Source organism: Strongylocentrotus purpuratus, unplaced genomic scaffold (genome assembly GCF_000002235.5).
Source record: "Strongylocentrotus purpuratus isolate Spur 01 unplaced genomic scaffold, Spur_5.0 spur5_scaffold_21, whole genome shotgun sequence".
Lineage (NCBI taxonomy): Eukaryota > Metazoa > Echinodermata > Echinoidea > Camarodonta > Strongylocentrotidae > Strongylocentrotus > Strongylocentrotus purpuratus.
The window spans coordinates 159,794-229,481 of NW_022145607.1; the positions used below are offsets into that span (position 1 = coordinate 159,794).

The 69,688-nt window shown below is 37.4% G+C and overlaps 2 protein-coding genes across 3 annotated transcripts; both read left to right on the plus strand.

The window, feature by feature from the left end:
* Window positions 1–3,267: 3,267 nt before the first annotated feature.
* On the plus strand, window positions 3,268–31,173 carry LOC577378 (probable E3 ubiquitin-protein ligase HECTD2). Of its 2 annotated transcripts, XM_030995362.1 has the most exons (22): window positions 3,268–3,395; window positions 8,923–9,106; window positions 9,457–9,576; window positions 10,370–10,507; window positions 10,877–11,011; window positions 12,085–12,665; window positions 13,360–13,546; window positions 13,825–14,140; window positions 15,560–15,661; window positions 16,079–16,252; window positions 16,820–17,022; window positions 18,706–18,837; window positions 19,467–19,593; window positions 22,665–22,742; window positions 23,209–23,415; window positions 23,983–24,100; window positions 25,493–25,734; window positions 27,204–27,281; window positions 27,652–27,720; window positions 28,326–28,474; window positions 29,513–29,609; window positions 29,905–31,173. In XM_030995362.1, the coding sequence occupies exons 2-22, from the start codon at window positions 8,973–8,975 to the stop codon at window positions 30,088–30,090; spliced, it is 3,573 nt and encodes a 1,190-aa protein (XP_030851222.1). In that variant the 5' UTR covers window positions 3,268–3,395; window positions 8,923–8,972; the 3' UTR covers window positions 30,091–31,173. The 2 variants fall into 2 exon arrangements, with proteins under 2 accessions (XP_030851222.1, XP_030851223.1); XM_030995363.1 differs by lacking the exon at window positions 15,560–15,661.
* Window positions 31,174–34,673: 3,500 nt separating this feature from the next.
* LOC582844 (membrane-bound transcription factor site-2 protease) lies at window positions 34,674–55,677 on the plus strand. The gene is made up of 9 exons (XM_030995364.1): window positions 34,674–35,084; window positions 45,010–45,276; window positions 46,690–46,793; window positions 47,072–47,318; window positions 47,829–48,009; window positions 51,367–51,470; window positions 52,778–52,970; window positions 54,208–54,283; window positions 54,650–55,677. Exons 1-9 carry the CDS (start codon window positions 35,010–35,012, stop codon window positions 54,870–54,872), a joined length of 1,470 nt encoding a protein of 489 aa, XP_030851224.1. The 5' UTR covers window positions 34,674–35,009; the 3' UTR covers window positions 54,873–55,677.
* Window positions 55,678–69,688: the final 14,011 nt, after the last annotated feature.

Consider the following 69,688-nt stretch of genomic DNA (forward strand, 5'->3'; position numbering starts at 1 on the left):
ATAGTATTGATGTGACAAGGTATGATTATGATAAAAAAAATTTAAAAAAATGTTATTACCATGAGAATATAAACTGTCGCTCATAACGTTGGAATATTTATTTTTTACCCCAATTTATGGAATTATTTTGACAATGATTTATTCCTAATAGATCTAGATAATAGTACACATTCTCAGATATTATGGAATAAGGATTTGCCAGTGTTTGTTTTGTGTGACTGCTAAAGCATGTGTATGCTAATATGCTTATCAACTAGGGGGCCTACGCCCTTAAGTCATAAATGACAGTAATGAGGATTAATGCCCCACAAAAGGGCACTAATTATTATGGCACCGTCGACACGGTTTTGATCCTGGGGCCTCAGTTACGAGGCCATTGCTTTGCCACTGAACCATGACTGTACGCAGCGGGGGCTAGGGTAGGGGGCAGTTCCCACAAATAAAAACAAAATAAGAAAATGCAATAAATTATCAATAATTCATTGCATTTTACCCTGGTCCCAAACATGAAAAAATCCTCTGTACGGCCATACATTATGGCTCAAGGCATGGACACATGTCAGGGCCCGAGGGACGGCGGGGCTTGGGGGCTCAAGCCACCCCACATTAGAAAAAAGTATGTGTAAGATATTAAAACAGAAAGAAAGGAAGAAAGAAAAATTGTGACCTTCCAGTGCCACAAAATTAATGAGGTATCAAAATATGCCCATCTGACCGCAATTAAATCATCTGACCATTATTAAATGCCTAAAACCCAGAGCTTCATGGGGCTCAGTCCCCTGGACCCCGGGCTAATTAGTGATAAGGTATACATAAGGTATCAAAATATGCTCATCTGACCGTAATTAAATTCCTAAACTGAACTCCTGAGCTTTCGAGGGGTCTGCCCCTTGACCCCCCGCTGGGGCTTTTCCCCCTGGACCCTAAGCCAATTTACGCTTCACTCGCTTCTCTCGCTACGCTCTACCTGATCGTAAATACTTTAGCCCCTCCCCCACCAACTTTGAAAAACGTTCTGCGGGGCCTGCATGTAACAGTGGTGGTGATGCGGATTTGTTAAAAATATTTATATTGTATTCATATGAATACGGAGCAAAATGAGCACGTTGTTATTTGTAAGCGAACGAGAGTGATAAAGTAATACAAACATGTAAAGATATAAAGAAAGTGTTTAATATATTATGACAGTCATGAAACACATATAGAGCACCACAAGTTAATTGTTCTGGATTTCCAAATAAATGGAAGTTTTCATTGCAATCATAGTTATAGCAAATAACTCAGCACGACGAGCACGTTGGCATTTTATAAGCGAACAAGAGTGATGAAGTAATTCATGAATATAAATATGTAAAGATATAAAGAAAGTGTTAAATATATTTTGAAAGTCATGAAACACATATAACACCACAAGAGTTTAATTGTTCTGGATTTCCAAAAAAATGGAAGCTCTCATGTAATCATGGTTGCAGCCAGAGCTGTTTCTTTATTTACTCCACAGGCATTCAAATTTTATTTCTTGCAGTTAATGCGGGGTACAGCCTCTCTTTCCCCGCAAATTTAAAAATTACAACTTGACCGAATATGAATTTTTTTTTTTTGTTATGTCTTATCTCGCGTATTTTGGAGATAAAATAACACTTTCACATCATACATAATTTATGCTCAATTTTTCGCTCGCTCGCTCGCTCGCGAAATTGTGAACCCAGAAAATTCATATTTTAGCAAGTGGATTCAGCCCCCCCCCCCCCGATGAAAATGTAAAAAAAATTGCTCGCACATAACTTCAACTTGGGGAATGTTGATATCGGACAAGAGAAAAAAAAATATATATATATACCCGCTTGTATGTACCGGTACGGTGCTTTTAATATAACCTTGTCACTATTGGTAAGTCGAGTTGAAATAACGGTCTGCGCGATTTTCAAATATCCGGGCCCCCCTATTGGAAAATCCTGGATCCGCGCCTGAGACGGGTGTGGGTTTAGAAAGGCTGCCCCTCCCCCAAAAATTCGAAAACGAATGATACCAATGGTCGAGCAAGTTGGGCCCCCCCCCCCCCCCGGCGCTCAAGGGGGGGGGGGGGTGGTGCAAATTTTAAAATTTTGGAGGACCAAAAAAAAATAATGTGCTTACTACCTTAATTCCTTTTTTCAATGACATATAATTATGATGGCTGCATGTTGTAGTATCTCTTTGATGCCCATTAGGAACTTGGTGTACAGGTTGATGTTATTGCTTCTCTATATTGACATTGTAAATTTTATATCAGAAGCGCAATTTGATTATTTTACAATACTTGTTTAGGAGTAGGCCTACACTTTTTTAAACACCCGTTTATGATGTGAATTTTTGAAACCCCCCCCCCCCCCCAAAAAAAAAAAAAAATAAATAAATAAAAAAAATAAATAAATAAATAAAAATAAATAATAATAATAATAATAATTTTAAAAAAAAAAAAAAAAAAAAAAAAAATCCTCATTTATATAGGACGGTGTATTTTTTTGCTTCAGAAGAAGTCCTTGTTTTGGGGATGTCTGGAAAAACTTGTGGTCACACATGCACATGTTTACAGTAATTTGACATGACCGAGCACCCCCAGCTATCCCAGCTTCCGGGTCTTGCATCATGGTCATTTTACTTCTGTCTCTTGCTTACTGGGTCATATCAGGATTGTCATAATTCATAGTTAGGAGCTAGTGTCTGACTGGGTAGAGGGTGAATTATATTGCTCCTTCTTCCAGTGTCAAGTCTGCAATGGCTTTTACATTTTGGCTGTTAGGATTTTTTCCTTTTCAAATGTGTGTGTGTATTGGGTTTTTACAGACGTGTATCAATCAGATATGATTATTTACGTCTGGGAAGCGGCCTTTAAACGTCACCATCCGAAAGACGTGACTCAGCTTCGAACCTGCGCCCTCGGCTGAATCAGTTTGTAACTTCCAACCATAGAGATATATACTTAATATATATCTCTATGCTTCCAACCCTTTACTAGGCGCACACCACAACGCCGAGATTCACTCTAATAGTTTACTTTCCAGACTGTACAAAATAGTTAAGAAAATTTATTCGATTTGAACCTTCTTTAATAACCTAGAAGAAAATGTGTATATAATTTTACAATATGTTCTATCAAATTTTTATTTTGTAAAATATTTTATTCTTTTCACATATAGCACGAAATTAATTAAGCATGAAAATACAATTTCCCCGATATATTTGTGGTATATATCAGACTGGAAAACAGGCTACATTATACTTCGCGAATTTTGCAATGCAATGCAACAACAGTCAAACAATAAACTGCCGTTGCGTCGGATTGTGTTTAGACTTTAGACGCCAGTTTTCCCTTCATTCAAGCACAGTAACATTAAATAGTGAATATGAAACAGGTGAGTTAATTTATTTAGATTAGAAAGAACCAGAATGGTGTGACTATTAATGTAAATGTAAAATGTAATTTGGGGTTAGATTAACTCCGGGAAGTCAACACCGGCGCCGGTGTTGGAGCTTCCCGGAGTTAAGGTTAGATGAAACGGGTCGTCCAGCTCGCAAAACCTTATAACCGGTAGATCTAGAATCTACATGTAGTTATAGACCTAACTTTTAGGGATTGATATCGTCAACCGATGCCAATATTACTTATTAGGGAGGCCAATGCCCAAATCTAACTTTTTAATTACTAATTTGTTTATAATAAAACAAACATTAAAAGAAAGCATTTTCTTTCACTAAGAAAACTCGCCCATCTGCCGACTCCAGAAGTTTCATAAAATAGGAGATATCCAGCTAGGTCTAGTTCCTATGATTTATGAGCTTCCTTCTACGCCTGGCCGTACGTAAGAGCCTTGAAACAATCAATTTCATGGTCCCAAAAATTACGTTGAGAATTAGACAGGCCCGAGGGAATGGGCGTGTCATCATGGTCATTGCCCGGACAACAAGTTCAAAACTTCGCGCGAAAGTACATTCATCATCACCGGCTAGCCTTGAATTAGTCGCACACACCGACACAGTAGTCAGTACTACAGCCAGGCCGTCCAGGTACGGTAATTCATTGCATGCAAGCCGCAATCGAGCCATGCTAGCCATGCCATGGCATGGAGGGTCAAAACATAATGAGAGAAAGCTCGAAAGCCACTCATTGTAAATTAAGAAAATTGACACTGCATTATCAACGATCGATAAATCCAACTTGCACAGTTGCAGCGAACACAATACGGAATCAAACATAGTCAATAGGACTGCACGCATTGAAAGACGTGTACTGACGGAGATATTTCTCTCCCTCTCTCTCTCTCTCTCTCTCTCTCTCACTAACCATATGATGATATCATACACTAAAACACACACGTTCAAATCATGGCATTCATTACACTTCTCAATTGGAGTATAGATTCTAGACTGCTCACGTAGACTTTTTTTTTTTTTTTACTGAAATGTCTTTTTTTACACTTCTCATACATTACTGCACGACACTGGTGTCTAGTGCTGAGAATAAGGTACTATGTGTGAGACTACGTCAAATTTGTTTTGCGCGCGATGAGACCGGAGCTCATACATATTCATATAATGATGTCGCAAGACTTCTATTCGGGGCTGGAACAATGAGGTCTCTGTTCACAGTTTTCCTTCTCAATTTGAGATGGCTCTAGCTATGGGGCTCAAACCAACGCAAGATTGACAAAAACATTGTACTCTATCTACCTTCGAATGTGCAGTTTGTAAAAATCTGCAATTAAAAAGATATAATCTTTTTTCTTTATATTTTCTAGTTGTTAAAAGTGACATTTGTGCACATCTGATATGTTAATCTCTATCAAAAGTTCTTTGATATTAAATTGATTCCATATTTTTAGGCTCTACCTTCAGTCATTGAGAAGGATTTTAGTGAGCTAACCTCATCGCCCTCTAGGACCCTTCTAGTTTCTCTTGTGCGTCCGTTATTTTTGTCTGCTAGCCCAATTATTGGATTAAAATACGTCAAAATCTGGAAGATCGTCAATAGATGGTGAAAGACCGTTACAGATCCGTGATTATAGGTATGTTGTGGAGTGTGTAATTGTGTATTTGTTATACATTTTATTCCATAGATATTTGTTTTCTTTTTTTCTCCCCTTTTTTTTTCTTCTGGTTATTTTCTGACTTGGACGACGAGCGCACAAATCGTAGGCGTAGAAGCCTTACGCCCGGGCATTGGCCTCCCTACCAATATGATCGTCCCCCCTCCCACAGTGTAGATCTAGATCTAGGTCTAGATCTAGAGCTTTTTTTATTTTCAAGGTGAAATTGTGTTCTCTGGTGCATACTTTATAAGAGTATTTTAACATTAATATAGCTAAAGGTAGGGAGGCCAATGCCAAAATCTAACTTTTTAATTACTAATTTGTTTATAGATTCTAGGTCTAGATCTAGAATCTAATAAAACAAAGATTAAAAGAAAGTATTTTCTTTCACTAAGAAAATTCACCCATCTGCCGACTCCAGAAGTTCCATCAAATAGGAGATATCCAGCTCTTTTTATCCAGCTTCCTTCTAAGCCTATCCGTACGTAAGAGCCTTGAAACAATTATATTTCATGTCGCAAAATTACGTTCATAATTAGACAGGTCCGAGGGGATTGGGCGTGTCATTGCCCGGACAACAAGTTTAAAACTTAGCGCGAAATTCCATTCATCATCAGCGGCTAGCCTTGAATCGGTCGCACACACCGACACAGCTCCAGCTAGGTAATTGCATTGCAATTAGCCGCAGTCCTGAAATTGAGCCATGGAGGGACAAAACATGAACAGACAGAAAAAATAAACGTAGATCTACGTGATTGTAGTCAATATAATCCTAGAAAAGAATTAAAATTAATAATTAGGGTCTAGGCCTACCTTAAGGTGATATTCCAAATCCAATAGTATTTCCTCATGAGTAAAGATCAATCTGACACTGCATTATCAACGATCGAGAAGTTACGAGGTCCAAATAACATCCATCTTGCAGCGAACACAATACGGAATCAGCAACGTACGTTCGCAGACGTGTACTATATATTATTTCTCTCACTCTCTCTCTCTCTCTCTCTCTCGCTATAGATCCTATACGTAACGTACGGTACTCACTAACCATGTATCATACACAAAACACACACCTTCAAATCATGGCTTTCATTCCAATTCTCAATTGGAGGATAGACTGCTCACGTAGACTTTTTTTTTTTACTGAAATATCTTTTTTAACACTTCTTATACATTACTGCACGACACTCGTATCTAGTGCTGTGAGAATAAGGTACTATAAGTAAGACTACGCTTGGAGCACCATCTGACCGGAGCTCAGACATATGTCGCAATACCCTTTTTTTTTGGCGCGGACAATGATGTCACTGTTCACAGTTTTCCTTCTCATTTTGAGATGGATGTAGCTATAGGGCTCAAACCAACGCAAGATTGACAGAAACATCGTATTCTATCTACTTTTGAATGTTCAGTTTGTAAAAATCTGTATTTAAAAAGATATAATCTTTTTTCTTTATATTTTCTAGTTGTTAGAAGTGGCAATTGTGAACATCTGAAATGTTGATCTCTATCAAAAGTTCTTTACTCAAAACGGATCCCATATTTTTAGGGTCTACCTTCTGCCAATGAGAAGGTTTTTAGTGAGCAAACCTCTACGCCCTCTAGGATTTTCTTAGTCGGTGGCGCGTGCGCGTCATGTAGCTTCTGCTACGACAATTATTGGATACAAATACGTCAAAGTCTGCAAGATCGTCAACAAATGGTAAAAGACCGTTACAGATCCGTGATTATAGGTATGTTTTGAAATGTATAATTGTATTTTATTTTCTTATTTTCATCAATTTTTATTTTTACATCATTTTTTTCTTTCTGCTAATTTTTTGAAGTGGACGACGAGCGCACAAATCGTAGGTGTAGAAGCCTTACGCCCGGGCATTGGCCTCCCTACTAAAGGCAATACGGAGAGAGAAAATCATACAGACTAAGAAGTATGAAGTAGGCCTAACAGAGAGATAAAGAAAATTATTAACATGGTCATGGTAGACTCAGTATAGACTAACCCATTACCTGATTGTTCGCCCACGAACGTGGGCCGCTGGGCAGAGTTGATCTTCTTCTTCAACTCACTAAGCTGTGCCTCCAACTCCTGCAGTCTCTTACGACGCTGCTCACTCAACTTGTTAGTATTTGCATTTGTCTTGGTTGCAAAGAGTTCATGGCTCAATGTCTCCTTCTCCTTTGACAATGTGTTCACCTGGTCTTCCAGCTGCTTCATTGTAGTCTCATACTGTATCCTCATGACTTGCATCTTCTCATCACTCTGTCCCATGCATGGTCTGGGCAAGCTCCTGTTTCCTAGCCAGGGCATGGTTCAGCTCATGAAGCTCCCTGCTAGGGCTGCCTGGCGAAGGGCATGGGTCTAGGGATATCGGATGAGGAAGAAGCCTCGCCTTCGGGCCGCGGGGAGGGTCCGGTAAATTCAGACTCGTCGGATGAAGTAGCTGCAGTTGTAGGTCTTGACTCATCATCCCCATACAGAGAAGAGAGTATGAGTACAAGACCAGATTGAAGATTTACAGAATAAGTACATTGTACAAGCATATATACCCAAAAGATTAACAACAAACAAAAACAACAACAACAAAAAAGATTTGATTATGTTTCTTACATTGACAGCAAACAAAACAACCAAACTAAAACACTAAAAAACAAAACAACGAAACAATAAAAAACAAACAAAAACAAGAAACCTGATCAAACATTGCTAATATATCTACTGAGTAACAAGGTTTTATAGGCCCTATCTCTTTTTAAAGACATTTAGTGATGGACTAGTTTAATATAAACTGGTAAACTGTTCCAGATTTTAGGCCCTTTGAAAAAAATACAGTTTTTAGCTAGAGAGGTGCGTACTTTAGTTAAATGAAAGTTTGAAGATCCATGTGTATTATAAGAATGTACATCGGCATTATAACAAAAAAAATTCTGAAATACTGTTTGGTATGTAGTTTTTAAAACATAAGTACATAAAAGTTGCAATTTCATAATCAGAAAAATCAAATATATTCAACATATTCAGGTTATTAAATAACGGCTTTGTATGGGCAAGAAAATTGGCATGCGAAATGATTCTCACTGCCCTTTTTTGTAATCTGTATAAACGTAGCATTGAATATGTAGCCGAGGAATTCCAGGCTAGGTTACAGTATTGAAAATAAGATGAAATAATGGAATTATAGATTATTTTGAGTATTTTTTGTGGGAAATACTTTAACTTATTTAGAATACCTTTTAGAAATTTTCGTGCAGATGACTTCAACATGCTCATTAAAGGATAACTTACTATCAATTTGGGAGCCGGTTAAGGCTCCCTCGAATACCATATCATAAAAAAAATTTCCAGGGAGCCCTTAAGGCTACATGTACATGTATGTATTGACTTGAGCAAGGTAATGTTTCGTTTGTTGGATTGATTTGACTGGTTGTGATCTGGATATTGTTACGTTGGCCTACACATGGATAAATAGATTATAAAGAACTGAGCCGATAATATTAATAATTAAATTCAAATAAAATAAATGTAGATCTAGATCTACATGTAGGTCTACCGTCTAGATTCTACAGATAATCAAAGTTAAACTAATAAGGTAGCTATTAAACAAGTAGTTTTTAAGTAACATTAAAAAATAAATGAATAAATACATAAATAAATAAAAGTTAAAGTAAACCAATAGACCACTGGTAGACCTATTCTATTCTAGGTCACTAAATTAGATTTAAAGTAAGTAAGTAAATTACGTGACACAATTGAAACGAGTAGACTCGTCTCAAGACTCCAGACTCTGCCTTGGCATTATCATTCACTATCATTATTCCTGGATTCCTGCCTTCTAACGTTCTATTTCTCTAACAGAATGTCACGGAGCCAAAACTTGTTAACGTGAAGCTGTAGTATAGCTTGTCATGATGAGTGGACACGGGGAGACTCTTGCAGGCCATAGACGGCCCCCTGTTGGACCAGGAGCAATCAGAAAAAAGAGTATTCCTACTACATGTACAACCATCGACAAAGGCACAGGTCGACTCAAACTTACCAGGTAATAAAAAGGGGTATTCTGAAACCTAAATACTGCAAGTAATTATGTGACTGTTCTTTGTAATTGTAATTATACAGTAGGCCTATATTAAAGCCGTCTCCATGTACTTGGAAAGTGATTTCTTTGGTTAAGAGCACATACCTCAGCAATGTAATTGGAGGTACGTAATGCAACAAATTTTCAAATATGCCAGCCCGTAGTCATATCAACCAAAATTAGTTTTGGAATGAAAAATTGAAATCTTTTACCTAAACTTAAAAACAAAGCTCCACCATTTGCCTTGAAATATATTTGGAGAATGGGAATGAAATATCATCTTTGAAACTTTGTATTTTCTTTTTGATTTGCAGACAGTTGTCAACCAGTCAGCCTAAGTTAGAGGGGAGTGTAAGAAGAGGATCTCTGGATAGCATTCTCATTGATGGACGTGCTAGATCAAACAGTTTAGCCAAGCTTACGGACTTGAAGAGGTAGGTTTGGACCAAATCTTTAAATCTAGATCTTTTTTTTTTTTTTTTTTTACTGAAGAAACACCATTGTGTTATGGATTGCTCCAAATCTACAGATGGGGTCTGGTAATACTTAGCTGCAGTTGTAGCTTGACATTTAAACTCGAAAGGATGTATTCTCGTTTCATGGGGTTAGAAGTTTCGATACTGGATATCCCTAGGGAATAAACCCTCCATTAGTGGCACGGCTGGGAATGAAACTGAGATTTTGATCTCAAATCCATGAATATCAACTACACCATGACACTTCCACAATTTTGCAAGAGCAGTGAAGGATGATTTATCCAAAACAAAGTCTTATGAAAATTGATATGAAAAGATAGTCTTTAGTTCTAGAAACTAAATTGCAATTAATGAGAAAGTAGCTGAAATTATTCTGTCATCATTCACTAGTGTAGCTGATTAATATGAACAAAGCTTACACGGAATTCCTGGAAATCACATTCAGTGAAAAGCACAATTTCCTGGAGACTGTATATTAAGTATGTCAGTCTGGACTTGTACATCTATATAATAATAATAATAATAATAATGTAACTTATATCGCGCCAAATCCACTCTGTGGAGTGCTCAAGGCGCTATATATGCTTGAATTCTTTTATCTGTCTTTGCACATCACCAAGCTATCTGGCAGACATAATTGACCTGTGCTACAGCCTTCAGTACCAGTTTCACTTAATTATGTAAGAATTGATTTTCCATCATTACCAGATCAGAATAGTACATTGAATTCTCTATCTGTGACTCTCTGCAGGAATCTGAGTGCTAGTAACCTCGCAGCATTATCAGACAGTAACCTTTCTGTACAGGAGGCAGAACCACAGAGGGGTTATGATGCACCTAATACTACAGGATCTAAAGCAAAGCATTACCTAGAGCAATTCATCAAGAGGTAAATATACATTTCAATATAGAGCACTAATGATCATACTGTTGTGGTTTAAACATATATGTTCATGTAGGTTCTTGACGTTTATAAACCCGTCTGTTCATGTACTACTTGTGTAATTAATATTGTTATATTATATTAATTGACACTCCTCTGTTTCCAAATACATTTTAAATAATCTGCATAATAAATTTACCATTTTGTTTGCCTACAGTATTGACATTTTAATCTCATGATGCTCTCTGAATTCAACTACGAGATAAAGTGATAAATATGTATCATTGATGAAATTTAATGTGCATAAAAGCACGATATGATCATCTTGCATGAAAGAAGTGTACAGAGTAATCATAAGATCATTCGTGATTTTAGATATTACTACCAGCTGACTGAGGGATGCGGGAGGAGAGAGTGCAGGAATAAGTTCTGCCGATCCTCAGAAGATGCAATCCGGATGACTCCTGATGTAGCTGCTATCATCAGCATCCAGCTTGCGTCTAGTCAAAGGTTAGCTTGCTTCAGTCTTGAATCCTTCATGTCCATCTCTTCTCTTTTAACCATCTTATATACACCACTCCTTCCATATCTTTCCTTAATTGTCATCAAACTTTTTCATCTTTCCTTTCCGTACCTTTCCATCTTTCCTTTTCTGTTTTCCCTTTCTCATGAAAATGGAGAATGGACAGCACAATTTATCATAAATGTTACTGAAAATACTGAATATTATTACTATCAAATTTAATTTTTCATTCTAAGGTTTGTTTGTTTATTATCTGAGAAATTGGTGTTTATTTCTCATATGTAACACTACCTTCAATGCACCTCTTAAGAGATACAGAGAGAATCTGTTCTCAAATTCCTGTCCATAGTTCCGCTGGAAAGTTTAAAAACACAAAGAGCTCTCAAGAGAAGCCATTGTAAGTTGATGTTCATGGAGTACTGCTTGTAGGTGTTGTGGTCTAGTGGATAAGTCTCTGGACTGTGAACCACAAGGTATGGGGGAAGAGGTTTAAATCCTGCTGCAGCCCTGATGTCCTTTGGCAAGACATTAATCTACATTTGCCACACTCGACCCAGGTGTAGTAAATGGAAATATGGTAGGATTCATTCCTTGAATGCACTGAGCACTACGTTTCCAGGAGCTAAAGCCAGGGTAATAATATCCTATGGAAGCGCATAGAGAGACGTTATATCATAATGTGATATGCGCTATACAAGAATTGGTTTTTATACCTTTTACCTTGCAACATATTAACAATCGCTAGGGTGATATAAATCAGTGCCATGTTTACGCGATGCTATTGGTATGAGTTTTAGTAATACCTTAGTCACACCTTTGCATATTTGGCTTGGGTATTGCTGCATATTTATGGCAAGCCGTTTTAACATTTATTTCTATTTACTGGTATCAAGAAATTAATTCTTGATATAAAGAAATAGGAATAGATGTTAAAACGGCTTGCCATAAATACGTGGCAATACGCAAGCCAAATACGCAAAAGTGTGACTAAGGTATAGGCATAATATTTTGAAAGGAAATAAAGAAGCCTCATACAGGTGCTTCCTTATCTTTTCAACAGATTATACTTTTGTAGTTCAGAGAAGTTCATCGGCCGCGCCTTGCCAGAAGATGTCTTCCAGGCGAAAAACAGTAAAGTGAAGTCTTTCCTCCAGACCCTGTATTCCTCATCACCATTTGCCACACTCTTCAAAGATGTACCTCAACCAGAGTCTTTCTCTACCACTACCAACAGTGCTGCCACAAACTCAAATAAGAACATTGCAACTTTTAGGCATTCCAAATCTGACCTGGAGAAGCTAGGGAGTGGACAACCACAGACTTTCCCTGGCCAACTCAAGAAAAATAGACTTCCTGTAAAGCTTATGCGCAAACCGCCAACAGGAAGACAGTCCTCTCCTGTAACCAACCTACCTCCAAGTGGAAGGCATCAGCTACCGGGGACAAGGGCGGGGTCGAACCCTTCCATGCTTGCACAGAGGGTGGGGTCACTAGGTAAGCTGGTGGTGAGAGATGAGCGGGAAGGAGCTGCCAGGAGAGGAGGTGATGTGATACGATGGGGAAGTGATCATAGCTTACAGACAGGAGATACTCCAGATATGCCTTGGGTAGTAGATGAGTCTCCAAGCAGAAGTAGAAATTGTTAGTATCATTCACTTTCATTGCCCTCTTCCTTACATCAGTATCAGGTATTGGAATTTATACACCAGTTATTTTTCTACGGTGCTTTACATGGGAAGATTTTATAATTTAAGTTTTAAATCATCATGTTGAAATTATTGAAAACATATTTTAAAGTACTTGTAGATATCGCAAATTTGTGCTGATGTTTTGGTTTATAATACACTTGCATGAAATTTCCTCCTTATCAGATGATGTCAGCTGGAATTCTAACTTTCAAATAATTCTTTCTGGAAAGGAAGAAGAAATACAATCATGAAACCAAGTCAGCAAGCAATGAATTTAAGAAAGGAGGAGTGACACTGATGTTCCCCCTGGGAGCCCTGTAAAGGGTACTTAAGTTTTAATACACCTCTGTTCCTCTGTTTATTTTTTCCAGACTCTTTAACTCATGCCTGAATAGAAAATCATTGCGCTTTTGTATATATTATGTATCATGTATTTCATCTTTTGCACAAGCTGCGCCTTGAGCATTTGACTGTCAAGTGGATTTGGCGCCTTATAAATCTTGTGTATTATTATTATTATTATTAAAGAGCAGTCCACAATTCATTTTCTTTCAATAACTTCCTTCCACATTAGAAGAAAAAAATCATGGGTTATAATTTCTATTTTTTTTTAAATATTGAAAATAATACTTCTCTTTGTTAATCAGGTCAAATGGCTGGGTCAGGTGAAGATGTTAGTCGAGGTCTGTTGTCCAGATCTAACTCTGGTCTACAGAGGAACTGTGGAAGGTCCATGAACTTTGAGGGTGGGCTTCATTCACGTAGCCTTAGCTCCAGTCAAGAGAATTTAAGCTTGCGTGGTAGCTATGACAACCTAGTCAATCTTCATTACAGGTAAGTAATAATACCTCAATAGCTATACATACTCTGGTTAATACTCTTTACATAGTGGGGTTAGGGTTAGGAGTAGATTTTGGTGTTACAGGGCAAAGTGCACTCCATATTGTTTAAAATGTTAGCTGATTCTAAATTCATAGATATTAAAACCAGCCGGTGTGTGACCGACCATACATCCAAAGCAATGACATTGTATCACTCAGAGAAGAATGCACATATGCAAATCAAGTAAAGTATTAAGCACATGAGGTAACATCTCGTTGATTGCCTTCTAGGTCCAGAACAAGCCCCATGGGAAGTACTGGTAACAGCCTACAGATGAACTCTGGTGGCTCTGCCTTAAGCCTTACCTCTGGTCGTGAGCCTTCCTCCCTCTCCTCCAACCCTCTCTCCTCCCTCAGCCCTGTAGCCAGCCCTACTAACAGCCCCATCTTCAGCCCCGCCCCCAGTCCCATGAGGCTCCTCTCTGACCAGGAAGCACTTGAGGAGACCGATGACCTGCGTGAGTTTGAGAGGTCACTTTCACTTGAGATAGCTCTAGATACTGGCCAGGAATTTGCTCTGACTCATCTTACCCTCAGTATGCTACAGGTACTTGCTTGTTCTTTCTTTGCAAATACTTCATTAATGTCTAGGGATAGTGTTTAGTAATTTGAGTTTGTGTTATGGTATGAATTCCAGTACTGATTATCTAGATATACTATTTCAGATTAAGTAAATTCAATTTACGTAATTTTGGAAGGAGATGTCAAGCTAATTGACTGTCTTGCCTTGATGAAGTATAATATGATATACACTGTAAGTCCTTTCTTCTCCTATTTCCCAGTTGCTGCATCTATCCTGTGATTGAAAATAATTTTAAGATGAACATATGAAATGACCTTCATTTACTTGAATGAAATAAGTGAGGGGTGATGGCTCAGTGATACAGCAGTGGTCTCGTAACAGGGAGGTAGTGGGTTTGAAACCAATACAATGCGCTAGTGCCCTTTGATAAGGCATTAATCCTAATCACGAGGTCCCTAGGAGAGGACTTGATTTGTTGGTTCCCTGGGGCCATATTCTGAACCCTGTGTTATCTCTAATATTGTTGTATCTTTGGAGATAAGATAAAGTTGGTATTCTGAACATTGTTGTAACTTTTGTTGTATCTTTTCTCTCATCTCTTTGGTCGCGCCTGCGCTCAAACTTTTGTGCGCTTGTAATAGTGCGTATTATTAAAAAAATGACGCTTAATCCTCATTTTGCATATGCGCACAGGAGATAACATGACGAGATAATTGGTATTCTGAAAATTGTTGCATCTTTTATCTTATCTTATCTTGCGTGGTATTTACAACAATATTTACAACAGGTAGGGGGTTGTTGTATCTTTCGTGTTGATATAATGGCGGCAATCTTCCTTGCCCAGAACCAACTTCGTGCCAATAGATGAGTTAGAAGAAGATTGTGTGTTGACCGGAAACATCACAGATGAGAATTTTCTAAGAAATTACATGCTAGGATTGACAATTTTATTGCTCTCATCTTAACCATTTAAGTGAAAATGTGACTTGTTTTCATGATCCACATGCCACAGCGCATATGATGACACGCATAATAAGCGCACACTTAACTAATTACGCCCTAGATTAATATGCGCTAGGTGCATCTTCAGATATAGTATGAAGTATTCCTATTGGTTGGCCTACTTATCATGGTTATATAAAATAGATTTTGATTGGTAGGGTCCATAAAAATGGGCGTGTCATCAGTGGTCAAAGATAAGATAGAGGCGGTCCTTCAAGAGATAACACAGGGATACAACAATGTTCAGAATACCAACTTACAACAATATTAGCGCTGTGTTATCTCTGGAAGATACAACAAAAGATAACACAAAACTTACAACAATGTTCAGAATACCACCCCTGGTTGCTTACTTACAAGCATACACATGCTTTCTTAGCAGTCAGGAAAAACCAACCAACTGAATTGTAAATGTATCTTCTTTCTCCTGTTTTCCACCAGAGTATTATTGATCAGTATAAGGAGTGTGGAGACGATGCATTCCTTCTCAACACGATACGCACTGTCTTCATGTCAGATGTAGCTCTCAATGCAAGCTTCAGGGTCAGTGAGGTTTCTAATGTTCTTCTGACCCTTGTCCTTCCCAACGTTGAAGAATGAATCTCATGTTTGGTGTTTTTGTTCTTCTGTATTTTTGATGTTTGATATGACAGAACTTGTTTGTATCAAGATGACCATAATTCAGGAGTAATGTCATGAAATCTTATCTGTGATACATGTACATGTTCATTATATCAATGAATAAACCATTGTGTGTGACAATAGTTGGCAATGTCTTTACTGTGTGATACCAAACGTTTGTGTCAGAAGCAGGAGTCTAATTGATACATTGACTCTATGTTTTGTAGCAGCAAAACCCGGCCACTTAATTTCCTGTCCATTTTTGTGACAATCTACTTTTGCATATTCCGCTAAAAATCTGAAAGATAGTTTTTATGATATTTTGATCATTGTATGCAGGTGGAAGAGAACAACCCCTACAGCCGTCTTGACCTGGCTGCTGTAAAGACAGCATACAATCTCCTATGGGACCTGCATCCTAGAGATAGATTCATGACCTGTCTAGCAAATGCCATAGAGATTCTCCTTAGGAAGCTAGACCAGTCCCTGGTCCAGTCACATGGTATCAACCAGGTAAGCTGTGCTTTAGATCTTTGAGATCCTCCTCAGGAAGCTAGACCAGTCCCTGGTCCAGTCACATGGTATCAACCAGGTAAGCTGTGCTTTAGACCTTTGAGATCCTCCTTAGGAAGCTAGACCAGTCCCTGGTCCAGTCACATGGTATCAACCAGGTAAGCTGTGAGGTCTTCTCTAAAGCTTGAAAATGCAAGAAATGTTGATATCATTTAGTGGTTAAAGGTATTACAAAGTTTTGGTATGGGGTCATGAATGTGGTACAAAATAACATTCAATTAGCGATTCCCATTTGGAAATTATATATCACAACTACATATTCTGTTTTAGACTTCAACGAATCCAGAATCGTGCAGAAAAATGCAAGAAAATATGATCATGTGTCTCCTTTGTTTAAACAACTACACTGGTTACCTGTTCATAAGAGAATAATGTATAAAGTTTCACTTTTTATTTGTTTATAAATCCATGTATAACCTTATCCCATCCTATATTTCTAGTCTGTTTTGTCCCATCCAGCAATCAATACTGTAACTCTATACCATGTATGTTTGTTGTGACCTTTAGTTGCTGATCATCCTTGAGTGTCCTCTTATGGAGCTGAACTTTGAGTTGGTCCAGGTCCTGTGCAGGATAATAGCCAAGCAACTAGTCCCTGGTGCAAGGACAAGTCTGATCCAGACCCTCCTTCACCTGGACAAAGAGCGCTTCCAGAGACTCCTGAAGATCCTCAAAGCTCACATGGTCTCCATGATCAGACCTAATGAAGGGTAAAATCTCGTTCACACATTAAAGGGGTCGTTTAACAAATCAAAATGTGAGATGCACGGCCCTACGTGTTATCAGTGTCTGTAATATGGTGTTATATTGAAGCTCTAAAAAATTGTGCTTCAAAATGATCAAGAAGTGCCTCAAAAAAAGTAAAAACCTTTGAGTGACCGGTTTTACCATACTCGTTTTCCCCAATAGACTTTATTGTTACGAAAACCGTTTATCAAACACAAAATTTGACTTTGATTTTCAATCATAAATATCTTGATAATCAGACAGGCTTGTAAAAGTCATGGAGCTCCTGACTGACCTAAAGCTTTATAATTATCATTGCAGCATGAGCTAAATCAAGGATTTGTTTAAAGGATCTAAGACAAAGTTACCGGATCCCTTTAAGGCTCATTCAGATATGCCATGGTAAACTGCAGTAAAGAATCCGCCATGGATTTTTTAGGTTCAAATGAATGGTAACTGTGCAAAGCAGAATGAAAAAAGCATATTACACTTACATCATCTTTTTTTTAAAAGCCATCCTTTACCTTGTCATAACTTAATGAGGCTTTACCATGTAAACCATGTTTAAAAGAAAGAGAAAAGGCAGTGGCAAAATAAGAACCATTTTAGGTGAATCGATCGACAAGTGAAGCCCACTATGGTTAAGTCAATTCATTTTGCGGCAGCAATTTTTGTTCTTAGGTGTTTTACCGTTTACCATGACTTGTATGTTTTAACCCTATTTAGCCCGGGCTATTTTGAAACTGCATAGCCCGGGGGGGGGCTTCTCAGGCCCCCCCCTATGATCTCGGCCGTGAAACGCCCGATCGCCGCGAAAATTTGCATACATGTCAAGTGAAGTGTATAGAATACTATGGTAATTTCAATTTTTTTGAAAAATTCACTCATTTGCATATTTATGGTAATTTATGCAAATAAGGTCATTAAATTCACATTTTTGCCCATAAATCAGACATTATTCATATTTAAGCATTCTTTCTCACTACATATATTTGTTAGACCATTTGGAATAATAATACAGCACAAAAATTTGAAAAACCAGGGTTATTCCTTAGGTTATCTATTGTTTTGATAATTTCTTATGTATTTCTTTGTTTTTTTAACTTATGTATTTTATTGTTTTTGTTGTTTTATTTCATTTCCAACTATAATTCAACTATTTTGACCCCAAAATAAACACCTAAAATCTAAACAAGACCAAATAACCAATGTTTTACCTCTTTATTTGAAAAATGAGATTTCCATATGTTTTGTACACAAATCACAAAAATGAGCGATTTTCGGGCTGACATGCGAAGACAAAAGGACACGTGACTTTGTAATGGTAGGTCCGATTTTCGAAAAATTTCTTTCAAAAGTTGCGCAAGACTCGAAAGAAAAAAGTCACAAAATTTCAGTGCAAGATTTTCTTGCGTTAAAAAATTATCGCGAAAAATGTCGAGGGGGGGGCTTCTCAAGCCCCCCCCCCGGGCTAAATAGGGTTAAGTCATTTCTAAGTGCTGTTTGTTTTCTGCATGTAATTTTTGAAGACTTCCAAAACATGCAACATAATTGGTGAATGAAATTGTGTGGACAAAGGTATTTTGAATAGCCCATTACTGTCATTTTTTTTTAATACTGGTTTCAACTTATTTTGATTCATATTTTGTTTCTTATTTTTACCATAGTGCATCTGAGGGCATGGTTCATGTTGCCATAGCAATGCAAATCCTGTATAAAGCCAATCAAATCCGGCTTGAGCATGATGCCAGTAAAGGCCTTGCTCAGTTAGAGGATTTCTACTGTCACCAGCTTTCAAGGTAATCACTTTACATGAGTTTAGGTATTGGTGTATTTTGTATCAGAAATCTGTAAATTGTCATTGGGTAACTATCTGTAAGGCTTGGAGTTTGCTCCTGTGATATTTTCTACGATATAGATACATTGTTAATGATTTCAGGTAAGCTGTTATCGCTTTTATGTGAGACCATTCCATCACCATAACATTGGGAAGAATGTTTGATGATTCCCATTAGTTATGTAAGGTCTCTTTAGGCAGTGATAGGACAAAATGAGGAAGAATGAGTGAACAGATATATTTGAACTTCAGAAAAAAAGTAATATATTCAAAGGCATTTTACAGCATGTCACATCTTGAACAATCTCTTTATAAGAAAACTACTGTTTTAAGCATTTAGAATCCAGAATGGTATGATTACTTTTGCTGTTCCGTGCAAGGCATTACCCACATGCCTGCCAAAACTTTTTTTTTTTTTCAATGAAGTTTCTGAAGTAAGATGAAGACACATACTCATTGTACATGGACATTCTAAGCCAAGTAGATTCTTATATTGAACCTTTTGAAAGGTTATAAAGCGTTTTTGTCATCACAAGAGATATTGAACATCATATTATGTCATGTGTTTCATTATCATATTATTATCTGTAGGGATCTTGATTACCAAACAGAGTATCATCGATGGCAGCTTAAAGCAGGGCTCCCTCTTCAGTCACCCAGAGATGAATTCTCACCGGTCCCATCTCTACTTGACTTTCCATTCCTACTGGATCCAGCTGTGAGTTAATCTTTCTCTCTCTCTCTCTCTCTCTATTTCTCTCTATCCCTCTCTCTCTCTCTTTCTCTCTCTCCCTATCCCTTTCTCTCTCTCTCTCTCTCTCTCCCTATATCTCTATTACTCTTATTTTTCTCTTTTTTTTTGGTCATACTTTCTCTCTTCCTTTCTGTCTCTCTCTTTCTCTCTCCCTATCCCTCTCTATCCCTTTTCTCTCTCTCTCTCTTTCTCCCTATATCTCTATTAATCTATTTTTCTCTTTTTTTTTGGTCATACTTTCTCTCTTCCTTTCTCTCTCTCTTTCTCTCTCCCTATCCCTCTCTATCTCTAGACATCTTCGTTCATCTCAATCCTCCTTATTAGTTGTCCCTAAGACGCGCAGTTCCTGGGGGGATAGAGCATTTTCTCATTCTGGTCCGTCCCTTTGGAATAAGCTGCCAGTTAGTATTCGTAATTTAACTACCCTTCATGCCTTCAAAGTTGCTCTAAAAACCCATCTCTTTCTAAACAGTGCTATCTAATCATGTCAATGTAGCGTTATAATTTGTGTTTTAGTTTACTTTATTTTAGTTAAGAAGTTATATTTTTGTGATAGTAATACATGTATGTACAGCGCCATGAGCGTCAGAGCCTGGCGGATACCGGCGCTATATAAATATCCATATTATTATTATTATTATTATCCCTTTTCTCTCTCTCTTTCTCCCTATATCTCTATTAATCTATTTTTCTCTTTTTTTTTGGTCATACTTTCTCTCTTCCTTTCTCTCTCTCTTTCTCTCTCCCTATCCCTCTCTATCCCTTTTCTCTCTCTCTCACTTTCTCCCTATATCTCTATTAATCTATTTTTCTCTTTTTTTTGGGTCATACTTTCTCTCTTCCTTTCTCTCTCTCTTTCTCTCTCCCTATCCCTCTCTATCCCTTTTCTCTCTCTCTCTCTTTCTCCCTATATCTCTATTAATCTATTTTTCTCTTTTTTTTTTGGTCATACTTTCTCTCTTCCTTTCTCTCTCTCTTTCTCTCTCTCCCTATATCTCTATTACTCTATTTTTTTCCTCTCTTTTTTTGTCATACTTTCTCTCTTCCTTTCTCTCTCTCTCTTTCTCTCTCCCTATCCCTCTCTATCCCTTTCTCTCTCCCTATATCTCTATTACTCTATTTTTCTCTTTTTTTTTTGGTCATACTTTCTCTCTTCCTTTCTCTCTTTCTCTCTCCCTATCCCTCTCTATCCCTCTCTCTCTCTCTCTCTCTCTCTCTCTCCCTATATCTCTATTACTCTATTTTTCTCCTCTCTTTTTTGTCATACTTTCTCTCTTCCTTTCTCTCTCTCTTTCTCTCTCCCTATCCTCTCTCTCTCTCTCCCTCTCTCTCTCTCCCTCTCTCCCTATATCTCTATTACTCTATTTTTCTCCTCTCTTTTTTGTCATACTTTCTCTCTTCCTTTCTCTCTCTCTTTCTCTCTCCCTATCTATCCCTTTTCTCTCTCTCTCTCTCTCTCTCTCTCTCTTTCTCCCTATATCTCTATTACTCTATTTTTCTCTTTTTTTTTGGTCATACTTTCTCTCTTCCTTTCTCTCTCTCTTTCTCTCTCCCTATCCCTCTCTATCCCCCTCTCTCTCTCTCTCTCTCTCTCCCTATATCTCTATTACTCTATTTTTCTCCTCTCTTTTTTTGTCATACTTTCTCTCTTCCTTTCTCTCTCTCTTTCTCTCTCCCTATCCCTCTCTATCCCTTTCTCTCTCTCTCCCTCCCTATATCTCTATTACTCTATTTTTCTTTTTTTTTGGTCATACTTTCTATCTTCCTTTCTCTCTTTCTCTCTCCCTATCCCTCTCTATCCCTCTCTCTCTCTCTCTCTCTCTCTCTCTCCCTATATCTCTATTACTCTTTTTTTCTCCTCTCTTTTTTGTCATACTTTCTCTCTTCCTTTCTCTCTTTCTCTCTCCCTATCCCTCTCTATCCCTCTCTCTCTCTCTCTCTCTCTCTCCCTATATCTCTATTACTCTTTTTTTCTCCTCTCTTTTTTGGTCATACTTTCTATCTTCCTTTCTCTCTTTCTCCCTCTCTATCCCTCTCTCTCTCGCTCTCTCTCTCTCTCTCTCTCTCTCCCTATATCTCTATTACTCTTTTTTTCTCCTCTCTTTTTTGTCATACTTTCTCTCTTCCTTTCTCTCTCTCTTTCTCTCTCCCTATCTATCCCTTTTCTCTCTCTCTCTCTCTCTCTCTCTCTTTCTCCCTATATCTCTATTACTCTATTTTTCTCCTCTCTTTTTTGTCATACTTTCTCTCTTCCTTTCTCTCTCTCTTTCTCTCTCCCTATCCTCTCTATCCCTCTCCCTCTCTCTCTCTCCCTCTCTCTCTCTCCCTATCCCTCTCTATCTCCCTCTCTCTCTCTCCCTCTCTCTCTCTCCCTATATCTCTATTACTCTATTTTTCTCCTCTCTTTTTTGTCATACTTTCTCTCTTCCTTTCTCTCTCTCTTTCTCTCTCCCTATCCTCTCTATCCCTTTCTCTCTCTCTCTCTCTCTCCCTATCCTCTCTATCCCTCTCCCTCTCTCTCTCTCCCTCTCTCTCTCTCCCTATCCCTCTCTATCTCCCTCTCTCTCTCCCTCTCTCTCTCTCCCTATATCTCTATTACTCTATTTTTCTCCTCTCTTTTTTTGTCATACTTTCTCTCTTCCTTATATCTTGTTGTTGACATTCATTTGCAGTATTAGTTCTAATCCTTTCCCTTATTCTTTTTTCCTTCCCTCTACATTTTGATCATATTAAAAAAAAAAAATATATTTTGTAGGAATATCATCGTTTTCTGCAGGAGACGTTGATCTGTTTTCAATACAAGAAAATAAATATTCATTTCAGTAAAGTAATTGAATTTGGGGGTTACTTGTCCTAAAAAATGGGGGTATTTTTGCCCTCTAACTCTATGTTGAGCCACAGTTTATAAGAAGTGGATATTTAATGTAACAATCTAATGGTGTTTGTCCTCAAATTGAGAGTGACCATAAGTGTTTTATAGTATTAATGCAGCTTTGCTTGGCATATTGAATGCTCTATTTTGGTTGTTTTTACAGTCCAAAGTACATGTGTTACACCTTGATGCTGTGGTTCAGATGAGGAAAGAATATCAGGTGGCCATTCTACATCAAGCTGTGAGTAGCAGTCTCATTCCACTTTTTGATTTATGACCAATAAATAAAATTTGCGAGTGGGAAAACTCTGATTTTATTTCCAACGTTTGATGTGAATTGTAGTACATATTACTTGATTGTGATAATTGCCATTTCTTTTGAAAATTAAAGAAGATCAGCAGATTTGATTCAGTAGCAATAAGTTCTTAACATTCGTAGGAAAATGTAATGGTTAAAGTTCTGAATCACAAAAGCCAAGACAAAGCTCTGAGATATATTAAGGATACTAGACAAGTGAAATCATCTCAATAAGGTCTTGACCTACCTTCAGTAGCTCAACAGTTAAAAATCATTGTTGAGATGCTTTTATGTTCTTCTTGTAAGAGTAATAAGTGACATTGTTTTTATTTCAAATATGTAATTTATGAATTATTTTTATGAGAATGTAGATATAAATTTTTTGTCGCAATATGATTACTTATTTCAGCGAGTGAACCAAGCACAGAAGTACTTGACAGATGGAAGACGTTTCACTCCTAACCTGAAGGATTCTATCAAGGCTGCTATGTGTCCCTTCCTTGTCCTGGAAGTAAGACGTGACTACCTGATCAGTGATACCCTAGCACAGATCAGACTCAAGAAGAATGATCTCAAGAAACCACTCAAGATCAAGTATATCGGAGGAGGAGAACAGGTGAGATCATCATCATAGTTTCCTGTTTAATGGGAGTTTTACATTGAATGCTCAGGAACTGAAGTATATAGTTGAGGCTTGTGACTGTAAGTCCTTTTTTAAATGACCAGGTAATTCATGATTAGTACCTTGACTAAACCAAACTCTGGTGCTGTGAATTGGTCCTTTATTCAGGACTTATATGTTCTAAGGCTACAACTGTAAAGCATTGAAATAGATTTTATTTTCTTGATAAAAGGTGAATTCTTATTTTCATGTATGATAGAGTAAATTCATTGCTCTAATTCAGGTACTGCCTCAGTCTTTAAATACTGTTAAAGCTTCATATTTTTTTTCACCCCTCCTAAAGCCACATTTATGCATTACCGCCATTTATATATAAAGCAAATTATATTGTTTTTATAATGTGTTGCACCATTATGTCCTTGTCCAAAATGTTCTTAATGCATATTTTATGTTATATATATGATTGTTACATAAAATGTTTTTTCTTTTTAACTGAATGAAATAAAATTGAATTGATTGAATTATTCTATGTTCTGTATGTTTTGTTCTTTCTGTTATCAGGGTTTGGACATGGGTGGTCTTCAGAAAGAATTCTTTCAGCTTATCTCTGAAGCAGTCTTCAATCCCAGCTATGGCATGTTTGTTAGCTCCTCCGAGAACAGGACAATATGGATCAATGGTAGGACAAACATGTTACTGTGTGTGTGTGTATTGGGTTTTTACAGACGTTTATCAATCAGATATGATTATTTATGTCTGGGGACCGACCTTTAAACGTCACCATCCGAAAGACGTGACTCAGCTTCGAACCTGCGTCCTCGGCTGAATCAGTTTGTAACTTCCACTGTTAGCTGGATTACAGGCGCACGCCACAACGCCTAGTTACTTCTATTGCCTTCTCATTATGTACATTATGAAGATTTTGATACAACATATTATGCACTCTGAGGGACATCGAGAAAACTAATGCTTCAAATAATACGTTTAAGGTAGAGTGCTTTTAATAGTGCCCAAAGTGACCAATATGGATAGAAATGTGCTTCTATGTGCATTGCAAGAATGGTATGCTCTTAAAGGGAGTATATCATGACGAGACTATGTGTCCTGTGGCCCTACTCGGGGCCAATCGGGTATAATACGAATACGGACGACGCGACCGCAGCATTCACATGCGTGCAACATATGCGAAAACAAAACCTGAGAAGAACTTCGGTCTGTTTCGCGAATGCTAGCTCGCCCTGACCCAGTTAATCTAGTCCATTCGTTTATGTGCAGTTGTCCAAAAGAAGACGTACATGTAGATAGCGTTAACCAGTATTTGCCATGATACACTCCCTTTAAGATCAACAGTGTAAATCCAATGAGAAGGTATTTGTAGGACCAATGTGAATGTTCGGTCGTAGCTCCGCTAACAATTATTTTCTGGTTTGGGACAAACTTTTTAATTTAGTACACAATTGTGAACCCATTACCAACAGGAACCGAGTGGCTCGCGTATTAAGCCTATGGGTATGATAGACAGACCTGCCAACCAGTACGATTTAGTCGTATTTCATACAATTTTTAGAAGCAAATACAACAGTATGATTTTGCTCAATAAAATATGATTTAAAAAAATAATTAAAAAACGCGTGTGTGTGTGCCATTTCCAATGGCAAAATGCCCATTCTGTCCTGTAAAGTATCCTACAAGCATCTCACATCTGCAATTTGGGGATGTTCATTGGTTCATTGATGACGAAATCATGCATATTCAACCAATGATCCATAAAAAAAATGTTCCTGTATGTAGGAACTGTAAGAGGCATTGATCCGCGTAACAGTCCATGTTTTTTTTAAGAATACAACTTTTGTCAGTAAAAAACAACTTTGGGATTAAAGAATGCAGTTTTTGAACTCCAGAGGTTGGCAGGTCTGGATAGACGCCACACAATGGTACAAGGTTGATAGATGCCCTTTATGCTCATCCTCTCAATGTTTTCTCTGGCCGTCTAGTTGTCACACATTTGTCACTTTCACCCGGCTCGGTATTGCTTGTGTCGTCTAAACATGTCATTGTCTTACACTTTCAGGATCAGAAGGCTCTACAGATTCTGACGATGAGTTTGAGCTGGTAGGCACCCTGCTTGGCCTAGCAATCTACAACGGTATCATCCTAGATGTGAATTTCCCTATGGCCATCTATAAGAAGCTCCATGAAGATCCCATGACCCTGGAAGACCTGATAGGGGTGCAGCCGTCCCTGGGGCGGGGCATCAGAGAGATGCTGGAGTATGAGGGAGATGTAGAGGATGTGTTCTGTCAAACATTCCAGGTAACTTAGTGAGATTGTGTCGGATATATACATTAAAAACTATGGAAGATTAGGCCTAAAAAAATAATCTTGTATTGCCCTTTAGGTGTCAAAACATGGGTCGGTCGGAAACCCTTTTTTTTTTTACTCTCTCTTTGGGCTGATTTTTCTCAGTTTTAATGCTTTAATACATTTTTAAAATAAAAAATTGGTAAAAAAAATAATATCTTTTTTAAAAAGCTGACCGTAGATTTTAAGATTTTTTGGTCGGTCGCAAAGGGCAATACAACATTTTTTTGTTTTAGGCCTTACATCATATACCTTGTGTGAGACAGGATTCACTATTGTGTGGATTCAATAATCCTTTCCAAGAATCAGAACTGTATTTCAAAAATCAGTGTGATATAATTTAGACAATATATTAAAGGTAATACAAAGTTTTGGGAAATTTTTAAATTTGGGTGGATAGTGATTCTTTACAATTTTGATATATTTGGATGGCCCTGTTGATGTATTATAAGCACTAGAAAATTTAGCCCCTAAAACACTTCTGCTTCCGAGAAAAATTGACTATAAAAATTTACCGGTGCTCCCGGTAAATTTTGATAAATTTCAAATAGCGTCTACGGCCGTACAATGGTAGCTGCGACAATGAAAATCTCAGAATATGTAGTTGTGATATATAATTTGTGATATGAAAAGTTTATTATTTACAATTTCATAACTTTAGACTCGATTTCAACCGCGACAACGATCACTGAATATTGTAGGACTGCATATGCGTCCAATATGTTCATTTGAACAAAATTCATGACCCCATACCATAACTTTGTATTACCTTTAATGTACCAAAGGGGTTTAGGTAAATACATTAATCCAATGATGTGTTTTAGGACTTTAAATCTGATTATGGTGATCATTCATAGAATATGTAAGTTATCATTAATATCTTTATTTCTGAATGATTGGGTGTCTACACAAACTGTTAGATTAGATAAAATGTCATTGAGGTTAGTTTAGTAAATGAGATCAAAGCAAAACATGTATCACATGCATGTATTGGACTGAATCACTATTACTACCGGTACTTATTGAGTATTTGATGTATTCTGTGTGTATTTGCTAGATTCATGTTGATTTAATGATATATACCAACATGTGGCTTATATGTTTACCCACTGGCTAAGTAATGCCTTAGTGTGGTTATACAGGCCACAGATAGAAAGGACTTTCATGGTCCACTGTATCTGCCGACAGTTGACTGAGAGATATCGATCAGCTGTGCGATGGTACTGTACATTCTATCAATACATACTTGTTCATGAATAGTGATAGCCAGATGTTAGAGTAATACAAATTATATGGAATTATTTTGTTGTAAGGCACTGAATTAAATGTAATGTCATTGTTGCTGGTGATGTAGCCTCTGGTTCCAATATCATATCGCAATTCTGTGTTGTATGGAAACTTTTTTTTTCATTTCTTTGCAGGTTTCTTATTTATCAATGGGTGATATTTTAACTGTTGACTTGGTTCTTCATGGCTCGCAAATTCCAGTAACAAACCAAGTACGTCTTTTCTCATTTGTCTTCAAACTATTTTAATGTTAAATAACCACTAGCAACCAAGTGAAAATGTTAAAAAGAATCAATATTGATTTAGAGTTTAATAACACTGCAGTGAATGCAGCGAAATGTCTATGAAGTGTTACTAGGTGTTAATATTTATTTTAAAATTACCTGAACAAAGTTACTGAGTGTATCCTTTCTTAAAGGCCCATTCTTATATGGAGTATATATGCCAAAAAAGAAATATCATGGCCCGAGCTCCTAATGTTTGGAGACTTTATGGAGAGTGAAAGGAGTATTCAGTTACCCAACTTTGAGATGTATTTTTCTGTTTTGATTTATTGAATCTATCTTGTGTGTTACATTTCAGAATCAAGAGGAGTATGCACGGTTATATGTGAAGCATTTACTGATAGATAGCATTGCAAGACAGTTTGAGGTAGGTGATTGAAATAAAACTAACAATTAAAACAATTTCAGAGGTTTATAAAGTTAATATTTAGTTGTACTAAGATGATACCTTGTGGCTTATATGTTTACCCACAGGCTAAGTAATGCCTTAGTGTGGTTATACAGGCCACAGATAGAAAGGACTTTCATGGTCCACTGTATCTGCCGACAGTTGACTGAGAGATATTGGTCAGCTGTGCGATGGTACTGTACATGTTCGGTGATATGATTTATAAATAAATTCAGGGTGTTGATAATTATGATTAAAGTTTATATGCTGATATTAATGACAATGATAGTTGTGACAAAGATGGTTATTAACATCTCTTTCTCTGCAAAACATTTTGGTTTTATGTCTGTTCATACATAAAATTTACCCCCTTTTCATTGCCATGCCCTTTCTTTGTATACCAGTAGCACAAAATGGGATTGTACTCCAAAACAAAGATTTGAATTTTCTTAGATGGAAACATAATTTTTGTTTAAAGAGAACTTTCATGATTTTGCAGAACAGGCATAATTTCCTCGCAACCAAATGAATGTCACAGAAAATATTTACAGACTCATTTTAAAAGGTTTTGTTTATTCCATCAGGCCTTTGCGAGAGGTTTTCACAGCGTATGTGGAGGCTCAGCCCTGCAGCTGTTCCAACCTTCAGAGATAGAGCTTCTCATCTGTGGTAGTCCTGTATTAGACTTCCATGCTCTAGAGACCTCTGCTACCTATGAGGATGGCTTCTCCAGGTAACCATTACTTCCTTTGTAACTCTCAACTACTGGCCATTCTTTTCAGTAAACCCTTCTTTCGTATCCATGTTCATCTTATGCTGTTGTATTTTTAGCCTTATTTGGGTGCTTAAAAGGAATGCCACTATTGCTTTACAATCTCTTAAGGCTTGTTAACATACAGCACGGTAAACTGCCGCAAAAATAAGCTGCCACAAGTGTTTTATATGTAAAATGAATGGCAACTGTGGGCAAAAAGGGCTTTTGCTTATTTACAGCTGAGCTCTGTGTTTAAGATACAGAAACATGAAGCGTATTACAGTTGACTTAATCTGAAGAACACTTCAACGGTTTAACTAGCTGCATTGTATCTGAACAAGCCTATCTAAAGAAAACTTCAACGGTTTAACCAGCCACATTGTATCTGAACAAGCCTATCTGAAGAACACTTCAACGGTTTAACTAGCCGCATTGTATCTGAACAAGCCTATCTGAAGAACACTTCAACGGTTTAACTAGCCGCATTGTATCTGAACAAGCCTATCTGAAGAACACCTTAACGGTTTAACTAGCCGCATTGTATCTGAACAAGCCTATCTAAAGAAAACTTCAACGGTATAACTAGCCGCATTGTATCTGAACAAGCCTATCTGAAGAAAACTTCAACGGTTTAACTAGCCGCATTGTATCTGAACAAGCCTATCTGAAGAAAACTTCAACGGTTTAACTAGCCGCATTGTATCTGAACAAGCCTATCTGAAGAAAACTTCAACGGTTTAACTAGCCGCATTGTATCTGAAAATGCCTTCAACGGTTTAACTAGCCGCATTGTATCTGAACAAGCCTTTTGGCAGTGCTATGTGATTATCATCTTTCATGAGGAATATGAACAAAATATTGAGCTTAGAAATCTTTCTTTCACAATTCATTTATCAAATATTTCAAGCGTTAAAATATATAACTGTGGGGTCTTAACATTTAAATTTATAACCAGCACTGACAGTATGCAATCAATGCTCTTTATAATTATGTTCTCTTTCTTTCAATATCAAATAGGAAACACCCGACTGTGTTATCTTTGTGGAGATTGATTCATTCCCTTAGCAATGAACAGAAGAAGAAACTGCTTAACTTCATCACAGGAAGCGACAGGGTAAGTCTATTTCACATTTCCATATCTGTGTTAGTCGAAATGCATCAAGTAATTTTGTTTTCATACTTTGCGTGCATCCTTCTCGGGAGATATTTCCTGAGAAAGAATTTTGCTATAATTCTCAGTTTGGAGATCAGTTGCATGATCTTCATATAAATAATAAACAAGTCTGAAAAAAAGTCTTCAAACCATGAGGCGTTTGAATTAGCAAAATCTTCCTGATAACAACTCTTTAAGAAAAAGCACTCTACCTTTCCTCATACTTTTCTTTTTATATTTTGTTTAATCAATTCAGGTTCCTCTTAAAGGCCTGTCCAGCCTGCCTATCGTAATTCAAAGAAACGGTCCCGACTCTGAGCGCCTTCCCACTGCCATGACCTGCTTCAATCGTCTACTGCTTCCAGAATACAAGGATGAGAAGAAGCTGAGAGAGAGGCTCCTCGTTGCCGTTCAATACGGCAAGGGCTTTGGACTTACATAACTATCTACTGCTGCTGTTCAGTACGGCAAGGGCTTTGGACTTACATAACTATCTACTGCTGCTGTTCAGTACGGCAAGGGCTTTGGACTTACATAACTATCTACTGCTGCTGTTCAGTACGACAAGGGCTTTGGACTTACATAACTATCTACTGCTGCTGTTCAGTACGGCAAGGGCTTTGGACTTACATAACTATCTACTGCTGCTGTTCAGTACGGCAAGGGCTTTGGACTTACATAACTATCTACTGCTGCTGTTCAGTACGACAAGGGCTTTGGACTTACATAACTATCTACTGCTGCTGTTCAGTACAGCAAGGGCTTTGGACTTACATAACTATCTACTGCTGCTGTTCAGTACGGCAAGGGCTTTGGACTTACATAACCATCTACTGCTGCTGTTCAGTACGGCAAGGGCTTTGGACTTACATATACATACAAGTACTACTGGAATACAAAGAGGAGAAAAGGCTATGAGACAGATTGTCTGTTGCTATCTAGTATGGCAAGGGCTTTGGAATTGTATATCCAGGTTCTGTTTTGAAAGCAGAAAAGTTGCAAGAGACATGACTGATTGCTCTCCCATATTGACAGGAGTTTAGGGTGACATTGTGCCGTGTGTGAACGTAGAGAGAACTGAGAAGCCTTGACTGAGTCATGGACTCACATGAAATCTCACCAACATAAAGAGAACAAGAAATACAGCATCATTAACTTTACATGCAGCTCAGGAAGTTACCAGTTTTCTAAATTTGTAATGAAAGTAAGATGCAACATTTACTATTTATATTTGATAAAAGGACAGATTTGTATATCTTTGATATCATCTATGCTGCAAGGTTATAGCTGCTTTGTGCTGTTAAGTATGTTGGTTGTATGGTTCCATTCCATCTACACAATATAGTAATCAACATTTCAGTCAGGGTTTTAAGATATATGTAATCACTAAATACCGTCTAGGTCAAGTGCTAATAGGATGTTACTACTCCAGATTAAAGAAGGGGATAAAAGATATTTCTGTCTTCTATTTTTATTGCTCCACTGTTTTTTTGTTTTTAGTTTTAATATCATATATATTAGTGTATATTATTATTATATTATTATTAGTATATATTAGATATTTCATCATTTATACAGTCCACCCATCCAATGTCTCGTTGTTACTCTCGACCTGTGATTGATTATTTTCTTTCCAAAGCAGCTCGGTGTAACTTGTTATTGCCCATGAGGAAGCACAACTTATATAGCAAATTCTATCTGGTGAAAATAAGAAAATCAGAGATTCAATCCATGAAAGGATGAGAAAGTAAAGATTTAATGGATGATTATTTCGTTGATTATTTTATTGGCATTGGTGTGAAAATGTGGTGCATTCACATATTTGTTCATTGTCAAGGACAGAGCTGGAATTCTAGCCCTTTCAGGTGAAGTATACCTTCCTCTGTGTCCTTATAAAGGTAATTAAAGTCAACAAGAGTAAGGAATGTTCTTCTATTCCCTATCTCATTCATGCATTCAGAGTTGATTATGTGTTTGAATTAGAGTTTATTGTGATCTCGCATGCTATAAAAATTGGAGTAAAATGGAAAATACAGTGACTCATCTTATTATGTACATGTATGATTGTATATTTAGGCCACATCACAAATCTGCATGTAGGATTCACATTAACACAATCAGAAGTAGTAAGTTAGAGATAGAGATGGAACATACTACAATACTTAAGCTAAACTGTATGTCTCTATTTGTAGATGAGTATAGTCATATTGTGCCCCATTTACTAAACTGTTGAGAAAGATATGATTTATTCAGCATAATTATTATGATTATAGATTGACAAGTGAACAAGAAATCTAAGGTGAAATTTGCTGAGTGATTTTGATGGACAGGTATTTCTTGGATTACATGTATGTTATTTTATGTCACTTTTTATAATTGTTCCCCTAAACCTATTTTTTTTTTCATAGAAAGTTAAAGTTGTATGTAAAGCAAAGGCCTAGTTTGTTAGTATAGAGAAGTTTTTTTTAACACAAAATATTAAAAAATGGTGCTATAGGGTGAAAAATATGATACAAGTATTTGAAGTTTTTCAATTGATAACTTCCTCATTATTGCTGTGCTCACGTTTGCCACACACGCGCACAAATATTGGTCGCTTGTTTGTGTTTGCCACACACTTGCACAAATATTGGGCGGTTGTTTGTGTTTGCCACACACTTGCACAAATATTGGGCGGTTGTTTGTCTTTTTTTTTTTTTTTTTTTTTTGGGGGGGGGGGGGGGACTTCCATATATCTGAGTGCTATAACAGTTTGCTGTGAAGATTAATGAAGATATTTTTACTGGTGCACGCTAACCATTCATTTGAATTTTCTCTGCTAAACAGTGCTATTTGAATTTCTCTATGCTATGGCTCTTTTTCTGAAATATTTTTAAATCTTGAATTATTTTTTTATTTGATGTGAGTGCCACAAAAGCCAATATATGTTTATATGTAAGCTTCAATAGACCCACTGCTTTAAGTCCTATCCTAGGGACTTGAAGATGAAAGCCATATTCAGCAGTATGAACACATTGATATGGTCTGGTCATGTTTTCATGTGAAGCCCATTGTCTGGACTCTTGCTCTGAGGCATAACACATCTTTCTTTATCAATTTTCTTGTTTCACCTTTTACTTCATTTTCTGCTCTTTTCTATTCAATACTCCTTTCCTTTTTCTTCTGTTGTCAGTTTTTTGTCTGCCACATCTATTGCTCTTGTTCCATGCATTTTTCAGTGTTACAAGATGTTAGTACCACAGGATAGTTTTAGAAGATTTCATTGCTGCTATTATGGTATTCTTTATCATACACTAAAATATTAACAAAAGTTATTGAGAAATATTGTTTCACCTATTGAAAACAAATTCAGTTTATAATTGAAAATGCTCTCAACAAGAAAGTCTACACACCCTAAGATGATAGACTTCTGTTTAAGATGTTTACAATGATGTTTACAAGCATGTCTTAAATACATGAAATAAGAGAGGAAGATGAAGACACTAACTATACCTAGCTGGCTGGCAAAAGATTATTCTGATACGTGGAGCTGTAGGATAAGACAGTTTTGTTGATTGCTATTCCTCAAGCTTAACAAATAAGTATTAAATAATGATTTCCACCAGAAAACTGAAATTACTCTATTCCAATGAATTATGTAAATATATGATATTCATGTTATACAGATTGATGTGATAAATTTGATAAGTTGTACAAGAACAAAATGAATATGAAAGTTTATTTATATATTCAATATTTATAAAATAATGTTTGAATATAGGATTAAGTGTGTGATGATATTTATGATATTTCCGTTTGACCTATATGCTTAAAAATAATTACATCACAATTTGGTTATCGTGAAAGAAAAAAATTAATTCTTTGCAGTTTGCACCCATTAATTAATAAGGCATCATGTTTGTGCAGAGTAAAGTCATGCAGTTAACTGCTTCACAATATCCAAGCTGAATGTTGTCTGTGCAATTGGCTATATCATTTCCATGAAAACAAAGTACTTTTTATCCTTTTTTTTAAAAATATTTTATTTGGGGGTTCACGATTAATTACTCTATAGTTCCTCTTTGAGAATTGATCATATTTCAGGCATTGTTAAAGTACAATTAGGGCGAAAATAACTCTGAGATTTCAAGATAATAGGCCTACAATCGGGGCAAAAATACTAGATTTCAAGATCTCGACATCACTGAGTTACTTTTGCCCCATTTTGTACATAGGTACATTTTGAATGATACACTTATGATGTAATGAGATCTTGTAAATTTCCTTTGTACTTAATACTTTCAATTTGGGCTCAAATCTGAAATATACACATACATGAAAAGTGAAATGCTTATCCATGGAGTTGTACATGAGTTTTCTGTTACTTTTGATCTTATTGTGGTGCCTGGTATCAGGGATGTAATCAGTAGACAAAAGAGTTAGTCTTAGTTCAGATAAACACCATTGTCTTTGAGTGAGAGTAAAAGTAAGTTATGTGAAATCTTTCAGAAGCTGTGTTACTGTTATAAATGATAAGACGATAAAGCTTTTAACAAAATGAAGAAAACAGTAAGTAAAAAAAACAGCACTGTTGTAACTTTGTTAACTATTTCAAAACTACAATTGAACAGCAAAATACAAAATAGCTCATTCTAGGTGATTTTCAGGCCCTCTGATCGGTTCTAACTGGCTTCCCTGTTAATAACAAAAATGTTGTTTTATTTTATCCATTACAATATACGAGGCGAGTATGCATCTGCAAACGAAAGTTTGTCATTTAGAACTTGAAATAAATATCGTATTTGGGGCAAAGACTGAGAGGGAGATCTTGAGAGGATTAAGTGGAAAGAGGAGCTGTACAATTCTGGTCACAATATTTGAAAACATGTCTGGGTTTCCTAACAAGTAGAGCAGGATAAATGAGATCGCTTGTATTAGTATATCATCTCTACCTTGGCTTTGCCTTTTGGGGCATAGAGATTATTCAAGTTACAGATAGGAAATAAAATCTACCGGCTTGGCACCAAAAATAATTTCATTTGTCTGGAAGTAGACTAATCAAATCAAGCGTCGGTGATCAGCTGCGCTGAACATGAAAGCATGTCTACAGCGAAAATATTTTCCTGAAATTCTAGTTTTTAACAGATTCCTTGCATGCAGTCATCAAAGTATTTTGAGGGTGACCAGTAATAAGATATTATCAGTGTATCAAATACATGTATACATTTCAAGAAAGGAATGAAAGACGAATGGAAACTGGAGGAACAGAGACGTCCCCGCGTTACTGTGTGTTGAACACATGACTGCAGTGAATGCATGCGGGAGATTTTCACAATCAATCTTTGTTTTGATCAGGAGCATCTCGTCAAATAAAAACACAACATGCTTCGGACAACATGGATTGCGATGCTTCTAGGTTTCTGGTCGTCCTTATATCTTGCTGATACATATCTGAAGGTGAGTCAGTGAAAGAGTCTGTACAAGATTATTTTAGATCTAGGGTCTACACATGATTTGAAGCCATAAAGCTTCAGATAAAGGTCGCAATAAATTTGCACTTGACTTATCATGCTTTAATATAGACCGAAAGCTTCAGTCTCTATACCGTCGGTTGTTCCACAGAGACTACGTCTGGCTCCACTAGACCTCCGGTTATAGAGACAGAACGATCGCCTATGCCAGCCTATGTTGAAGATATCACGGCTAAAAACTGTGATGACGCCAATACGAACGTGTAGATCACTAGATGGCGCACAGTTTTTCCTTCATAATCATTTTTGCCTTCGGCGTAGACTAGAAGGGATGAGATTGACGGCAGCGAGAGTTTAACATGGCTTGCAAGATTTTCAACATGGATGTCGATTTTGACCCATAATTTCCTTAAAAGGGACCATTAAACGGATTATTTCAATCAAGTTAGTAAGTGGAACCGATGTATTATAGCCTAGATCTAACGTCACCTACTGTATAGTCGCCAAATAATGCATAACTTGATAAAATGAAAAAAACACGTACAAGTCTGTATTTCCGTAGTGCACTGCTTGTAAGCTAACTATTTCTCCTTATAATTTTGGCAGAATGAAGTAGAGAGGTCCCAAGGTTAAGAAGAAGACACGTCATAACGACGTCATATCCGGCTGGCGACTTAACAGAGATCTCTTCATTTGGTCGCCATTCACACCAGGCGCGTGTTACGCAAAGCATGCACGCTGTGTATAGTGTACTTTCGTAACGACCAACGTCGGTATTGCCATCATATCACTCCCTATTATGTCTTTACATTATACAATCATCAATACGAAGTGAGCTAGCCCCGCCCACTAGTAAGATAAGGCTGCGGATATTTGATACCCGAAGCTGTAAGAAACCCCATTGTTCTCTATAAGGGGTGGAGTCAAAATGTTATCTTGAAAATCCTGTTGTCGGCGTGATAAGATGTTAACGTCTATCAACACTCCTTTCTGTCACGTTCTCTCACACCAAACACGAGATATTTATCAAAGATGGGAGGGAGGTGGAGATGGAGAGAGAGAGAGAGAGAGATAGAAATACAGAGAGAGTAAGAGAATGATTCGGAAGAATGAAGAAACTGAAAGAATAAAATAATATATATGCTAATTGCCGAACAATATTTTCCCTTCGCATCTATTTCAAACTAACTTCTCCCCTATATTCCTCTCTCTCTTTAGTTGCGCTATTATTCATCCTTTTCACTCTCTGATCTTGTTCTCCAGTCGTTTTCTTTATTCTTCCCTTTACCTCTCGATCATTCGCTCTTTTTCTGACTCACACTCTGTTGAAAAGAGTGGTGTTCTTATCGCTGTGTCAGCTTCCAAGATAACCACCAGACATGTGCTGGAGAGAAGAAAAAAAACCCAATTCAATATTCTGCCGAAGCAGAATCAAACACCAAACCCATATCAAGATTGCTTACGGACCAGTGCCCTTCACGTTTGTGGCAGAGATAGGAGAAGGCGTGGTTTTAATGACGTAATTACATGTCACGTGCTGGTAGTTTTACAGCTAGTACGGAGCAAGTGCTCGTAGTAGCTCGAGCAGCAGGGTCCGGAGGTTTGAGGGGAAGCTGAACACGATAAGCTAACCGACTTGTGCGACAGCCCACGCTGTCAGTGCGAGGCTTGGCCACGCCCAATCTTCAGAAATCGGTGCCCGATTTAACCAATCAATGTTTAACCACACATTAGGCCCATAACTTGACATGTGCTCATCTCTTCCCGTCTGTCTGTACACATTATTGCCCTAACATTGGTTATCGTATTCGGGGCTTACATTAGTCTTAATCCAGGATGATGCGTGTGATTTATCCATGATCTACATTATACCAACTGTATGATGTTAAGTATAGCTTAAATCAAAACGAATATGAATATTGGATTTTTTCAAATTAATATTGGAACTGTATCATCATATTTTGGTCTAAGTCTTGACACACTCGTACTCATCAAAAAATATCATTACATAGACCAAGTTTAACTCTTCGCAACGAAAGTGCGCTTTCTTTCTTTTATTTTATTATGAACTTCAAGGTTCAAGATGAAAAATTTTGTGGGAGTGAACCATAATAAAAACAAAACTCAAGAACTTTTTTGTTGTTGTAAACACAGCGTTAAATTCAAGCCAAATATGCCTAAAGGGAAACGTAGGCCCCCAACGGTAAAAAGACAATTTCACACCAACTATTTACAACCTTATTATACAAAAATGTACCTATAATACTCTGAGAGAACTATTTGTCCCCCAAATTCAATGCTGCATTAATTTATCATACGACGAAGGTTGTATCTCGTCCTGTTGATATATTTCCATGTTTCAGAATACAAAGTCAGGAATGGACGGATTCGTTTATAACACCTGCTGAAAAAAAAACAACAACTCATGTCTGTGCATTATCTAAACATTTCATTTTACAGCTGAGGACGTACATGTATCATCCCGCTGAACAAAATATACATTATATACACTGTACATCATTTAGATTGTCTGCAGATCATTTTTGAAACTTTCATGTAAAAAATTAAATCACAAATGTATTAGTTATTTGAATGTAAGAAAATTCTTGATAAAGCTTGGAGCTAGCTGATTGATCTTGCCTCGCGCTTTGAGTTGCCAGAGAAAACATTAATAAGTGAAATCGGATGGAAAAAGTTGCGTTCAGGAGAACTGCAGAGAGACCACAGTAATGTTACAAATTAGTAACACAGGAATGCATGACAACAACGCCAACAAACATTTAATTTGTGACCAGAAATAAACCCTGTATAGGATTACTGCAATACAGTATGTCTACAATCGTCAACATCATTTTAGATGCTTTATTATCCACTATTTAAAAAGTTATAGGAAAAATGTTACAAGTATTACGCTTAGCACTACAAACATAAGGATGGTCTTTATTCCATTAATCTTTTTCTGTACACTTTAATTCGAATTATGATACGTGCGCAATTATTTGATTAGTAACGACAAAGATAATCATAATAAGAATTAGAATTTTAAAATAAAAACAAAAAAACCTGGGGGTCAACCAATATGGCCTCTCTTCCAGCATTATATTTATTTACAATAGATATATAACATCTAACTATGTATAACTCTAAAGCTCAACACGGATGATACGTGCGCAATTATTTGATTAGTAACGACAAAGACAATCATAATAAGAATTAGAATTTTAAAATAAAAACAAAAAAACCTGGGGGTCAACCAATATGGCCTCTCTTCCAGCATTATATTTATTTACAATAGATATATAACATCTAACTATGTCTAACTCTAAAGCTCAACACGGACCCGCTTTCCAACTGAGGCCAGTTGGTGATCATCACAAAAGTAGTCGGAGTCATAGTCGAACTTATCTGGCAAACACACTCGACAACACCAACTATCGCAATTTGCGAACGAACAACCTGCCCATCTTTTCTGCTCTCTCGGAGCCTCGTCATAAAAATATGACCCACAAACACAACAATAATCTTCCTTCCTGTCCTCCTTCTGTTCTTCTTCGTCTGAAATGTCCATCTCTTCAATCTCTTCATCTGTTAGAACTTCTTCTTCCTCCTCGTCTATCTCTTGGGTCTCTATCTGTGATTCTTCCTCTTGCAGTAGTGTTGCTGTTCGTTCCGTCGTCTTCTTTGCTGCTCTCTTTGTCTTCTTCGCCTTGTTCTTGTCCTTCTCTTCTTTTCTCTTCCTACGCTCTTCCTGGGCTTGAGCTCTTTTTCTCTTCCTCTCTTCTTTCTTCTCCTGTGCTTCTTCGACTCGTCGTAGTTCTTTAATGTAATGTTCCTTGGCTTCTGCAGAAGTAAGGATGCGGGCTTTGCTTCTTCCCCTCACAGCGACCTTTCTACCAGCTGGAATCACTTCCTCTGCAGGGTAGAAGACTTCAGCGACCTCGGGTGAAACCACACCAAACTTTACAAGGGGGTTCTCATATACATCGCTGCGTGCAGGACGCTCTACCTGAATTTCCTCATGTTCTGGTTCTGGTTGTTCGTGTTGCTCTAAGTCTCCTTCATCTAAGTCTTCTTGATCTTGACCCCTGTGTACTTCTGCAACTACAAGCTGTCTGCCTTGTCTTCGCACTGGAACTTGTTCTGGCTCTTCTACTGGCACTTGTACTGGTACTTGCACAGCCGGATCACCTACCTCAACCTGAGTGGCAGCATCCGCATACCTGTACACAGGAGGGGCCGCCAAATCCACATCTGTCGAGGGTATTAACCTAGATCTCACGAGCTGATCCTTGTCGATAGCATTAGGGTTGAACGGGTAAATTCCACATTTCCTGAAACCCTGCTTTATGTTGTGGATGGTCATAGACTTCTCAAATGGCGTTCTCAGCAGCCTTGGGAACTCCTTCTTCGGGATCCAAAGCGATCCTCGCAGAGCCTGTCCAATCTTAATGAAGCGCCCGATGTTACTCTTTAAGGACTTGTACACGCAGACATCTAACGGCTGGCAGAGGTGGGTCGTGTGTGGAACCAGCTCCAGGAGGATGACATGCTCCTCGATCGCCTTGAGGATGAGCAGCGGGTCATGATGCGAGGCGTGGCCGTCTTGAATCAGTAGCACTGGGTTATCTTCACTTCGGTCTTGTGGGCAGTGTTTGAGGAATACTTTCTGAAACCAGCCTCTCATCAACTCCCCGTCAATGAACCCGCTGTCCGACTTGGAGTATAGACAGTTGTCAGGCCCGTCTCTCGTATAGTCTCCACCTGGGAAAGCATCCTTGAATATAATGTTAGGTGGCATAACTGCACCTGATGCAGAAACACAACACATCATTGAAACATGCTGGCTTCCAGCCACAGTCGTTGAATGAGCATGCCTGTGTCTTGCAGGCACCACCACCCTCTGCGTTGATTTGTTCAGATCTACCATCGTTTCATCAGCGTTGTAGATCCTCTCGGGCTTGTCCATTAAATTATACCGATGCAAAATGCCCTTTAGAAGCTGGAAGTACTCCCGGAGATTGTCTACCGTTGAGCTTGTGATCCTTGCCCTGTCTAGCCGATCGGGCCTCCTCAGCTTGAGGGCAGTCTCTGGATATGCCTTTCTAAATCGAATCCACCAGTTGTAACTTGGGCCGTTCACGCCAAACTTCTTTCCACCGCACTTCTTATCAAGTACCCATGCCTGTAGCATGATTTGATTTATTGTCATCGGTATGGCCTTTGATGCCATGTAGTCGATGACAGTAATCAAATCCCTTTCTATCGCTTCGGGCAATTTCGTAGCCGCTCCCATTCTGGCATCCATCTTTACTTTTCCGTGCACCCTGTCGCCAAGAGACCTTCTAGGAACATTATTGTCCCTTGCCGCGACAGAAATGGGGATTCCATGCTGTGTAACGTCATCATATGCAATTTGCATGTCCTCAGCTGACCATGACCTGTACTTAGAAGTCCTTTTGCCAGGCATGGCTGAAGGTTTAAGTATGCAATCACCAGCAAAAATAAATTGTATGTTGAAAGGGTATCAGCCAAATAGAGAAATAATAAACGGTGAAAATCAATATAATAAAAAGGTTAATTTTTTTTTCAAAATAATATATTGAAAAGCATATAAAGATAAAAATATATTCATGAAAGAAAAGATTGAGATGAAAAAGAAAGAACACAGAATGCGTTAAAGACATGCAGCTGAAAGAGAAAAATAATGCATTTTGACATTTTAACTTAACAGCAATATGATTATGGGATAGAATTCGAAACAAAATGAGAGAATAGTAGAGAGTAGAGACACTTCAGGGAAAGGTGCGTGTACATTCATCTGCAATAATATATCAAAGAGGAAAGATACATCTACCACAATGAGACTAGTTTAGACAACTGTAGTCACGTGCTACCCAGCACAGTATAGTAAAGGCAAAGAGGGTATAATCCTCTAACCTAACCAGTAACTAAATTCCTCAAAGTGATGCGGTGGTCAGCTTGAGCATATTTCTACACCCATCAATCACCAATGTCTCAACGGTCTCTCATACGATATGTGTCAAATACAAGATTTCATCAAAAAAATACCAGATGAAAATTCAATAAATTAAATTTAGTTCTATTTGTTTTTATTCATGTTATGAAGCAAACATTATAGTATGGATAATAACTACATGATTGAACATTAAGATTTTCTTCTTACGGAATTGAATATGAAAATTATATTGATAAATGTCTCTAGACCAATTACAGGAAAGACAATTTTGTATATGACGTATGAAATGAGGAGCTTATTAAAAAGATTAAATTATAAGGTTAAGCTTGTCTAGTTAATAACTATTCATATAAATTGGAAATTAATTACATGATGTATAATATTGATAGAAGAGTATATTTTGTAGAATTTGAATGCATTTCATCCAGTTCCAAAATAATTAAATTGATATGGACGAGTCTTGTGACTCAATCTAATGATGCTGGAAAATTAGAAAGCGAATATGAATTTTGGAAGCAAGTGGGTAAATCATTTTCCATTTAGCAGCAATATACTGAAATATGTATGGCATACTCCATCCTACCTGAAAGGGGAAATGTGAAATCCAATCAATGAGGGTCTATCAACTGGCTTTAATACTTCGCATAAAGACCTAACAGTTACGCCAAAGGAAAAGGCCAGACGCCTGTATTAGGGTTACAGCTTCACCTGTACAGAAGACAATATTATACTTGCATTATTAATATCCATTTGTAACTTTCATAATTCCCTTTCCCTAAAAAAAACCTTTCACGCACATATTTTCATAATTCCATCCCTTATCTGCGTCCTGAAATATAATTAATCCACATCTAAAACCTCTCCTTGAAGATAAACTAGTAATCACACGCTTTCACCAAGTTCCACCGTTGTAAAAAAAATACCCTACCTATACCCCGCCCCCTCCCCCGCCCCCCATTAATCCCTCATTCGATATCATCACCGATCACACACACATTCACAGAGTTCACTTCTGTATTAACACAACATTATAAACTTCCAATTATGAGGCACAAATTAATTCCATTCAGTCGTCTATAATATCCATATTTCTTTATTATTCACACAATTCGTGAGATGGATATTAAATTAGGCCCAATAATATTTGACTTAATATCATTGAAATGGATAAAAACATTCTATAAATTACGTGAGCACCCCATACAAAAATGGGCAAGCTCAAATGCCCAACATATACTGCACTGCATGAATGACTACAACGTAATGCATAGTAAATGCACGCAGATCAGCATTCGCCAGCACTATCGTTGATTCGCCAATGACTGAAGCACGAGCCATTGTTAATCTGCCACTCCCACTTTCTCCTTATTTGGGAGGTCTCAGTTACCAAGAATGGAATAAAACCGTGCCAGGGCTATTCAATTATAATATGATAATAGGTATTCAGTACTCACGTTGGAATATGGGGTTCACGGCTGTGAGAGACCGGAAGTCGTCTAGACTGTCGCCCATGCAGCGCCCGTTGTGTGTGTCGTATGTGTGTATGCATAATACACAAACGGTACCCGCCTACGGCATAAATTATTCCCGCCCACTAAAAAAGGACGAGGCACCAAGGCGTAGCGATATTTCTTAACTTTTTACTTACCTAGTCTTTGAGACCTACGCGGCTCTTAATTTTGTGTGGATAGGTGTCGAGTGTATATATGACGTAGCATGTGGCGAATCAATGGAGTGGCGACTAAACGGTAGGTGACGTTAGGCCTAATGTAAAATTGGATATGCACGAGGTAAAATGACATTTTGGGGGATTTTGGGGGCATAACAATACGGCCGTGGCAAGTTTGTTCATGTTTGTGGGAGGGGCCTAACGGCTAAAATCTAGCCGTGATATCTTCAACATAGGCTGGCATAGGCGATCGTTCTGTCTCTATAACCGGAGGTCTAGTGGAGCCAGACGTAGTCTCAGTGGAACAACCGACGGTATAGAGACTGAAGCTTTCGGTCTAGCTTTAATATTGCAATATGATCAACTTGGCCTGGGCGCTGGGTCGCCCATCATGACCATGAACGGCCTTGTCAATCAACCAATTTTCTCTCTATTCACTATTGAACACTTTTTGCAGGGCTGTCAACCCTCCCGCATTTGGAGGGAGTCTCACGCCACACACCCATTGTCCCGCCGTCCCAATACTTAGCTCGTAGCAGGAGACTCCCGCCAGCACGCCTTTCCTCCCTCTCTCCAGCTTCGATGTAAAGTCCCCGGTTTATGTAAAAACCTCCCGCCAACAAATAACGGGACCAAAAAAAAAAATGCTTTGTTAATTTTTATGCCTCCGCCACCGAAGGTGGTGCCGGAGGCATCATGTTTTCGGGTTGTCCGTCCGTACGTCCGTACGTCCGTCCGTACGTCCGTCCGTACGTCCGTCCGTCCGTACGTCCGTCCGTCCGTCCCGTTTGACCGTTATCACAATATCTCAAGAACCATTTAAGATTTAAACTTAAGACTCGGGAATAGTATTTATCACCATAGGAAGACGATCTGATTAGATTTTGGAGTACGTAGGTCAAAGGTCACAGGTCACAGAGGTCAACTTATGAAATTCCTTGTATTGAGTTTGTTAGCGCGATATCTCAAGAACCATTTGAGATTTAAACTTCAAACTTAAGGATAGTATGTATCACCATAGGAAGACGATCTGATTAGATTTTGGAGCACGTATGTCAAAGGTCAAGGGTCACAGAGGTCAACTTATGAAATTCCATACATTGAGATTGTTATCATGATAACTCAAGAACCACTGGAGATTTAAACTTCAAACTTAGTGATAGTGTGTATCACTATAGGAAAACAATCTGATTACATTTTGGGTCACGAGGTCAAAGGTCAAAGGTCACAGGGCTCATTATGTATGCAAAAACAGCTTGTGATCGCGTTATCTGAACAACCGATTGATGGATTCCTGCCAAACTTTGGTCATGGAAGTATCTTGCAGAGCTGATGAACTGATTAGATTTTGGGGTCACGAGGTCAAAGGTCAAATGTCACAGGGCTCATTATGTATGCAAAAACAGCTTGTGATCGCGTTATCTGAAGAACCGATTGATGGATTCCTGCCAAACTTAGGTCATGTATGTTACTTGCAGAGCTGATGAACTGATTAGATTTTGGGGTCATGAGGTAAAGGTCAAGGTCATGCGGCTCATTATGTATGCAAAAATAGCTTGTGATCGTATTATCATTAGAACAGATTGATGGATTCCTGCCAAACTTAGATCATTTATGTATCTTGCAGAGCCAATGAATGGTTCATAAGATCAAAGGTCATGGGCTCATTATGTATGCAAAAATAGCTTGTGGACGCATTCTCATTAGAACTGACAGATGGATTACTATTTAACTCAGGAAATCTTGCAGAGCCAATGAACTGAGTAGATTTTAGGGTCATGAGGTCAAAGATCAAAGGGTCATATATGTATATGAGAAATTGCTTGTAATCACGATATTCTGAGAACATGTTAATGGATTACAATTGAACTTGAATTTGAAAAATTTCTTCCGTTTCGGTTTGTAAAATTGCTCTATGACGGAGGCATCATTTTCGACTGCGCGCAGTCGAATTCCATCTAGTTTTATTTATTGTCGGCCATGAATGTTTTACTTTTCTTGCTTTTTCTTGTGCTTTATAGATTCTGGGTTAGTTTGACACTAATTTTGCAACTCTTTGTCACATCTACATGTAGATATAAAATAAAGTAGGTCTAGATCTAGAACCATTTTGATTATAATTTTTCAAAATTTGTTAATATCGTTTTTAGTATTATAATTATGCTTAGTTGATTTTCTCTTTCTGTTTCGGGGGAAAATATATTCATGATGAATTTGGATCATTTTTCCTGTACAACTCTATGGTCTACCGTGTATCTATTTCAGACTAACAGACGATGTGGGGAGCAGTACACATCCTTCCAGGAGCGTTGCGGACTGTCTGTGTCCATCGCCCATCTCAAATGCTACACCACCAAGTTCAACCGTCTCTTCATAAGACTAGGCCAGTGCAAGCCTCGGCTCCTAAGATATTGGTTCACGTGTGGTGCATGCTTTGGTGTGGTGTTGATGTTTGTTGCTGTAGCACTGCTCCTCATGACGTTAGTCAAAGCTTTCTCACAAGATAAACCAGAACAGGTCCTAACGCCAGTGGTGAGTTGGGAAAAGAATTTTGAACTAAAATGGGGACGATTATCACCTCATTATTCGGGTACCGGTTGCCGGTAGCTGTTTATCCTATTTTTGATCTTTTTATTTCTAAAATCTTTTTCTTATCTAAATAATAAGAATAATAATAACCCTGATTCTTTAGTATTTATAATCAACATCACCCCCACTCCCGCTTACCCCTTAAGCATTTGTTTACTCTCTTGCAAGGTATCCCCTTGCCCTGGAAACTTATTCTGTGTGTGGAGAAGTATACCCCCTACAGCCTATTACATATATCCTCATCACCCCTCTTACTACTGGGATGAGGTCAAGGGCCTGGGTTAGGGTGAACATCCCTGGCGAGAAGCAAGAAAGATATTCTCAATGTCGCATGTGAGTTTAATACTATAACACAAAATGCGTTTTCCAACATACTTGTATTTAAGATGTCCTCCTGATAACCAGGCACTCTTCTTACAAAAGATGAACCAAATCCCTTTCGTCTTTTTTGTGCATGATTGATCGTCAGCGAAACGGAGTTAAGTCTTTTGTCAACTCGGTTTTTTGCTACAGTAGGCAGCCAGTAAAAATGAATTTGTTAAATCAAATTATGGAAATGCAAGCATTATTTTAAACAAATAGAACTTTGTTATTCCTGGCTCATTTTCCTGATTAAGGTGTCATATGAAAGGGCAGAAAATGCACTTTCTAGAAATGTGATTTTCTCTTTGAAATTCAGATCCCGCCCGCCAAATGACTTTTGGGTTTTCACTTTCCTCTCTTCAAATTGTTTTTAATCACTCATGCGTGAAGTATGCATCATATGAGTTGCATCAAATGAAAGAGGAGGATCTAAGCTTTACAAATATGTGTCATTTATTAAAAATAATTGTGATAAGTTATGCAGGCCTGATAATTACCAGATTTAAATCGGTTTCCTGATTTTTTTTTTTTTTTTTTTTTGCCCCCTATTTTATCCCAATTTTCCCGATTTGTCCATTATTTTCTCTATTTTTCCCAAAAAAAATTCTCAATTTTCTTACTCAAAAGGGGGAATGTTGTTCGATGCCATTTTTTCACCCGGGAATTCTCTTCTTTTTTTTTACTGGAGGCGGGCATGGTAGAGGGAAAAAAAAACTTATAATTTTTTTTTAGTGCTCACTATCACCCCTGGTTGTGATAAAACATCAATAATTCTCAGTTTCGTTTTTTCTGGGATGCACTGTAGTACAAGACTGACAAAAGATCATCCTGCTTTGCAGGAAACGTTTACTGATGAAGGTTGTAGGTCGAAGAATCAAAGCATTTTTACATAAGTAAGATCATATGCCAAATGTTTAGGATTATTCTGTATAATTATATATTAACAATTCAACTTACATTAGTCATGGAATCTATTTCTTTGATGTATCTTAGATGCCTGGTGTGAATCTACCATTGAATCAGATCACTTATTTCTTTGCTGTTCTTCTCATCAGTGGCATCATACATGAGCTTGGACATGCTATAGCTGCTGTCAGGTAGGTAATCAATGCCACACAAAGTTGCTTTACTTTGCTTTTAATTAAACTGGTTGTACTGGAGTGTAGAGTGAATAGACTTACCGGTATTAGTTTTTAGTTTAAGAAAATATCATTATTTGAGATTGTATCTTATTTTAATAGAATGTATAGAAGTATTTATTTGCTTTAATCTGTTGACATTATCATTTGAAATGAATCAACAAAAGACTTAATTCCTTCATTTTTTTTTCTTCAAAAATGTACACTTTTCTTTCCGTATATCATTGCACTTTTAGAGAGAATGTGAGAGTGAACGGCTTTGGTGTGTTTGTGATGTTGATCTACCCTGGTGCCTTTGTAGACCTCCACACTGAGCATCTCCAAGCACTCAACGCTATCGGTCAGCTAAGGATCTACTGTGCAGGAGTTTGGCATAACTTTCTACTGGTCATTTGGGGTGTAGTTGTCTTGATGACCATGCCATATCTACTTAGCCCTCTCTACTTGACCGGTAATGGTGTGGTCATTACAGAGGTCTCACCTGTAAGTATCTCAATTAACAATAATTTGTGCTTCTCAGATTAAGATTTGGTGCCACTTTACTGAAGATCATTTTAATGGTATAATACTTTCATTTGCCTCTGACAAGCAAGTAGGAAATGATCCTTGTGTAAATATGGTATTGATAATTTATATGTAAATTGTTGAATCATGCAGGTGGACTAGAGATGATCATCCTATTGTTCCCAATAGGGTGCAAATTTGAGGTGGATTATATGTTAATAATGTATATATTATATATATATATATATATATATATATGAATATGTTGATTCTCGGAATAAGTACCGCTCTGCATTGAAACACATCCCTTACAAGTGGGCTTTTAATGCAAGTGAAACATTTCATAATATAACTGTATTTTCACAATACAGGGTCCAAAAGATGTTAAGCTTTGTGATAGTCAATACCTTCCTCTAGATGAGCTCGCTTGTTGTGTATAACTGATGTTGACCAAGTCTCTTTTGACCCTCTCATGTTCTATCATCACAGAACTCTCCAGTTTATGGTCCGAGAGGTCTTGCATCAGGCTACCAGGTAACAAGTATCAATGGCTGTCCGGTCTACAACACAGAGACATGGACACAGTGTCTCAGAGGAGTAGTCTTCTATCCAGTCTTTGGTCATTGTATGCCAGCAGGCAAGGCGCAACAACTCAACAAGGCTATCAAAAGTAAGACAGTGAATTGAAACAAAAACATTGAATGTGTATTAGTTGAGGAAAAGAAGCCTCAGTTATGGAATTATTTAGAAAAGAGGCACATTTTGTAAATTATGCAGTTTTATACAACACCTATGTGGATCCTTGTCATTTGATTGGAGGATTGTTGATCATATTCAATAGATGTTCTATTGCACGGGCGTGCATTTTTGGTTATATGCAGACTGCGTACCTCTCTGCCGTGCGCGTATCCCTGCGTGTATCTGACGCGAAGATAATCTGAATGTAATCGCGAAGGCTTGACTCCAACTTTAATTTATCTTCAATATAAGGAGTAAAGCATAATTTTTGATTAACGTTCTATTAGATCTTCTTCGATGTTGTATAAAACAAATAATGAATATTTTTCATTCGTTCAATAGTGCGAATATTGTCATGAGTTGAAAGATTAATGTTAATTCTATTCAACTTGGCTGATGCCTTGTTGAATAGAATGTTAATCTTTCAACTCATGAAAATATTCGCACTATTGAACTTATAACCATTCATTATTTGTATACTATTTCAGTTATCAACGGTGTCGATTTGTATCCATGGTTGGGGGGGATGATAGGTGCCAAAATATTTTCGGCAATGGATCAAAGCAGGTTGCACCCCCTCCCTTCCAAGTTATTAACTTTTTCAAGTCACCCTAAATAATGATAACATTTCAGAGAATATGTAACTCATGTGGGTTCCACATGGGCTTGCTACCTGGGTTATAATCCTCTCAAGCACGTAGCAAGGATTTTACTTTTAGGGGGCGGTAGTGAGCACGCACAGCGTGCCAATCACTTAGAGAGCGCGTTTCACGTGCTCCTTAGGGGGTGGGGTGGGAAGCTTTGATGTTTCATTAAATTAGAGAAATAAGACGATTCGATCGTTGTACCGTTTTCGACTCTTAATCCTTGTCTAAATTCAGTTTCTTTTGACGTTTCATTAAATTATTAGAGAAAGAAGATGATTCATTGTGCCGTTCTCGACTCTTATCCTTTTTCTTCCAACGTCCTCTTCATTTCTTCTTTCTCTCTCTCTCTCTCTCTCTCTTTTTTTCGTGGGGGGGGGGGGGGGACGACCGCCCCTGCCGCCCCCTGGCTACGCTCATGTATCCTCTCTGTCTCTCATTATTTCTCTCTCCCACTTATTACTTCTTTTTTGCGCCTCGCGCTAGCTCGTTGCTTTTTAACGCTGCGGCTTTGCATTTGGCGCACTGCATTTCTATGATGCTGTTGATTGAATAAATTGAATAAATACATCAATTCCTGATAAAGCGGTATGAGCGAGAATTCAATTTATTCTTGTCTCATGTACGGTTGTCTCATTTACGTATGTATTATGAAAATGAGATAGCAAAATGTGTATATTAATGGTCATCTTGCGAGTAATAACCATTAACTACTTTCATCGGGCTCTCTTCATTAATTTTCTCTACATTTTTTTTCTTTAATGGTGAATTATTGGGGGGGGGGGGTGATTGTACAGGCCATCCCCCTCCCCAAAGGTCAAGGGTCACAGAGGTCAACTTATGAAATTCCATACATTGAGATCGTTATCGCAATATCTCAAGAACCACTGGAGAATTTTCACTTCAAACTTAATGATAGTATGTATCACCATATCATAATATCTCAAGAACCACTGGAGATTTAAACTTCAAACTTAATGATAGTGTGTATCACCATAGGAAGACAATCTGATTAGATTTTGGAGCACGTAGGTCAAAGGTCAAGGGTCACAGAGGTCAACTTATGAAATTCCATACATTGAGATTGTTATCATGATATCTCAAGAACCACTGGAGATTTAAACTCCAAACTTGTTTAAATTGCTCTATGGCGGAGGCATCATTTTCGACTGCGCGCAGTCAAAATTCCATCTAGTTTCTTCTTTTCTTCAAGCCATTCCAAATTGAGGGATGTCCGTTTTGAGGCTTTACAGTCCCTGACACCTCTCTCTCTGTTCTAGGGTTTATGTTGTCAGGCCAGTTGGGTAAAACCAAATGGTATCCCTGCAAATTGTTTTACATTAAGTATATATATACAAAAATGAAAATCTTCTGTCTTCTTATATGGACTTGGCTTCCCAGAAAAACGAAACTGAGAATTACCGATGCTTTATCATAAATCAGTCACATTTATAATTAATAAATGAAACATATTATGAAAGCTTAGATCCTCCTCATTCATTCGATGCAATTCATATTATGCATATTTCACGCATGAGTGATTAAAATGAATTTGAAGAGAGGAAACGAAAGACTTCATGCATGGCTGATTGTAAAACGAAACACAGTTAATTTTCCAATTATGTTTGTTGCTACGGCAGGCAGTCAGTGAAAACGAATTCATTTAATAAAATTATGGAAATGCAAGCACTACTTTAAACAAACAGAACTTTGTAATTCCTAGCTCAATTTTCCTGATTGAGGTGTCATATGAAAGGGCAGAAACTCAACTTTCTACAAATGTGATTTTCTCTTTAAAATTCAGATACCGCCTGCCAAATGACATTTTGGTTTCCTCTCTTCAAATTCATATGCATTATATGAGTTGCATCAAATGAATGAGGAGGATATGTGTCATTTATCAATTATAATTGTGATTAAAGGTACTATGTCCCTTTTGCAGCCCACCTCAAATTCTGTAGAACTTTGCAGGAATTATGAATATGTCATGTATGTCCTATCTGTAAAATTTAAACGTTAGCAGTGTCTTAATATTCAAATTATGCAACAAAACGTGTTTATTTGCTAGACTTCACTGTCAGACACTATTGAGTGACTGACTGGCTTTTTTTCTTCTTTGGTAATAACATACATACAATGAGCTGTAAAGGGTACATGAGCATTTGTCTACATCAATAACCCACTTCTTGTGATGGCCCAAATTAAACTGATTGAATGTTTGCGCAGCATAAAATGTATGACCAATCGGTACAATAGTCTGAAAATCAAGACTATTACTTATTGGCTCTATAGCTCCTAAGTCGATTTGACAACTCAAAGGCATTATTTTCCCACTTGGAGACATTTTCAAGCCCCACCTTTTTTAGGGAAGTTCTAAATTAGTATTATCTTTCAAATGCCGTTGGAATTTAACCTTTTCATTTGTTTGGCCTGCAAATGGGACATAGTACCTTTAAGTTATGATAAAACGTTGATAATTCTCGGTTTCATTTTTTTTGGGTTGCACTGTATAAACAGAATACCTGTCATTGACAGCATAGGCATGTATTCAAATGAATTGTGTAAATGAGAATGTCTTCATTTTTCAAAATGTCCTTCTCTCCATGCACCATGGGGCTGATGATGAATGCATTCTTTGTTCTCAGTGTATAAAGGATCAAGAGGAGAGTTAGAATGCTGTAGGAACGACAGCATATCAGAACTGTGCTTTACATATAGACTAGGAGAGGGAGCTCAAAAACCAGAAAAGGTAATTATGGTCACTTCTTTAAAGTAGTTTGTTCTGTTATAAAACTGATTGATCTCCCTCTAAACTAAATGTAGATAATAATAATATGTGGTTACTTGCTTTCTCAAGAATATTCTCTTTCAATCTCCATTTCTACATTCCCAACTTAAATTTATTTGATCTAATTATAATACAAGGGTGAAGGAAAAAAAATTATTATATAACTGATTTCTGAATTTGTGGCCCCTCACACTACATGTTGCTATTATGACTTTATGTATATGAATATTATGATAAGTGATTTTAATCTTTGAGATGCTGAAGATGAAAGTCATTCTTGGTGATAATAATTTTTCCATTGTCCTTCTGTTGAGCTTCATAGTAGATGAGTCAGTAGGCTTTCCTTATTAAGTCGAGGGGGGGGGGGGGTGGGGTCGAATCCACTTCATTTGCATAGAAGCAAGCCTGATTATTACCCAATTTAAATCAGTTTCCCAAATTTTTTATAATTTTTTTTTTACTCGAGGGGGGCATGGTGAGGGCAATTTCTTTTTTTTAGTGCTCACTGTCACCCCTGATAGAAGGTAGGCAAAAGTCTATTGTCTGCCTTTGTTTGCCATCACCCGGCCTGCCATGAAAATTCAAAATAACTCTAGAAATACTCCTTCAGGGGTAGAGTGGGTATTTACTTGTGTTAAAAGTACATGTACTATGTCCCTTTTGCAGGCCAAAAAATGAAAAAGTTAAATTCCAACTGCATTTGAAAGATAATACTAATTTAGAACTTCCCTAAAAAAGGTAGGGCTTGAAAATGTCTTCAAGTGGGAAAATAATGACTATTAGTTGTCAAATCGACTTTAGGGCTATAGAGCCCAAAAGTAATAATCTTGATTTTCAGACAATTGTACCGAATGGTCATACGTTTTATGCTGTGCAAGATTCAATCAGTTTAATCTTCGCCATCACAAGAAGTGGGTTATTGATGTAGACAGATGCTCATGTACCCTTTACAACTCTTTTCATGTATGTTATTGCTAAAGAAGAAAAAAAGCCAGTCAGTCACTCATTAGTGTCTGACAGTGAAGTCTAGCAAGTAAACAGGTTTCCTTGAATAATTTGAATATGAGGACACTGCTAACGTTTAAATTTCACAGATAGGACATACATGACATATTCATAATTCCTGCAAAGTTCTACAGAATTTGAGGTTGGCTGCAAAAGGGACATAGTACCTTTAAGATTTGACCAGAGGTAATGATACTATCGTAAAGTGTAGTGTGCTATATTAGTGTAACCTACCATTCTCCTTGGCATTTGTTATATTGTAGATGTATGCTTGTTTAGAAGCTAGACCTGTGACGGAGCTACCAAGATGTCACAAGGCAAGTGATTGCCTCCAAACCAGAAAGATGGTCTGTCTGCATCCTTCCTTGGATAACTCTAGTCGTCTTCTCAGAGTTGCTCATAACTCAGGTCCTCCAGTGCTCTATGTAGGGGATCCATACTTCTTTAGCTATACAGGTGAGATACTTTTAATTTAAATATGAAAGTATGGAAGAGTTATTCTAGATTCTGCTCCAGTGTAAGCCCGAATCAAAACTGTTAACAGACGGTGTAACGACCGCATTTATCAAAAGCGTTTAGCATTTCTCCCTCCGGCCCAGATATCTATATTGGCAATGAAGTCAAGCCAATAATTATTGTTTTCAGATCTCCGTATCGGCAACAAAGTCTCGCCAATAATTATTATTTTCTTATCTTGAGTTCGGAGATGCCGATGTTCATTTTCCCATTATTTTAAAATCCAGACAGATTCTTTTTGAGTGTGTGTGTATGTGTTTTTGGAGTTTCGTTTTAAGCCTCTTTCCATGAACATGTTATGTCTTCATCGAAATGACTGAGTACTTGAGAATTTACATACATGTACAAATATGTGTATTTTCATAACGGTTAACCAAAATCGCCCGTATAAAGTTGACAGTTAAACGTGTAGCCAAAATACTGTAATGACTTAGAATTAGAATGTATTCACTTTATGTAGTGGTATATTTGATTTTTGTTTTGTTTTTGTTTTTCAATTCTTTATACACTTACCATATCGAGGAGTCAGTGACACAAAGACGTAACTCCATTTTGAGAAAAAGTTTTTTAAGTCTATGTTTCACTAGCCTTTGACTTCAATGGGGTGTTGGACGGAGTTAAGTCTTTGTGTTTCCTGGAAAGCCCACATTTTTCTGAACATTTTGATATCACATACTCATTTGGCAAAATATGGACCTACGTCTCTGTGTCACTGAATCCTCAATATTAACTAATTTATAATCATTATTCAAACATAATGATTGATTTTTAAATAAAATTATCACCAAAAAAAAAGATGAATTACCACATATGGCAGGCGCCATTCTTTATTTGCAAGGAGGCATGGGGTATTGTTTCATTGTCTGTTTTGGTTTTCATACTGGGCAGGCATTCAATGAGAAACCAGGAAACCGGTAAACCTTTCATGTTCCAGAAATTATTTGTTTACAGTCATTTTTAATTTCAAGAAAACCGCATTCGTTAAACTACCATACAGGATAGTTTTGGCAATGTTTATGCGGTACAGGAAAGGGTTTATAAGACAGGGATGATTGTATCAAAGCCTCTAATACATACAACCTTTCATATCCTAAAACATTCACTAATCATTGACCTTTGTAAATGTGTATTTATTTTATTTTACATGTGAATTTTCTTCTTTTCTTTCATATTTCAGTGAGGATCAGCAGTTATGTTCCCAAGTATGACTGGCTACCTCTTACACTGCCTGAGGTTATAGAGATGTTCTGCAAGTATCCTTTATAATTAATAACTTCTTATTTACTAAGGGAGTTGTCAGTGATCTACCCGAGTAATGGGATTTATGTTTATTAATTGTTAAATTCATTGGTCTTGTCAATCCTCAATAACCTTCATTTCCCTCAATTATACAAACAGGTGTATCTCCTCAGGAGATTATTATTACTGTATGCTTCTGTCAAAATCATGCATGTTTTCATTAGTTTGAAATGATCAATTGAATGGTATTTGAAGATCCTTGATGCCATACACTAGCTTGTCTACTACAATAGATGTACATTTTAGCCTAGATAAGATTTGATGCAAGAAAGTATTTATCAACATAGATTACAAACCTTAACAATCCCTTTTCACACCAGATATTTAATCTCCCTGTCAGGTGCTTTAGCAATCCTCAACGCAATGCCGTGCTATGCCTTGGATGGGCAGTGGATTCTGATGGCAGCCGTGGAATACTTTTTACCTAGTGTAATAACCAACCCTTCTGATCGTAACGTCATCTACAGTCTAATCATGATCTTCGGTACAATCATCCTCATTGCTAATGTTGCTCTTGCCATGTTTACATTAGTTGCTAGCTAGCAGAGGAAATCGTGGGATAGGGTGGCAATATTTTTGTATTTTTTTAATGATCATTTTTCAATTTTGTGTACATCTTTTGTAAGTGTTGTGGGGATTATGAATATTCCTGAACATAATAAAACTTATGAAAGGTACAATATTTTGTATGAATACAGCTATTTCTGTACAAAGTGAATAAACTATTTTGTTTTGCAGTAAATGTTACATTGTATGCATGCTTCCATGTAGAACTGAAATCATTTGGGCAATGTCTCACAAACATTTTGAGTATATGTTTACCAACATCCCATTGTAACATGTGCTTTATAATCAAACATGTTTATCAGGGGGTGTTTGCGAACATTTATGGCTGTTTTGTGAAACGATACCCTGTATCCCTTTTTCTATCTTTATACTTAGATGTATGAATTCATCTGTTAAACATGGTTTGTCTTTATTTCTTTAAGCCCATAAAATGTTCTCAGTTGTTTCATACATCAAAGGTACTATGGTATGTCCCATTTGCAGGCCAAAAAAATGAAAAAGTTAAAGTCCAACGGCATTTGAAAGATAATACTAATTTAGAACTTCCCTAAAAAAAAGGGGGGGGGGGGCTTGGAGTGGGAAAGTAACGACTATTAGTTGTAGAATCGACTTAAGTGCTACCAAGTCAGTAAGTAATAGTCTGATTTACAGAACTTTGTATTGAATGGTCGTTCGTTTTGTGCTGCGCAAAAATTAAATCAGTTTAATTTTGGCCATTACAGGAAGTGGGTTATTGATGCAGAGAAATGCTCATGTGCCCTTCACATATTTTATGACCAAAGAAAAAAGTCACTCAATAAGTGTCTGACAGTGAAGTCCAGCAAGTAAGCGGGTTTTCTTGCATAATTTGAATATTAGGACACTGCTAATGTTTAAATTTGACAGATAGGACATACATAACATGATCATAATTCCTGCAAAGTTGTAAAGAATTTGATGTTGGCTGCAAAAGGGACAAAGTATCTTTAAAACCAAGGCTCCACAGTATATGCATGTATATTTATATTTTAGGGGATGTGTATGGGCACTGTCTGCACAGGCCTCCTTCTTAACAAAAATTTGGAGGGTCTCGACTTACGATTGTAGACAAGACCCCTGCTAATATCAAGCTCTTATGAAAGCAAGGATGGAAAGAAAGAATCAATCTCTTATAATGATCTTCATTGCAATTAAATGATTAAACAATACTAATATACTTCACCTTGTTAATTGCATACCTGCCAACCCTTCCGAATAATCCGAAAATATAACGATTTTCTGGATTTTTAGGACTTAAAAATTTGGAATATTCTGATTTTTCAACAAAACAAATTGTTTTGCTTTTGCTTTAGCCAAATTAAGTTTGTTTTATCATTTATGCGTTGAATGGCTGCATGATAGAGCAGCGAATTTTTTTTTTTTTTTTTTTTATTTTTTATTTTTTTTTTACAGATTTACCACGTATTGCCAGTTACATTGCTGCTGCATGTGCAAACGCCTGTTAAGGGTACAGATTTCTCTTTTTTTTTAAGGCATACTGTGCTAGAAATTCCTAATTCTTATTTTCAAATGTTGGCAGGTATGTAATTGTTCAATTAGCTCAAACAAAGATTCCTTCAAATACTCTTTTCTTTCAAAACACTTCAATTCTTTACCACCGTCGTTTTTATTCAAGATCCCAACATATTCAAGGCCAGGCGCGTACGCAGGGGAGGGGGGGGGGTTACCCCCCCCCCCCCTTTAGTTTTTTTATGTGTGTATTATGTGTGTATGTTTTTAGCAACCCCCCCCCCCCCCCTGATCGCGCACCCCTCGAGTTTGTGTGCTAAATCCTTCCCATTGAGATTGCATGCATATATCCCTATGCAGTCTAAGTGTAATATGCTATCATGCAAACCTTTATTGCTTGTGATCCTGAAGTTGATACTCATAAAATGAGGTGTCATATAAAGAGCAAGTTTATCTCCATATTTCCAAAGGGGCGCCATCTCGTCATTAAATGAAGATCTAGGCCTACAATCGATATCAGCGGTCATCTGCGCTGTGTGCAAATGTAGCAACCAAATTAATTAATAACTGTATGGTATCTGCGCTCACACAAAGAACATTTTAACACGTAAGCCAGTGGGTATCCCAGGGAATGGCTAAAATCATGACTCTAATTTTGACTAATCAGATCGCTGGATTTCTTAAGCGAGGTATATAACATGCAATATATCGCTGAATCTTGCATGGTGTTATTAGCACAGATTGCAAATTTCCTTTAAAGAAATCTAAGATATGTACCTTGGGTTACTATTGCTACAGGCTCTTACCACGTGTACATGTGTCTTGTTTTATTTTTTTGTTTTCCTTTCCTTTTTTTTGTTTGGAGTACCATTCAATTATATGTAATTAACACTTTATATTTGGTATATACATGTGATATCCTTGTATGTGATGTAATCCTGTGCAGTACCGCTGTCCTAAAAATAAGACTAGGGCGCTTTAGCAACGCGACGGAAGGCAAAGACGATGGGAGAATCACTCAACCCAGATTGTCTTGTACTATGCTCCCGTCTTCATTTGTAACCTGTATATAGAGCGCTTCCGCAAGCACGACGGAAGGAAAAGACGAGGGTAACCGAGCGAAACAATCAATCTGCGCATGTGTGAACCAAAATTTTCTCCCCCTTGTTGATTTTCACGACCGTTCTCAGCCATAATAGCATTTCTTCCCTAAACTCGACGGAAGAATTGTATCACCGTACAATAGACCATTTTCATAATGTAACCAAATTTATTGCATACCGCATCTGAAAACAATAATTATCGGCAAAGTTTTGTTACCCTTACGGAGATCTAAAAAAATAATTATCAGCAAGGTTTTGTTGCCCCTCCAGAGATCTAAAAACAATAATTATCGGCATGGTTTTGTTGCCCCTACGGAGCTCTAAAAACAATAATTATCGGCAAGGTTTTGTTGCCCCTACAGAGATCTAAAAACAAGATTAAACGTTTGGCGCAAAAAACGTAATGACTCGTGCTTATCGAAAACCACTAAAAAGTAACATTTTGAGGACTCAAAATATCCTGTACCTGTGTATACACCGATACGGGCGAATTTTCATGGATGTGAGCCCTCTACGTTTATCATTACACGCTGGGGGGCTTCTATCAGCTTGCGCTTTCATCTTGCATGCAACGATCATTGCTTTCTCACAGACAAACCACTTATTATTCCTTGCCGCTTTCGGACATTTCAACTTCATTTTGTCTAAATTTATTTCATTTACGATGGATGAATGGGTAGATGATGTCCGTCATTGGCGAGTTTTGCGTGCGTTTTCGGCAATCGAAGTTTGGGAGACGCCGTTGTAACGGTGCCCCACATATTCATTATCGTGTATGTTAACATGCAGATGATTTTATTGAATTGAAGAGAGTGAGAGACGGAATGATTTAGAGTTAGAATATAAATAATTCAAGGAATTTTAGCTAGCTGGAGCAGAGTTGTGAGTTCGATCTTACGGTACGGAGGCACTCTCACCACACCGCCAGTAGATGCGGGCCTAAGTACGAACGAGCTCTCGCTCATTCAACTTTCCCATTCAGGTGCTATCCAGAAGCCCCCCAGCTGCCCCCCAACTGTAGCGCCACTTACGGCGGCTTGCGTGGAAGGTCGCCCAAAGTGTATTTGTGTATAAGGCGCACCCCTGACTTTTGATTTATGCAGACGGAAAAAAAGTGAGCCTTATACACAGAGATTTACGGTCAGTCTTTGTGAAGTGCCTCAATACAAATTATTTCATTCACCTGTGTTTCAATAGACAGAATCCGATCTGCATACATTTTTTGATCACGGTTGAGTGAATTCTCCCGTCCTCTTTGCTTTCCGCCGCATTGCTAAAGTGCCCTTCTGACTTAACACTGACTACAGACCTAAAAGAACTATACGTTACCCCTCTAACCAGAAATCAATTGGTATGGAGTAAGTTTTGTAGTATGACTGAGTACTCACTCATCGTCAAGGTTTCTGGTTAAAAAAAATAGAGCCTTCCCATGAGGTTCACCACAAAATGATTCAAGCAACGGACTGGAGCAGGGCAAATTCAGTGTTTGGTTCAGGTGTGATACCCAAGCCATTGTTTAGCACAAAATTGTTTGGAACCAGCAACCTTGACAACTTGGTATGAGGTCACACTTCAGTACACTATTTCTAAATCTCAGACTTTTGTAATATCTATCTTTCTGTAAGAATTACTTGTTTAAATTGAGGTAATAATTGTTACATGTATATCCGATGTATTTCCATTCTTAGATTTAAAGTAATCACTCTGAAGATAGATGAAGTAGTTATATCGTGCATTATTATTTGTCCACTTCTTATTTCTCTAGATATTTTATTGTACATGCATTATTAGTATCATTGGCTACTGTGTAGCTAAATAACGATTACGATGTTCGTATATGAGAATTAAAAGTACATGAATATGACATTTCATAGTTCTTTTATATTGACTGAAATTATTATGACCAATTTCTTTTCTCTTATTTGAGTGCTTGTTATGTTTTCGTTGTTGCTTTCTCTACCTCTCTCTCTTCCTCTCTCCCCTTCCTCTCTTCCTTCCTCTCTCCCCCTTCCTCTCTTCCTTCCTCTCTTCCTTCCTCTCTTCCTCCCTCTCTTCCTCCCTCTCTTCCTTCCTCTCTTTCTCCCTCTCTTCCTCCCTCTCTTCCTTCCTCTCTTCCTTCCTCTCTTCCTTCCTCTCTTCCTTCCTCTCTTCCTCCCTCTCTTCCTTCCTCTCTTCCTCCCTCTCTTCCTCCCTCTCTTCCTCCCTCTCTTCCTCCCTCTCTTCCTCCCTCTCTTCCTCCCTCTCTTCCTCCCTCTCTTCCTCCCTCTCTTCCTCCCTCTCTTCCTCCCTCTCTTCCTCCCTCTCTTCCTCCCTCTCTTCCTCCCTCTCTTCCTCCCTCTCTTCCTCCCTCTCTTCCTCCCTCTCTTCCTTCCTCTCTTCCTCCCTCTCTTCCTCCCTCTCTTCCTTCCTCTCTTCCTCCCTCTCTTCCTTCCTCTCTTCCTCCCTCTCTTCCTCCCTCTCTTCCTCCCTCTCTTCCTTCCTCTCTTCCTTCCTCTCTTCCTTCCTCTCTTCCTTCCTCTCTTCCTCCCTCTCTTCCTCCCTCTCTTCCTCCCTCTCTTCCTTCCTCTCTTCCTCCCTCTCTTCCTTCCTCTCTTCCTTTCTCTCTTCCTTCTTCTCTTCCTGTCTCTCCCCCTCTCTGTAATGATACCGGTAATAGGGACTTTAAGATTTGCACAAAGAGATCATGGACTGCCACGTGTGACATCCGTTAAGGCAATGTGGTGTCCTTTTAAGGCGCACATAGCAGTCTACGTTCACGTTGTGCAACTCTAACAGTCATTGTCAAGTATGAACTTTGTTCTCTTCCATCAATTAAAATGATACAAAGGAATGCATAACGAAAATCATTGCTTCTGATTTCAAGAACAATATCACTTTATATTATAAAAAAAATCAAATGGCAGCAAAAATTGAGGTTACAGTTGTTCTTGTCACAATTTGATCTACAAATTTACATTGAGCTTGGACTTCAAGGCTAGAGAAAAATGAAAAGCTAAAACAAGATGTCCAGTAGCGACTTGTAATACTAGCAAATACATACATTCAGTTCAGTCAAATATCATCAAAACTAAACAAAACATCTCTTTTAATATACAAGGTTTGATATCATTACACAAGAATCTTTAGTATATACTTCAAGATTTGAATGACAGTAAACTTGATTTCATTCTTGTTAAAATGGCTCTTTACATCAATAATCTCTTATTACCTGTAGCACCACAATTGGCTACAAATAGATCACTATTTACAACTAAATAAAAGAGCAAATCTTGATTCCTTCCAGGCATTATAAAAATGCATGTGGTGGTGGGTTTATAAACGGATGTTTTTTCTCTCTAAATATCAATGAAACCAGAATATTTCTATCATGGAATTGTGATAGCCAAGCACAATGGTTTTAAGTTTGTGCAATGGAAGGTATTAGACCTCGCCTCAGTGTAGATTTTGAAACCCCATGGACAACATAAACAGACCATAACGCTACCAACCAGAACAATTCCCTTGTTAATTTTCAACGTGATGAAACACTGCATCTTGCCAGTAAGACAGAACTATCGCTCTAAATCAAAAGGTGTGACAGTCAATCTGAAAGCCATGATCAAGATCTATAAATCTTTGCAACAACATTTTGAAGTACCTTATCCTACTGATGGAGTAGCTACTCCCTGCCTAATATTTTTGGAACAGTCAGACTTTTTATTTCCATTCAAGGAATATAAAAAAATGTTTGTATCTTACATTTTGTTCAAACCAATCATCTATTCCAGACTGGCACACAACTTGTCATTCAGAATCACACGAGTTCTTTGGACTGTAATATCATCCCTTTGTCCAAATCACCAAGACTACAACTACACATCAATTTCTATAAATAATCAAATTTACACTGTACATGGTCAAAATAGGTGGAGTCATAAAACTTCTGAATATGTTTAAAAATACATCTCAATCTTCATACATCATTATCATCAATAAATAACAAATCTCTATCACCTATTCAACTATGTATACTTTGTACAGTTTTGTCATGTGTTTTGAAAGAGAGCGATGTACCGGTACATGTATGTATTAACCAGCTTTCCGTTGTAACACCAACTTCATACACTGCATGGAGTCCAAGTAAAAAAAAATTGAAGAAAAAAAACCCTCTTTGATGACCCACACCGATCTCTCACTTTGAACAGAGATGGATACACCAATGGCATTACAATGAATTAGAATCACAATATCATGAAGACATTTCACAGATGATTTGACCCAACATTTACACGATTACTTTGTAAAAAATAGACCAATAGAGAATGAAAAACTTGGTCAACAAGCTTTAGCCCACAGTTTAGCTTAACAATAGTTTACATTAAGCTGTCCTAAATATTTCTACACAGTAAAGGTATTGTCATCCTTTGTTACTTGGTATAAATCTTCAGCAACTGTAGTCCAATATCTCTGACACATACACAACTTCTTAGCTCAGACCAGCAAGCTTTGTTTTATCAATTTGTTTATTCTACTCACTTATTAATCTATTGATTGTTCATATATACTTTGTACATGAAAATAGTTTTACAGCAAACCCTGAATACAAACAATGTTATATTTGCACACACAAGTGTTTCGGCAGAAATTAGTGGCAGAGCTACACATGTTCTACCAGTTTTCTACAAGCTACAGCAATAGCGTCATGAATTAGCAAAGGACATCTCCTGTATTAAACTCTCTACCAATGTAGCCGTTACACGGTTTGTCAAAATCCCTGATACTTCTATCCCGAAAGGTGTAAAGTGACTACCGATCTGTAACTCAGATTTGAAATACCTGTTTGAAAGCATTCTTGCATATCATTTGCTGAATGTAAAATTATATTGTACTCCATCAAAGTTGAATATCATTAAAGTTGAACCTTTCTGAAAGACAATCTACCTCGCATGAACTAAACATAAACAATAAATATGTTGAAAGCAATCTTATGAGAAGCCATGTAAGGGTGAGACCGCCTTTGTGCATTGACGATGGCACCCTGAAGGAAGCTCAAATACTTAACATAAGATAGTCAATAATATTCAACAAAACATAATCAATTCCAGTTTAAAACACTTAATGCTGTTTGATTTTGAACAATGATTCAAAAAAAGGTAAAATATGAATACTCTTTGTGAGTTGTACATCTCAAAAATACATTCAACTTTTGCACCATGTTAAGAGTTGACTCGACAGCTAAAAAGTGGCAGAAAATAGAGAGTTTAACCAAATCATCTTGAAAGAAACAGAGAAAGAGCTTAGTTAATCAAGCTGCACACTGGAATAATTTCCTAGCATTTATCTGAAAAAACTAATTGTCATATACCTAACCCCATTACCAACTAACCAGAAAAATAATTTGACGAACTGACTTTGGAAACATCAGTACATTGTTAAAGACAAGTAGACAGTACACACCATATCATGAGCAAACTAGAAAGGTCAAAGATGGAAATCAAGGTCAAAGGTCAAATGTCATCGCAATACCAGTTGTACCAAACAGAATGATTTAATTAAAAACAGTTGATGCTAGACAACATCTTTTTCACGAACCTTCAAGACTTCTCTCTGACAGCCAGACAAATGTTATATACTATGCCTAAACACTGATACAGAATTTTTTTCTGGAATTGGAGTAAGTTAATGTTTCTCAGATTAACTAATATTAATTATATTACATGTTAAGTATCTATTTTGTATATACCTCTTTTAAATATATATAAATGCATTGTATTATGAAATATCTTGTTTAGAAATGAAATGTGATTTTATTTTTAATTTGATTGTAAATTGTCATGTAATTCAGCTGTAGCTGCGATATGATAATAAAACAAACTGAACTGAAAAATTCCTATTCTATTCTATACTTCATCAAGGCAAGAAAGTCAAGATGGCAGATGGCCTCGGAGTATCAGGATTTGGAATGACCATTTCAACAGAAGACTTGGAATCTATAAAGGACGAGAATTGGGTGAATGACCAGGTATGGGAACCATCTCGAAATATTGTTTTAATCACCTTTTAATCACCAAAAATTAAGAATATCAATAAGATGAATGCATAAATTTACATGGGTATAACTGAATGCACTTTTGCACTCAACGTACAAATGCAGTTAAAGATAATTGTATTTATTTGATGTGAATACTATGATGGAAGTGAGGGTCTCGTCTCAGGATTTTGTGTATTTTTATGTTTAATGAATGTGCCTATTATGTTCGCATCTTAAATGATTACTTAAAAAAGTACCCGGTAAGCTTTATGCATTTTGTGTATTTTTATGTTGAATGAATGTGCCTATTATGTTTGCATCTTAAATGATTATTTACATATGTTGGTGTCAAGCCCTGCCTAATTAAAGCCAATGTGTGATTTCTCCACAGCGTGTGGACGCATCGTCCAGGTTCGGCATAGCAGCAGCCAAGGGAGCCAAGTTCATGCACTTTTTATTGTAAAATCATTTGTAATTCAGCTCTCGAGCTGCGATGATGATTAAAGCCCTGACTAATTAAAGCCAATGTGTGATGAACACTGGAATTATTCATGATATAAGATGAATAGTAATTGTTGATATCATGCATGTTTTGTTGAAATAGTTATGAATGACGATAAAACTTTGCGATTGATATAGTGATATCATAATGAACATTACGAATGAATCTGTAAGTTGGAAAGAGAATAAATGTTGATCGTCCCCAATAAAATAATGCACATTATTTCTGATTCATTTGTGTTCAGGGCTAGTGACTGAGGAAATGTCACTTTATTTAAGAAGTAATTTAAGAATGGAAAGAAATATCATATAAATAATGATATTGAAAGAGTGATCAAACGATTAGCACTACATATAAATAATGGTAGGTCAACATGTTAGAATGAATGATTAATTGATTGATTGAATGAATGAATGAATGAATGAATGAATGACCAACCGACAGATTGAATGAGTCATTAATAATCATTCAGTATATGCAGTTATCAGTTTATACCCGTACGTTGACGTTCTTTATAATTATATTATCTATTTTGATATTTGGATGTAGAATTTACTTGATTGATCATCATTGCAGCTTTTTCACTTCTTTACTTTCTTTTCTTTTTCCCTCTCTTGCTCCCTTTTCTTCTCTATTCAAGTTTATGTTGTTTCCTTTTTTTTTTCTTGTAATTATTTATTTGTAATATGATATACCTGAATGATTTATCATGTTCTTTGTATTATTGATCTACATGTATTTATATTCTTAATTTATCAATTTTATTGTACTCAATTAAATGTTCATAATCATGTTGAAAATGTTTGTATTATCAATCCAACCCTTTGGTTGCTGTGAATAAATAAACGAATATACATGTATATAGGCCTCTCTCATAACAGTCAATAAATCTATAGTATGTGAAATAGACTTCCATTATATATAATTCCGTACTATTTCTAATTTCAATTACAGAGATTATCTTAAAGAAGAAAGCCTTGACAAGAGGAAGGAAATTTTTAAGGAGGATGGCTGGACATATTCATCTGGGAAAGACAATCCCCAGCAGTATAATTCAGCAGATTGTGGAGTATTCTGCCTCAAAACGGCAGAATTTATTTCAAGGGATGCCCCCCCTCTTGTTTACACAAGTAAGATATTATGATGATGTAATAACAGTGATAATGATCTGTGCTGAATTAGCTCATAGAGCGTCAGGATGTGACAGTTTATTCACTACATTTTCACTCAAAGTAGGATGCTGAGAAATAAATTTATTCTTGATGATGACGATTTGTTGTACCGGTAACTGTTCATGAATGTATTGTTTAGATGTCAGTGGAAAGAAAGGAATAAATCTTAAGATGGAAGCTGAGATGGGACCCAGTTGAAACACTGCCCCTGGTTACCAGAGGGGGATGTAGACCAGAACAAATACTTAACAGAAGATGAGTTATGGTACCCAAGCCACAAAGGACGCTGAGAAATCACCCCTACCATACTTCAACTGAGCCTGCAAGGAATGCCACTGCTCTAGATCTTAAAAGTGAAGGAACATCAGCCAGTCAGATTTTGGGAATCTATTTCTATGGTATTGAAAGTGTTAACTATGAAGAGGTTGGATATAACGCAAGCAGGTAACTCTCATAACTCTTCCTCACAGACTTCATACACTCAGCCGGGCTGGGCTGGGCTGAATGAAGCTATGGGACAGCGGGAGACTGAGCGTGAGCGTTAAAAGTGTCATCCCTTGCATCGATCCCATAATGAGGAAAGCCTCATGGACATCAGCGACGTCAGGAAGACCGCAATCATTAATAACGAACTGAAGAGAGGGGAAGGGCAATCCCCAACAGAACAACTGGCCAATGGTGTTTCAATGGTGGCGTCTGTATGGTGAATGGTGTTTCAATGGTGGAGTTTGTATGATGAATGGTGTTTTAATGGTAGAGTCTGTATGGTGAATGGTGTTCCAATGGTGGAATTGTACGGTGAATGATGTTGCACTGGTTTGCACCATCTCCGCAATTGATAGGAGGCCTAATGGCAGAGAGACTGCAGGCCCCTAATTGTTCGCCAGAATATATGGCAGAACTACTTAATGAGAAAAATAATACACTACACATGCTACAATCACAATCATATCGAGAGGCAGTTAGACGATGGTGAGACGAATTTCATGGATTACACTCATTTGAATGATGACAAAACCGAACGATAAATCATCTAAGTGTGAGAATTCGACAAGGAAAAAATACAACTTGAGAAAGGAAAATAACATGAAGAAACAAATTTAGTGACTAATTCCTAATCAATAGAGTCTTGAATCACATTAAGGCCAAGCAATAAAAGAAGATGCAATAAAAAGATTTAATACCACCTCACTCACATTGTCCATCCAACAGCTAGGACATTGAGGAATCATCCTCATCTGGCGTACTCGCCAAAAACTACCAAGAAACCCAGGACGCCGAGAAACCACCCCTACAAAAAATAAAACAGCTTAGTATGTTAACCATCTTTGCTTTGACTTTTGTTTAAATTATCATTAATCCAATTTGAGTGGATTTGATGAAAAGGGGGATATTTAGATTAGACACTCTTTATCCTCCTTGAAATGCACAAAATATGGCCATTTTATTAAGAAGTCTCCTTGACACGCTAAACATAATGGTATTTTTTCATCCACTCGTTAACGTGTAAAATAAGGGGTTATAATTGCATAAATAGGGGGGATCTAGTTTGAAATACGGTACCAGTTCTTAATCGATATATAGCTATAACTACACAAAACAAATTGAGCCTTTCTCCATCCTCTACTTATTTTTAGAATCGTAAACTAGTGTGAGAATTACCCCCCCCCCCCCCCCCTTCATTATTATTTTTGTTAATGTTTACCACCTGTGCATGCAGTGGGGTACCGGTAATGAGCAAAAACTATTGAGTTCTTCCCCCCCCCCCCCCCAAAAAAAGGGGGGGGGGGTGGGCAGAAAAAAGGGGGGCACCTACAAAGGGAAACGAGCAAACTAAGATTTGTGAGGTCCCAGTGCAAAGAATTACATCTTATAAAGAAGGGAGGAAAAAACCCTGATTGGTATTAAGCAAAAATTAATGAAGAAAGAGTGGAAAGTTCTTTCATCAGTATACTTATAACATCTATAAATGGGAGCGAGCAAGCTCTAGAGAAAATTACAGAAAAGGGGGCTCTAGATCACCTTGAACTAGGGGTGTACCGGTATGTTATAGAGAAAGGAAAAGTAGGCACTTATTAAAAGGGAAAAGAACAGTTATTAGAAAAGAAAAGGTGCATGTGTCAAAGTAAAAAGGGCAAAAAGAGGAACCTAATCCAAGATCCAAGTTGCGGCACCCAGCTTCATTGTGGTCGAATCAAGGCAAGTCTGGAGTTGCAATCAAATTTGTACATAAAGTCAATGCATCAGCAGGTCCGGTGTTTGTTTTTCATTTGGCTTTTTGAAGATACCATCACACTCGAAGGGCTTGCGATAGGTGAAAAAAACTTGGTTACAAAATCACTGATTTCTTGATTTTTAGCGCTTTTTTGCCCCCGTGAGCTTTGGAAAGGTACATGAATTCTTTACAGCAACATTTATGCTTAGATATGTTAGTCAGGTTGTAATAGTCTTATTATTAAAATATATTCCATAATTTTTTAGGTGGGCAAGTCGTGAATGAATGAATGATTTACATTTAACTGATATATATATATATATATATATATATTGAATGGCATGATTCTATCAACTTGTAGCAAAGCACAGTGAACAACAAGATCGTAATATCAAATAACCTACCGGTATATGTTGTTTTTCCCTATTACAGAGGTAAAATTCAAAGTTCAAACGAACGTCCACCAGGGGAAAAATTCTGATCCCATATAGAGCAGGAAACCGATGAGTCCGAATTGCAATTTTGACCAAGAACTCAAATGCTGCAAAGCAATATTGTATATATTTAGGAAACACATAGCATCCTCTGTAGGCTAGGGGCTTATGGATTAGGGGCCATCGCTAGCTGATGGACTGCACTACAGTTTGGGGGCCCATGAGGGTAGGTAACCCGATAGGGCAGCTATGATGTTGTGATTGTATAGGTCTCTTACAATCCCAAGGCATATAAAGGAATGAATGACCTCCCATTATATTACCGGTACTAGATTACATGAGATGGAATAGAAGAAGAGGTGGAGTAATCGGACAAGATGGAATAACAGAGAGGGCGACAGAGAGAGAGCGAGAGACCAACTTAGAAACTGATGGAGAAAGAGATAAGAGAAAAATGGAAATAACCAATGAAATTGATCAATGGATAGAGGAATATAGAATAAGAAAGAGATCATAGAAAATCTGTTTAAGTGAGAAAGGCAGAATGGGAGGGATGGATGAGAATGAAAGACAGACATTGTGTTTGGTGTGGGAGAAACACAAGGGAAAAACAAATTAAGAAAGCTGAAACAGAACAATTGATAATCTTAGCAAGAGTACAGGAAAGAGAAGGAGAGTACGGTAAGTGACCAAATACAGTTTGTAGAAGCCAACTACACATATGATATGGCAAACATTACGCCAGAGAACACTATAACATACATCTAAATATAACCAGTATCTTGCTTTTCACACCCCTCATCCCTTTAATGGAACATACTTAGGAAACCAAGCAGACCAGCACTACGCAGGAACATGCCCATCAGCAGGTATACATCCATCAGCTCTGAACCTTATGTTTGCACATGGAAAGACATTCCAAGAATCACCCCAAGGGCTTGCATTTAGGCTTGCACTTGCACATCCATCCTAGGAAGAAAAAAAGCCCAGCACCATTGCATACATGTAGACCTGTGCATTCCGGCATCCTGGGAATAAAAACCAATACCAAGTTATACCTTGGTCACATGACCAGCTTGGAGCGTGATAATGATCAAAGGTCAACTTTTGGAGTTCAAGGGAGGCTGATGACCTAGCCCAAGTTGTTTATCTCTTTCATCCTTTCTCTTCGTCAACTCTTGGTAAAAAACTTCCTTAATTTTGCCTTCCTGAGACAGGTCTCTGGTTTCTCCGCAAAGCTGAACATCTCATAATGCTTCTGACATCTTCAAACCTTGGAAGAGAAACTTGACCAATCTCTACAAGCTAAACTGCTTTAACACTCAAATGTTAAGGTCAGGATAAACTTGGGAAAAACTGATAAATTATTAATCAATCTTTGCTGATGGGTGGGTCATGTATCAAACTTCTTTTTAATCTTTTGACTGGATCATGTACCAAGAGCACCTTACATGTACAGACTTGAGGAAAGGTTCTATATATATATATATATATATATAATATGTAACAGTACACAATTCTAGTCAATATGTGGAATAGTATCTGCACATCAAATTTAGACTTTGATCATAATTTTGGCAATCTATTTCTATGGTATTGAAAGTGTTAACTATGAAGAGGTTGGATATAACGCAAGCAGGCAACTCTCAAAACTCTTCCTCACAGACTTCATACACTCAGCCGGGCCGGGCCGGGCCGGGCTGAATGAAGCTATGAGACGACAAGTTCAAAAGCACGCTGCTGTGTGTTTCCAGCTCCTCTCAAGTAATAACCCTGATAAATTTTGAATAAACCTTCGTATCAATATACCAGAACTCAACTCAGTTTGTGCTTATATCAAGATATCAACTAATCTGACACAGTACTTG

Coding starts and splice junctions, on each gene's coding strand:
- LOC577378 (XM_030995362.1), top strand. CDS start 8,973: ATGATGAGTGGACACGGGGAGACTCTTGCAGGCCATAGACGGCCCCCT. Junction 12,666..13,359: donor TCCAAGCAGAAGTAGAAATT/GTTAGTATCATT, acceptor TTTGTTAATCAG/GTCAAATGGCTGGGTCAGGT. Junction 27,282..27,651: donor AAATTCCAGTAACAAACCAA/GTACGTCTTTTC, acceptor GTTACATTTCAG/AATCAAGAGGAGTATGCACG.
- LOC582844 (XM_030995364.1), top strand. CDS start 35,010: ATGCTTCGGACAACATGGATTGCGATGCTTCTAGGTTTCTGGTCGTCC. Junction 48,010..51,366: donor ACTCAACAAGGCTATCAAAA/GTAAGACAGTGA, acceptor CTTTGTTCTCAG/TGTATAAAGGATCAAGAGGA. Junction 52,971..54,207: donor ATACTTCTTTAGCTATACAG/GTGAGATACTTT, acceptor TTCATATTTCAG/TGAGGATCAGCAGTTATGTT.